Source organism: Choristoneura fumiferana, chromosome 8 (genome assembly GCF_025370935.1).
Source record: "Choristoneura fumiferana chromosome 8, NRCan_CFum_1, whole genome shotgun sequence".
NCBI classification, from domain to species: Eukaryota; Metazoa; Arthropoda; class Insecta; order Lepidoptera; family Tortricidae; genus Choristoneura; species Choristoneura fumiferana.
The window spans coordinates 10,947,565-11,019,175 of NC_133479.1; the positions used below are offsets into that span (position 1 = coordinate 10,947,565).

General features: G+C 38.6%; 6 protein-coding genes and 1 pseudogene across 8 annotated transcripts in view; 3 read left to right on the top strand and 4 right to left on the bottom strand.

Moving 5' to 3' along the window:
* The first annotated feature begins 8,382 nt into the window (after window positions 1-8,382).
* Window positions 8,383-21,047, top strand: mRpS34 (mitochondrial ribosomal protein S34). The gene is made up of 3 exons (XM_074091179.1): window positions 8,383-8,659; window positions 18,980-19,228; window positions 20,795-21,047. Exons 1-3 carry the CDS (start codon window positions 8,477-8,479, stop codon window positions 20,954-20,956), a joined length of 594 nt encoding a protein of 197 aa, XP_073947280.1. The 5' UTR covers window positions 8,383-8,476; the 3' UTR covers window positions 20,957-21,047.
* LOC141430466 (IQ domain-containing protein K-like) lies at window positions 21,040-25,345 on the bottom strand. The gene is made up of 5 exons (XM_074091178.1): window positions 25,015-25,345; window positions 23,497-23,636; window positions 22,484-22,578; window positions 21,649-21,778; window positions 21,040-21,189 (listed from the first exon to the last, which is right to left on the bottom strand). Exons 1-5 carry the CDS (start codon window positions 25,262-25,264, stop codon window positions 21,100-21,102), a joined length of 705 nt encoding a protein of 234 aa, XP_073947279.1. The 5' UTR covers window positions 25,265-25,345; the 3' UTR covers window positions 21,040-21,099.
* Window positions 25,346-26,720: 1,375 nt separating this feature from the next.
* Window positions 26,721-33,111, bottom strand: LOC141430464 (uncharacterized). Of its 2 annotated transcripts, XM_074091177.1 has the most exons (5): window positions 33,004-33,111; window positions 30,671-31,033; window positions 29,358-30,554; window positions 27,671-27,963; window positions 26,721-27,544 (listed from the first exon to the last, which is right to left on the bottom strand). In XM_074091177.1, exons 2-5 carry the CDS (start codon window positions 31,028-31,030, stop codon window positions 26,935-26,937), a joined length of 2,460 nt encoding a protein of 819 aa, XP_073947278.1. In that variant the 5' UTR covers window positions 31,031-31,033; window positions 33,004-33,111; the 3' UTR covers window positions 26,721-26,934. The 2 variants fall into 2 exon arrangements, with proteins under 2 accessions (XP_073947278.1, XP_073947277.1); XM_074091176.1 differs by lacking the exons at window positions 26,721-27,544; window positions 27,671-27,963 and adding an exon at window positions 27,999-29,011.
* A 14,358-nt stretch (window positions 33,112-47,469) lies between these two features.
* On the top strand, window positions 47,470-48,174 carry LOC141430469 (uncharacterized). Its single transcript, XM_074091181.1, has one exon. The coding sequence runs from the start codon at window positions 47,549-47,551 to the stop codon at window positions 48,077-48,079; it is 531 nt and encodes a 176-aa protein (XP_073947282.1). The 5' UTR covers window positions 47,470-47,548; the 3' UTR covers window positions 48,080-48,174.
* Window positions 48,175-54,901: 6,727 nt separating this feature from the next.
* LOC141430468 (uncharacterized) lies at window positions 54,902-56,239 on the top strand (annotated as a pseudogene).
* Window positions 56,240-59,030: 2,791 nt separating this feature from the next.
* LOC141430483 (uncharacterized) lies at window positions 59,031-59,990 on the bottom strand. Its single transcript, XM_074091203.1, has one exon. The coding sequence runs from the start codon at window positions 59,928-59,930 to the stop codon at window positions 59,127-59,129; it is 804 nt and encodes a 267-aa protein (XP_073947304.1). The 5' UTR covers window positions 59,931-59,990; the 3' UTR covers window positions 59,031-59,126.
* Window positions 59,991-69,603: 9,613 nt separating this feature from the next.
* LOC141430489 (uncharacterized) overlaps window positions 69,604-71,611 on the bottom strand; it is a 2,089-nt gene continuing 81 nt past the window's right edge. The window contains exons 1-4 of one of the 2 annotated variants that reach the window (XM_074091208.1): window positions 71,587-71,611; window positions 71,204-71,356; window positions 70,388-70,543; window positions 69,605-69,883 (exon numbers count right to left, since the gene is read on the bottom strand). The exon at window positions 71,587-71,611 is cut by the window's right edge and continues 81 nt beyond it. In XM_074091208.1, coding sequence (XP_073947309.1) covers window positions 69,725-69,883; window positions 70,388-70,543; window positions 71,204-71,356; window positions 71,587-71,611 — 493 coding nt within the window. In that variant the 3' untranslated portion in view covers window positions 69,605-69,724. Of the gene's footprint in view, window positions 69,884-70,387; window positions 70,544-71,203; window positions 71,357-71,586 lie in introns of both variants that reach the window. The other variant, XM_074091209.1, reaches the window with a different exon arrangement.

Below are 71,611 nucleotides of genomic sequence, written 5' to 3' on the forward strand. Positions count from 1 at the left end.
TATTAAACTTTCAAGGAAAACTATAACGGCTAAGTTTGCTTGAGAATTATTAGTAGTTTATGAGTAAATAGCAGCCTAAGGTATAAAATATACCTAAACTTGGAAGATTCCGTATAGAATACGAAATCCTTAGAAAAATATTACTTATTTTTTTCGTAATGGCTACGGAACCCTATTTTGGGCGTGTCCGACACGCTCTTGGCCGGTTTTCTTCTGACGTACGGTACCCTAAACGACCAATTGGCAAAAGATAGGTGCACATAGACGCATGCCTAAATATCGGCGCATGCGGAAGCGGCGCGCGCGCAACAGGTGAGCATCTTGCACAAGCGGCCGCATTCCGCGCGGGACGCCGCCGCGGACGGACGCTTAGGTAACTGCTGGTTTCAGTAAGAAAGAAAATCATATCTATCTATACATATAATTCCACCACTGGTTTCCGACCAGATGGCATAGTGGTTAGAGAACCTGACTACGAACCTTGAGGTCTCGAGTTCGATTCCCGTGTCGGGGCAGATAATTGTATGAATAATACGAATGTTTGTTCTCGGGTCTTGGATGTTTAATATGGTATGTAATATATATATATTTATCCGTTGCTTAGTACCCATAACACAAGCTTTGTTAAGCTTACTTTGGGACTAGGTCAATTGGTGTGAATTTTCCCGTGATATTTATTTATTTATTTTATTTTATTTAATAAAGCTGAAGGGAGTCGAAAGTCTGTACATTGAAGAAATTAAAAAAAAAGTTGGCTGGGGAAAGTTTTTAGAATTTGTGTTTGTATATCTGCTTGTCTGTTTATTTCACGACGCAACACATGAAAAACGCAGAACCAATTTAGCTAAAATTTGGCATACAGATAGTGAGTCCCGGGGAAGGACAATAGGATAGTTTTTATCAAGGAAAATTGCATAGTTCCCACGGAATAGCGATTAACGACTTCTACGCGGACGGAGTCGCGGGCAACAGCTAGTTATTCATCAACGGCACATACAAGCGAATTAGCTCGTTGAAGTGGCATTGGACAGGCCATATAGCACAGAGATGAGGTAGCCGTTGGGGCCGAAAAGCTTGCAATTATTTTGTTTCTGTGCCACTAACTGCCTCATACCTTCCCTCCCCTCCCTAAAGTGTGACGAAATTTATGGCTGACCACTTAAATTAGCCGAAGGGCGTCCACAGTTAGATATAGGACTTCCCCATATTGAACTTTTAGTGTGTGACGAAATTTATGGCTGACCACTTAAATTAGCCGAAGGGCGTCCACAGTTAGATATAGGACTTCCCCATATTGAACTCCAGTTGCTTCGGTTGGAACCGGCCTGCATCCTGCTGGGCTAACTACGAAACTCGAAGTTCGTATCGTACCGTCCCTCTCGCTCTCGTATTAAACAGTATACAGTAGGGACCGCACGACACAAACTTCGAGTTTTGTAGTAGCCCAGCTGCATCCAGCTTTAAAGGAAAACGAAAGGATTATTCACTAAGTCTATAACTAATATGTACATCCTCTAGAACATTAATTCCGAACCTGGGGGGAGGACTTGGTTTGAGGTGTGACGAACAAGATGCCATTTATCATCATGGGTACAAGTTTTGGGGCCAAATCCACAAATATTTTAGAAACCACTGCCCTAGAAAATATATCCAATAAATAAATGTAACTAACCGTGAAGTTCATGAACCAGTTAAAACTGTTAAAAACGAAGTGAACAAACAATTATCATTAAATTTTTCAATAAAACTCGTATCAATAATCTTACACAATGTTAACTAGAGCAACAATTATGACTGCAGAGCGCGATAGTATCGATCATAAACAAGCGGCGATTACGCCGAATTAAGATTAAGTGGGTAATTAATGCGCCCGCGCAGCCGCTATCCATTTGGTGTCACTGGAGGCTTTAGACTTAGAGGCTGTACTAACACGACGCTTTAGAGGCACCAAACTATCAATTTGTCGAATAATTGCTTCTATAAACGCAAACGCAATTAACAAAAGTTAAAATGGATGCAGGTTTAAAAAATAAAAAGTAGATTATTCATTTTTATACACTGCGGTTTCGGCCGAAATTTAATAATATTAATTTTATTTTTAATTATTATTAATTTCTTTATTTATTTATTCAAAAACAAAGTAGTCTTGAATCGTGTTCATTCTAGTGCACACTGTCAATTTAAGTGTTATGGCTCCGTTCCTACAAGACATGTGCTAGGATAAGTAAATGAAGGGTCTCTATTCAAACACATTCCTCGCTACACATCCTCGCACATCTTTGGTGGAAACACAGCCTAAGGCAGCAAACTTCCTGGTACAGGGTTCTACAGATTGTCACACACACACGAACTCGTCAAGGTATCTAGAAGGGCTATTTTAATTACAGCTCTTTAATTAGGTGTCAGTGGCGAATGCACGGGTCAGCGACGATGAGCGTTGTAAGGGCTCGCAAAGCCAATAAATATAGGGCTTCACTATTAGCACTGCCGCCTAATCGGGCTCCCATGGCAGGTGAACGTAGCCTTAGGGTTTGAAATGCAGCGGATTAAAGTGCAACTTGTGTTCAGATAGGCTTTGGTGTCACCAAAAAGTTTGGCTATAGATCAGGGTGTCACAAAAATTGTCCAATTTTAGCGTATTGTATTTTATTGTAGTTATCGCAAAGACACACGATCATAAGTAGAATCAACACTGAAAACACTGAAAAAATCAGATAGCGACGGTCCAGGAATCGAACTTGCATCTCAACAATCCGTATTCTCGGCATTCATATCACGGGATGGTTGACACCGATTGAGCTTGTTCCAAAATAGGCAAAGCTTGTGTTATAGGTACTAGACAACGGATAACATACTTATAGACACAGGTATTTAAATACATATTAAAAATCCAAAACTCGGAAACAAACATATTTGTATTTTTCATACAGATAAATATCTCCCCGATTGGAGATTGAATCCGGGAACTCAAGCGTCATACTCAGGTTCCCTAAGCACTCGGATATTCAGTCCTCAAACAAGAAATGATGTTATTCAGTTAAAAGCTGACGGTTTCCGTGAATGTAACATTAAACCACTATAATATATTTTAACGTTATTAAAATACGGCTCCTACTAAACGAAACGATTCACTTCAAAGCTCTCTTAAACTGAATTGCGCCAATTCGCCTCGAAACCTTACCCTGGCAAGCAATTTACCTGTCTCGCTGATCTGTATATAGCCAATCTGCATATTTTAAATCTATATATTACACCAAACTGCTTATTTAAACAAAACGACGTTTCCGTCCGAAAACGTATTCAATTTCTGTGTCCATTTTGTTTTCGAAAGCATCGATTGCGTTCGAATTACCATGTCAGCATGTGACAGTAATTTTACTAACTTGTTTAAAACGTTGTAATGTTCTCTTTTTGGCCAGTCTTTTTACCTCTTAAAACCTTCACAGTGCAATATACCAGGCTGTGGAATCGATTACCAACCTCCATCAGGCAATCTCCCACTGTGTGATCGTTCAGGAAGGCATCAAGAAGGCATACGAAAGATGTGGCTCAAACCTTCTCCGTAAATTTTGACAAATAACACGTGATTTTTTTTGGAGTCTATGGCTTGGTAAGGACCTTATCCATACTATTATTGATAGAGACAGCTAGAGTGCAACAAGCAATTTGGGTTTTTCAATATTGTGTGATTTATAACACTGGCAAGAATTAATCTGTGCGACGGACACGTGAATTTCTAGATATCAATGCAGTGCTTGGAAAGCAGTCATCCATCGACAAGATAGAATCGAGAACGCGCAGCTCTCTGTTAATAGTCCTATCAACACAATAAATCATAATATGAAGGCTGGATGCACCCACACCGGTCCTGCGCAGTTCCGCATTTCTCATTACCGTGCTCTCACAATTTATGACCCTTTGCATATGCATGCGCCTTCAGCGGCCCCGGTAGTTGCTGTAGGTGTTTATGAGCTCTGTAAGTGGTGATAACTCAATGCTGGACCTTGATTACGGCCTCATTTCAACCGGCTTTTATACGTCTCTCCCATTTTGTTTGTGACAAGTGCGTATTTCTTCATCCGAAGAGTTTAAAGGAATTATCTCTGCACGTACGGTTCACCCATTTAAAATGTGTGTGCCGTGGTAGCGTGGACCAATGGCATATCAAGCAGAGGATCGCGTTCAAATACGGGCTCTCTCTCTTGGTTTTTCGAAACTCATGTGCGAAATTGCATTTGAAATTTACCACGAGCTTTACGGTGAAGGGAAACTAGATTAACCTACGAAGCAATTCAAAAGTATGTGTAAATTTCCTAGTCAGTCGGCACTGAGCCCGTGTTCCCTCTCATTCGAGAGGCATGTGCCCAGCAGTGGAACGTATGTAGACTAGGATAATTTTACACTAATTATGCATGTATGTACGTATACTCTATATTGTATAAAATAAATAACAAACACAATTGACAAACGTTGAAATTTGAAATATATGTGCAAAGGAGAGGAGCATTCAGTTAAGGGAGCATTCATTATGATCTCGGTTGTAAGTTTGACACAAAAATTGGTTTCTAATGTATCGGCGAAATTATTTAGCAAATTACTAACTCCCAAACTATTTATCCCATATTTTTATTTAGGCGAAATGTTTTTCCAACTCAACGTTTCGCACTGATATCATTTCCCAATATGATTCGATAAATTATTATTATGCAAATTATTACCTGGATTTTTTTTAAGATATCATTTGTTTTCTTCAAATGTATGGTGGCATACCTTAATTTAGCAACTTATTGAATGGATCAACCTACTTTTCTAGTTCATTTATCCTGGCTGCTATAAAAAAAACCTAAATGGAGCTTCGCTCCCGCCTTAGCCTTTTGAACCTAAACTATCAAGTTGTTTGTTCCGAACGTTCTTGCTCGCACAAATCAAATTGAAGTTAACTTTCAATGTAAATTGCCCAAATTTATTTGACAATTGTTATTTGCCTAAGCCAATCATTTGTTACACAATATTTGCCACATAAATGTGTGATGAAGTAAAATTTGGGCAATGTAAAAATGTTGCAAAATAAAAAAAATGCGAAGTAAAGTTATGCCAAAATTAGTTTGCCAAATTGAAACTTTGGGCGAAAGGTTGGTTGCTAAGTGAAATTTGCGAAACACTATTTCGTGAAGGCAGTACACCAATAAATTAGATACTTAATCTTGCCGCATTTAACGCAAATTCTAACGAGAACACAAGCCACTACGAATAGCTGTCAATTGACGTTGAATAATAATCAAGTTTCTCCGACTCCTGCGATGCGAAATAAAAAGAAATCACAGGCGATCATACGCGCTCATTACGTCTATGACAGGCATATAATTATTTTAACTATCTGTAGATACACTCCGTTTTATTGTAGGTACAATAGCTATTTCCCGCGGTTTTGCTTGCGTAAATTAGGTCTGACAGTTTAATAGAATTTACTGCATTTTACTAAAGTTACTCCTACAAAGGGACGGATGACCTGAGAAATCCTCTGAGCCTTCTTGGTGGATCTAGGCCGCTTCGGTTGGAACTGGAGGACCATGGGGTAGATCTATGATCAACAGTGGACCTCTAAACGCTTTAACGACTGTCTCATCAAATTTAATCTATCGTTCAACAGTGTTAGCTCGAAAAAGTAAGATGGAGTGGTTCAGAACTGTAATTTTACAAACATTTTAATTTTATTAATTGTTTGTTATGTACTTATTACTTCGCTTGGCTTTAAATTAACTTGCGTCTTGCAACGTGCGTCTTGTTACCGACTGCCCGGGGAAGAGTTTTTGCCTATTAGCTAGTTGACCTTTTTTTAACGGCCCGATTTAAAAGTTAGAGGGGGACTGTTTCGTCATACGTATAGATTATTAAGGAGGATTAACAACTGATTAATATTGTCAAATACTGTCAGCGTACGTGCAGGAAATAAATTTTTGTCGTCTGTCCGTTTATCTCCTGCCATTTGTTACTGGAGGTCGAGTATCATATTTTCACTCTCAGATATCTCGTAATACAAGTTTTTCTACTAGTTTCATCGGGCGGCGTGTTGCGCAATGGTAACATGATTACTTGTTTATAATGTACAGTAAGGTTTATATTTATAATAAAAATCTATGTTGAGGAGGTATGTATAAGTTACGGCGGGACGGAGCCCATATGCGGATGGTCGCATGTTTTTTATCCCAAATGTATTCGCTTCGTCGAATGATTGCCTCGTATAATTTATATCAAATGATTATTCCAGCAAAACATTAGGTACATAATGGCAAAAATATTCGATAACGAAGGGCGACGGGAGGACAATCTAAATACTAGACATGGGTAATCTCAACTCCGCGAAGTGATCTGACTCACTAGATCCAGATCCGTGTCGGTACCGAATCCGCTTATTGAATCCGACTCCTTTATTGACTCCGGTTCTTTCGAGCGATTATTAATTTATCTATGGCCGATCCGCTTCCGGCTCGGTTCGGTCGGTCGGTGTCGGTACGGTATGCGGTGCCCCACCCGCTGACTGAACTGAAGTACAAGAACCGAACCCGACCAACCAAACATAGATAATAAGATCCAGTCTAAGATCCGATCCGCAGGGCTACTACGAACCGAACGAACCGACCGACCAACCAAACATACATAATAAGATCCAAGTCCAAGATCCGATCCGCAGGGCTACTATGAAACTCCAAAATCTAAGTTCGTGTCGTGCGTCCCTCTGACACTTATACTATTTAATACGAGAGCGAGAGGGCGTACGATACGAACTTCGAGTTTCGTAGTAGCCCTGCCGATCGATCCGAGCCGAGCGAGAGCGAAAGCAGGCGGACGGAGCGAGTCAGTGTGAGTGAGCGTGACGGCGATCACGAGCGGGCGAGCCGCTCGATCCAGTCGGAGTTAGTAACTCCGGAGTCAATAAGATTTGAAGGAGTCATTAAGGGATTCGGATCCGCTTGAGATCTGACTCTTTTGAATCTTCAGATCCGGATTTACCCACCTCTATTATGTGCATATTAATAAGAAAAAAAAAACACCTTTTAAAAATCACGAATGACGCATTCTCATTGGTCAATTTAATTTCACGTGCACCAGACGATTACTTTTGATTGGTACAATGAGGGCTATCGTTTTTTGCCTCACTAGATGGCGCACTGTTGCGTGAGGTTTTTAAGTATGGCTTTCAAAGTCTGTTATACGTCGTGAAAACAAAGTTTAGATTAAATCATATTAATACACCTTAAAACCGTATCATAAAGATATCGTGCATGCCACAGTGTTCCATAGTCCCCGTTTTGTTCGGAAAAAAGGGAGGACAAAGGTTTCCGAAAGAAAAAACTCTAAAACACAGACATTCATTGCCCGGAACGCATATTTGCTATAATTAATTTCATAAATTGCAAAATATTCACAAATTATTTCTAATTATAAATAAACCGCGTAGCTCACCCAAAACTATGAGATTTGACATTTCGGAGACCTCACGCTACACTAGCGCCTCTAGTGGGAATTCATACGCGATAGCCCTCATTGTGTCGTTTCAACACCCCAGGAATGTATATTAGATAATATTCTAATAAGCCGTACTGTATTTTGAAATAAATATATTGATACCACCTGTTTCGTAATGTGTTACATTGATGTCGTGTTTTGCGAGCCATAAACGACTCAGCTGTTAAATGTACATATATAGGCAGTTTTGGATTGGCCACATTTTCGAGCAGTGTCGTGAAAAATTTGTTCCACCCGAAATCATTTGTTTTGGCCTACATATCAAGTTATTATTTGATTTAGACAACATTCAATTCATTCAACATTCTTTTTTTTATTGCTCTTCTCTACCACTCAAAGGTTGACTGGCAGAGATCCCTTCAGGGATAAGTCCGCCTTTGTACTTAGCACTTTTTTTTGTAAAACTAGTATTTCCTTTTTGTACAATAAAGTGTACAAAAACAAACACAAAACAAACATTTATTTATTGCTTATTTAATTTTGCTCATACTTTATAATGGACAATATTCCATTTACAACAAAAATTTATTTGGTTTTAAATATTTTTTAGCACAGTCATATCTTGTCAAAATTCAGTTTGGATGGTTTTTGGTGTTGGTCCAATTTCAAAATGGTCAATTCAAGTGGACGATTTTCCATTTGCACCGAAGGACAATAAATCATATTCTAACCATAAACCTCTCCTTCCTCTGAGCCATACTTAAACATAATTATTACTAGCGTAATGCTACGTTTATGATTCTAATCTAACAACCTGTAAGGGGTGTTGCCAAATGAAGTACACTTGTCTTAAAGGACACAGTATTCAGGCCACAAAATTTTATAAAAAAAAAACTAGTGACACTGACTGTCGCTGTCAGTGTCATCCGCTTCATTCAATTCATAATTCATTACAATTTCGTACTCTGGGGCTGGATTTTGTATTTTTCTATACGAAGCCTAATACGAAATGACTTCAACTGTTATAAAATATGTTGGAAGAACTACTGATTTCAAGGGTAAAACACTATGGGAGATTATTGGAAGTCTTAAGAATTTAGGCGTCGGAAGATACATTGTGCGATCGGTGTTTGAGCGCTATCCGGAACCTAGTTTCATGAGAGTAGTCAAAGTAGAAACTTGTCCTGACGAGGTTAGTACATTTATTTTATTAATATCTATTAATTTATTCACAACTAGTAGGCGAGAACTCGGTGTGCAAAGAGGTCTAACAGCTCTTAGGGCCTGCAATAACCTCTCATAAGTAACAGTTATTTTTGTGTGTAGAATATCTGATACCATTTCTATTTAATGGGAATTGGAAACAAACAGAGATGACAACATATATATGTGATTGTTTCTAACCAAGTGCTAATAAATATTTTCAGCAGACTTCTGATTTACTACAGAAACAATAAGGTGCAGTCAAGGTCAAAGTTTTTTTTTTCTATTTTTTTTTTGAGGCTTAAGTGCACCTGTGTGACTATGCCAGCCTCACTGAATGACTCAATGTCCACATTCATCAAACACTCCTATTGCAATGTCCAGATTATCTGGCTGCAAAGGAGTGCTTGATGAACCTGTAAATTCGTACTGCATCTTCTCTGATACCTGACAACTCAAAATAATATTCACTGCACCATTGAACAGGTCCAAATTACTCAAATACTTCTCGCGCATATCCTTAGTCAATACACCAAAAAATGTATTAAGTCCTCCAATCTTATTACAATCTGTGCACATGAAGGATTGAACTACTTTCATCATATTTAAAAATTTATTTAATGGAACATGTCCTGACCACACTTGAAACGCCCACACAAGTCAAAGATATATTTACAATTGAGAATTCCAAAAATATCTTTACACTTAAATAAGTTTACACACAGTATGACAAATACTTGCTTACAAAGCATGTGACAGTTTCATCTTTTCACTCAATGCTCCATAATTATGTTTGCAACTTTTCTTCCAAAAATAAATTAACACACACTGGAACTTTGTTTACATTGTGTTGTATAATCTATGGTTCCCAGCTAGACTCTGATCTATGATATATCAAGATGGTGACATATCATATCAGTATAAAAATCTTTTTCTGTAAACTGAATAGTAAATAAAACTCATTAATAATTAATAAAGTCATATTATTACATGGTGTCAGAAGAAATTAAGAAAAATGACAAAAGAAATGGAGGCCCTCACTGAGATACCAAAAACTCAAACTGAATTGCTGGCCACCATGCGGACACAAATTTCAGAACTATCCAATAATAAAATGTAGAGAGATGTTCACGTCCCATGGCCCTTGCCTCTAAGCATTACTGGCGAGACTTTGGCAGCGTTTAAGACATTCGAAGATGGTTGGGCAAACTATGTGCGAGTCACAAAAGGGGAGTCTTCTGCTTAGCGGGATCGGTGCTGCCGCTAATAACAAATATTTATTTGATGTGGCTGATGTAACGGAGAGAAGTACCAAAGAGTTGCTGGAAGTTCTTCAGGATTACATGGTGAAAAAGCAAAATGTTTTCTACAGTTTGCCCGAGACAGTGATCAGTGCCACCTTCAGTGAATTATTTGAAAAACAGACTTGATAAGTACTTTGAGGACAATTACACAAGTGAACAATGATATGCACGCATCAGCTATAAGCTGCCTGTGCATTATAAATAATAATAATCACTTTACGTTTAACTCTCGAATCCAGAAGGAAAATGAGCAGTTTGACAGCTTTTTATTGGACTTTCTGAAGCTAATAAGCACTTGTGAATACAAAGATTTTGTTTGCGCCTTCTTCCAGATAGGATAGTAGTAGGTATCATGGACAGCAACCTGAAAAAAGAACTGTTGAAGGCTGAAAAGTTAGACCTAACACTAGCTATTGATATGTGCAGATCACCAGAAGCTACCTCTGATCAGCTACTTGTTTGCAGTCAAGAAAAAGAAATTAATAAGGTGTCAACATCAAAGGGAAAGAATTTTTATAAGTTTTGTGGCCACTCACACATTTTCAGTAAAAAATTGTGCCCGGCTTATGGAAAACAATGCCAAAATTGTAGTGCATATAATCACAATAAAAAAGTAAGTAAAAAATAGATAGGAAAAATTCGTGTCTAAATTCCTGTCCAGCGGTGGTGTAGGGGTTATAGCACGCAGCACGGATTGCTGAGGACCTGGGTTCGATTCCCAGCGCTGCACAGTGGGGTATTTGACCAAAAAAGTCGCTCAAAATTATTTTTGACTTTAATCAGTTTCTTTTCATTTTAATAGAACTAACAACGATAAAAAATTGTTTTGGAGACAACTTTACAAAACTTAAGCGGGAGAAACTGAAAAAAAAAAAAAAAAAACTTTATTATTTTATAAATCAGCTTGTTTATTGTTATTAGTGAGTTTTGTTTGACAAAACAACCAACATTAATTCCACCGCCTCTTCATCTGACTCCTCAACACACTCAACATGTCCTCTTCCTCCTGTTATCTACTTCATACGGCATTAACATATCTCTTGTTTCAAGTTTAAAAGGTTTTGATTTTTTTTGGATTTTTGGGCCTAATGCTGTCATAAATGGGTCAGATGTTAATAATAATCTGTTTATAACGTCCATATTGCAATCGATAAATTTTCTAGAGAATTGATCTCTAAACTGCCGTAAATGTCTGATTCTTGCCTCTGCAGCTTCTTCTGACAGGTTCCTATAGGCAGAATTGCATGTTGGATTACGATTGGCCCGTGTACTAATATTTTGTGCACTGTGGGTGACATAGGGTGCCACGGATACAGCTGAATGTAGAGCTTTGCTGTCTCCTGGCAATACGTAGCAAATTTATCTACATTGATTTTGTGCCCGCTTGATATTACCTCCAAAATAGTTGCAAAACGGTCAATTAAAGTTTTGTCTATTCCGGTAATATTTGCGGATGTTTCTGCATTATTAAAAAACCTTCTACTTGTGTTTCCATCATTACTGTTTCCGTAATTTACTGTAGGTACGTCTATTAGACCAAGCTCAGTTTGAATCCATCTTGGATTTGTGCTTTTCTCTCTTTAACAATATCTTTCTCAGCTTGAGATCTCACTTGCCATTTTTTTATAGTATTTTTATATGAAATCGGGCATGTAAAATTGATAATCCAAACTTTACATTTTCTGGATCTGTAGCAGTTTTCTCCATTTTTTCCAAATCGTTGAATTGCTTGGAAGTTGCTTTACATATATAGCATCGCATGGTAGATAACGTATTGGTTGCGGCATTGCACACTTTGCCGTCTACCATGGTAAACAACAATTTATGGTATACTTTCACCTCGCAAGTCTGGAGTGTTATCCTGCTGGCCGTCAAATGTTTTATTTGCTCATTATGATAACTGATTTCTTCATTTATTACGTCCTTACTTTCATGTATAAACTGATTCGCATGGCCGGCAGTAGCGGGGGAAGAGGGCGTTGGATTGTTACATATAATTTTATTATTGCTTTTACAAATCAACCGCAAAGGTACCAGTGAAGACTGGAAAATGTTTGCATCCGAGTCAGTGTTGTTAGCAAACTTTTGTTTATATTGCGCCTGCTGTGAACCATCACATCCCCATTTGTAAGTAAGTTCGAGGTTCGCCATTTCTTCTGTAGTAAGTTTTTTTAACACTTCTTCAAGGTATAAAATTAACCGTTGAGCAGTGTGATCCAATAAAGCCTGTAATGTGATTTCCGCACAGGTTTCAGTAACACGGTAAGCACCAACGTCTGGGTAGCATGCTTGTTTTTCTTTCTTACGACGTTTACTACATTCTGCTAAATCTTCAAAAACTTTATGTGGCCGACCAACCAAATGTTTATTCGTGACATTTTTAGGTATTTCGAGCGTGCCTTGTAACCACTTTTGGTATTTTTTTAAAAACACGGTCTCTGTTCGTTTAGCTGTCTGCCATTTTGACTTCATTTCAGCCTTAAGATGCGAAAATGTATGTATAAACTTATTTTTTTGATCGATCGGGAAGAAGCATCGCTTATTAGTTCTTGCCCACTAGATCAACTTTTTCCAAAGTCTTTCTCTCATAACCTTTCGTCTTTTGAAAAACATACTGTCGTGTCACAATCTTCACACCAGAGCAACCTAGGACGAAGAAATACAAAGATTATTTAAAGTGACCGAAAACAAAGTTTGTTTTGCTTTAACACAAATTCAATTATGTTACGAGATTCATATTTTGGCACTTTCTGGCAGCTAATTATTTTATACTCTCTGATATACATATCAAAGCATTAGATGATAAAGAAATTAGACTTCGGACAGGCCCGGAAACATAACAAAAAGTCTTTGAATTAAGAAAACACAAAATAAAATATGATTACTTTAGTTCATCTAACTAAAAACAGTATAAATAATAGAAAACTATATATTTTTTGGAAATGAAACGTAATTGCAATTCTACAAACCTGGTTCTACAGTATCCATTACTGCAATTTACCACAATTAACGTAACTTAATTGTAAAACACTTAGTTTCCACAACCGTTCACTCTATTTCACTTCGGGTTAGTACGTGCGATCAGACATGAGTTTGAAAGACTACTGACGTGCGTAGCGAACCTTATCGGTAACAACAGAAAAATGCAGACTATTGTTCCTTAGACCCTTATCTTTAGCCAGATAGCAGCCGCTACTGCAATCGATACTTCGTAAATTCGACTTTTGAGCGCATTTTAGAGCCAAATACTCCACTGTGCGCTGGTCTCTTTTTCTGGTTTTTCTGTGCATCCATGTCTCAGTTTGTATTTTCGATAAAAAATAGAGTAAGAAATATATTAAAGAAGTTGAAGATAGTTTCTCATCAGATGAAGAAGAGTTACACACTGGGAAAGTGGTACGAAGCAAGAAATCCGGTTTGGTGCATGGTGAAATGCATGTAGAGGTAAATAATATTCTGAAACTTTACCTTTTTCAACTAGACACTGGAGTACAGATATGTTTAATAAGCTATAAAGCATGTAAGAAAATTCTTGAAACTAATAAACCTAAGATGATCCCTACTAAATTGAGACTTAGCACAATAGGAGGGCATTCTTTAAAAGTAATGCAACATTTATTTCCTATGTGTGATTAATAATCAAAGATATATAAGATAAGATTTTCTGTTGCTGATTTCGACCATGTACCACTGTTATCAGAAAAAGCATGTTACAAGTTAGGCTTTATCAATATTGCAAAGGCCTGTCCCAAATTCTCAATGAGGAAATAGACAGAAGAGAAGCAGAAAATAAAAAAATATGAAGAGGTATTTCAAGGTTATGGTAAATTTTCAGGTGATGCCACTGTAGAAATCCAAGCTACCCGTCGTGTCCCCATGGCTTTGCGAGAGGTCTTAAAAGATGAATTGCTGAGATTGGAGAAAGACGATATTATCACCCAGGAAACAGAACACACAGAATGGGCAAATAATATTTTACAGCCTTATTCATAAAAAGTTAGAGCCTCCTTGAAGGCTCCTTGAAGGCCCGATGCTAAAAAACATGATTCATAAACGTCTGTTAGCGCTAATCAGTCGATCAAGGCTCTGCTAAAGTTAGAGAACCGTAGACCCTCCTTTATCTCCCTGCTAAGTCACAAAATGGCGCCACAAGTTTGAACAGCTGACTTTGACAAGAGCAAAAAACCATACCGAAGATATTTAAAGTGAAGGCACGCAAAGATTAAAAAAAAAACAGGAAAATTTATTTTCAGGAATTTGTATTTAAAAATCCTCTAAATTAGCAACAATAAATTAACAATAAATATGAAAAAAAAAATTAGGATGATTAACATAATTATGGCTTTTTGCACAACAAAAACATGCGGATCGGAAATGGCGGGAAAACAAACATCTAGCTTTTTTATTTTTTTCCTGCTAGTTGCTGTCACTGCTGTCAATTTTTTTTTAAATTATCGATTAGGCCATTTTTTGTCTTTGATTTGTCAAGGTGGCCAACATAACGCGTCTAATCCGTCTATCAGCAGCTCAACAACTAGCAGACTGCTAGCAAGCGTTTATGAATCATACTTCTTGACAACCGTCTAACAAGCTTAATCAGTCTGCTAAGTAACAGACCGATCAAACCTCAATTAAGGATTTTTTATGAATAAGGCTGTTAGTTGTTAAAAGAGATAATAAATTCAGAATATGCCTGGATCCTATTCCACTGAATAAAGCAATAAAACTTCCCAATTACCATTTCACAACATTGGATGAAATTTTACCAGAACTGAGAAAGGTTTTCAGTACAGAGCACACAAAGAAATGGACAACAAATGGTATCCTGGAAAGATAGTTGGGAGAGCAACAGAAATATCTTATATAGTTCAAGTGGATGGAAGGCTATACCATAGAAATCGAGTTTTGTGACCATGTGGATCCGTTTTTAGAGCCAGATAGAGCTACTTCAGTCTCAGGAACTGCGATTATGATTGGAGCTAGGGCAGAGTCCCCTACACCACCAACGAGCAGCCTGGAACCAGCAGAGAAGCCAGCTGACGCTCTAAGTGTGGGTGACCCAGCAGGGAACAGCACGCAGTCAGCAGAGCAGGTGCCAATCAACCCGCCTGCTCAACGGCCACGCCGACACGTGCAGCCCCCAAGAGGCAAGAAGATAATATTACCTACTAGATGGATGGTATTCGATTTTTTTGGTAGGAGGACCTTTTTTTTTTTTTGATTTGTATAGGTTTTTTTTTGAGAAGAGAGAAGATGTTGTATAATCAATGGTTCCGAGCTAGACTCTCTGAACTATGATATATCAAGATGGTGACATATCATATCAATATAAAAATCTTTCTCTGTAAACTGAATAGTAAATAAAACTCATTAAATATAAATAAAGTCATATTATTACGAGTACACATTGCATGTTACAGAATAATATTTCCTGTCAATGTGCCAAAAATATTTTTACATTAGAAGTGGTACTAGAAACTTTACGTTCAAGCATACTTTTTTTTACTTACACCCCTTGCTACATAAATATCTTTACAGATTGATTCAGTCCACCATTCTTATTTTAAATAATGACAATCACCGAAAACAGTATGGTCAAGGGGTTTAATTCATAGGCCACCATGGAACCATTTCACAGTAAACGTCATAGTGACATCGCATTAATTCTGTAAGTCTTATCTCAGCCAAAGAATTCAAAAAGTGGACATAAATAGAACGCAGTCAGCTGGCTCAGCGGTGAAGCTTGGAGTTCCACAAGGCTCCATTTTGGGTCCATTTCTCTTTCTAGTATATATAAATGACCTGCCCCACTTGCTAGAACAGAAATGTAACATAGTATTGTTTGCAGATGATACTTCTTTGATATTCAAAGTAAACAGGCAACAAGAAGATCCAACCCACATCAATGAGACTTTAGCAGAGGCGCTAAACTGGTTCACCGCTAACAATTTATTACTAAATGCAGCTAAAACTAAGTGTATAAAATTTTCGTTGCCTAATGTGAGACAGTTTGAAACAACTATTTCCTTAAACGGAGAGAATCTGAAACTTGTGCATGAGACTGTTTTTCTTGGTCTTACGTTGGATCGTAATTTACAATGGAGCCCGCATATTTCTGGTCTTGCTGGTAGATTGAGCTCTGCCGCCTATGCTGTACGAAGAATCAGACAATTTACCAACGTTGAAACTGCCCGGCTAGTTTATTTCAGTTATTTTCACAGCATAATGTCCTATGGTATGCTGATTTGGGGCAAGGCAGCCGACATAGAAACTATCTTCATTCTACAGAAGAGGGCAGTCCGGTCTATCTACAACCTTGGCTCCCGAGATTCACTAAGAGAACGCTTCAAGGAGATAAACATCCTCACAGTAGCTTCACAGTATATACATGATGTGATATTGTATACACACAAGAATATCGAGTCCTTTAAAAAAGTGTCAGACGTACATGATATCAATACTCGTAATAAGCACAAGCTTGCCGTTCCAAAATTCCGTTTACGGAAAGTAAGCAAATCTTTTGTGGGAAACTGTGTGAGATTTTACAATAAAGTTCCTGTAGAAGCATGGAAATTGCCACACAACTCTTTTAAAGAATACATAAAGAGTGCACTTCTGAAGAAAGCTTACTATAAAGTTGAGGAGTACTTATGTGATGATGCGACATGGCCTAAACTGAAAGCCGATGAAAATTAGGATGTTGATGTGTGATGTGATGTATTCGTGTTTGTGTATGTGTGTGTGTTTATGTCGGTGTATAAATAAGTGTTGTGAAGTGTGACTTGGCAGTGTCCCGGCGCATTTCGTGTCTAGTTTCTGGTTCTGTTGCCGTTGTCCACGTTGCAGAATTTAATTTAAAAATATTTATTGGTTTGACATTTGGAGACCTTATACATCTCCACTTCTTTATTTTAATAATTATTTTAAGTTTTTGACATTGGAGGCTTTTTACACCTCTGAAGATTGTATAATTTGGTTAATTAAATTAGTTTACTTTGACATTCAGAGACTATATACATCTCTGAATTATTTAGATTAGGAATTTTATTTATTGTTAACTCAGGGACTTTCTACATCCCCTTGCTATATAGTAATTTTATTATTAACTCAGGGACTTTATACATCCCCTTGCTATATTTAAGGCTGTATATTGTTAAGCTTATGGATTTTAAACGTGTATATTTTTAGTTTAATTTCTAGTCACAGGCCCGCGACGTCGAAGCTCCCAAGACGATCCCATAGAGCTTATGGGAACGGAAGCAATACCATGCACTCGGTACCGCTCTGCTTTCAGAGCATGACATGAGTTCGTGTGAGCTAACTTTGGGGGCGGCAGACGTGAGCTTGCCTTCGGAATCCAAAAGTTTAATGGTTACTTGACCTGAAATGTAAATTTCAGAATTAAATTATTATTATTATATATATATTTTTTTTTTAATTTATGACGGTGGAAGCAGTCTACACTTCCACTGAACGTAGATTATAGTTAGAGTTTAGTTTTGTAACTAAGGGACCCCATACATCCCTGTATTATTATTATTATTATTTTGTATTTTCTTTTATTTCATTGTATACTGTAGTTTTTAAGTATTTTATTTGTAATTATTTTATGTTGAAAAAATGACTTTCTGCCAAGTTTCTTGCGGCGCATTCTTCTTGGCAATGATGGTCTTTCCGAAAGCGCTGGTAGTTTTAAAAAATGACGTGTAAAAGTGCCCATTGCGGCCTATTTACTGAATAAATGATTTTGTTTTTTTTTGATTTTGATTTACATCCATATTGAAAGCCTTGTACTTAAAAAAATAATTTACGAAAGTCGGAGATGTTCTTTTAAACCAGAAATAAAAATGTGGGTTACGGTTATCCCATCGCCTGTCTTAAGTAATTAGCTGTCATACTCGATTTTGTCTTATTATATTCTTGATTCTTATATCGGTTATCATAGTAAAGATTTAACTCCAAATCTAATACGAAACATTATATCAATCGCTGAAAACATTATTTTATGATCTTCATTCACGGCACGCTTTAAAATCCAGTAATGTATCTTTGGCAGCCGCTTAATTCACTTGACCAGTGATGTTTGTGTTGTTTGTGTGGTTTGATGTTAGCTAGGTACATTAATATTCGCTCTAGGTTGAACACATAAACAGTTTTATTACTTACGTAAGTTTTTATGACATGACAAGACAATTTACCGGGCCATGGGAAGAATAGCTCCGGCACAGTTAAACTCTAATAAGGCCATGGGATAATGTCAACCCACATCCTAATTCTGTTAATACACAATACGAGTAATGCATGAACATTTAGCAATGTTTACGATTACATTACCTTTCAACACTCAAAATCTACAAAATATCAAAAAATGGTTCGACCTATGTACTTCTGTTTCATAGAAATTAAGGAAAGTGTTCGAATTCCTCCGTAGTTTACTGAAATTAGAGTTTAAGAGAATTTAAACGGCTGCCAAAGATATATTACGCGATTTAGAAGCGTGTTGTGAATGAAGATCATAAAATACTATTTTCAGGGATTGACAAAATATTTTGTAGGAGGTTTGGAGTTAAAACCTGACTACGGTAACCGATTTAAGATGTGGGAGGAATATATCCCTCTGCCTGGTAAAGGGTTAATAAATACTTTCAACGAAAATTGGTTTCAACATGATCGGATATAGGTATCGTTGAGTTATTGCCGAAAAACTGCGCTTCTCAACAAAAGGACGTAAGTGCCGTGAAGATACGCTCTTTTTCTGGTAATAGATTTTAAGACTGTAGTAAGTGTTTTAATTGTGTTATAACTATAACGCACATAATATTACTTGATTTTTTTCGTAATGGCTACGGAAGCCTATCTTGGGCGTGTCCGACACGCTCTTGGCCGGTTTTTAATATTAATACAACATGATGTAGGCTCTACTTGATTTTGATATTAAACTTAGTAGGGCACTTCTAATTAGTATGCCAATATTCTTTTTTAATATTTTTTGTAATACATTCCAGGAAAGGCGCAGGGTGAGAGTGTGGGTTGAAAAAACTTTCCGTGGGAAAAAAAGTGAAAAGCTGACAGAAATTTACAGAACTTCATACAAGCCAGATTACAAGCTTATACCAAAGAATGAGGAACATAAGTTACTGGCAGCTCTAGAGGAAATCAAAAAGGCACCTGAAGTCGTCCTCCCCAATAGCATAGAAATGCCACCATTGATGAAAAAGTTTATTGTGAAAGATCATGAGAAAAAGGGATTAGAGGTTGGTTAGATGGTAAAATTGTAATGATATAATGGGGAGGCCCATGTCCAACAGTGGTCACATCCTATTGCTGATATGATGATGATGACGAGATGATACAGTCTCACCAGTAATAGTACCAGTAATAGTAATAAGTAAGCTTTACTGATAGGCTGTCTGCAAAGAAGTGATCTAACATAAAATGTTACATAAAAAGGAATTAATTTCAGGTCACACTGATATGGTTCAATATGCTTAAATATACAAAATAAAATCTATTCAATCCTAATGAAATGAGATTACATTTATTGACAACCATATAGTAGATTGATAACCAAGGGTGGAAAGTGAATTCACCTGAGATATTTCTGGCGCTCGAACGAAGTGAGAGCGCCAATAGTTCGATGGGAAATGGGTAATTTCACCCGAGTTAGACACTACTTTTCATTTCGACTGTGAGGAAAGTAAAATAGTACAAAAAAATTAGAATATCAATAAATTGAATTTCAGTATTCAGTAAATTGAATTTACTTATATCCAACCTCCAATGGTACCTTTTCGACCTGGCCACTTGCCAAGGCCGAGTATAAAAAAAATCGAGTTGGTCACGACCAAGGAGTTTATATACCCACAAAACTGGAGGTTGAACGCCGAACGAAGAAGTTTGACCTTTATTACTTATTTATATATTCCATCTCCTTCTTTCACATTTAACGAATGACATCCATCTCTTTCTTAACCTAACTAAAGAAAGAGATGGAATATGTTCGTGACGTAATAAAGATCAAATTTCTTGTTTTAAACGGATGTTCGGTGTTCAACCTCCAGTGTTGTATATAAGTTCCTTGGTCACGACGTGCATCTAGATGACCATGACGAAACGTGAAAAAAAAGTGTCATTGACGTAACTCAATTATCTTCGACTCCGTGGCTAATCGAACAATTAAAAAAAAATACTTTCCACCCTAGAGATGAAAACGCAATTTTCCACCCGGAAATCTACCTATGAAAATTAAACTTTCCGAACAGGAGATGAAAAATACTTTTAAAATACTTATTTGAAATAATAAATGATCTAAAAAGAAGAAAGTAAACTTCAGGCATTGAGGAGGTCCCTCACGAGCAGAAGGCCATACGTGTAGTACTTATTAGGGTGTGTTTTATCAATTCTATCAATAAATCATTGTTATTAAAACTGAAGAATTATGCAATATTTCATGTCTTTTGAAGAATTCCATCCTGCGGAGGCGGTCTTGGCCAGATCACAACGATATTACTGCCAGATTATTGTGTTGTCACCAGATTTAGGTACATAAGTATACCAAATTTCAAGCACATCTGACCACTATAAGTTGTTTGAAATTTACTTGCAAGATTTCACCCGAACATATGTACAGTCGAACAATTTGATGCCTACCCACCGTAGAATGCTCTCACAGTGTCATAATGAATTCCCTTCTCAATGACTTTCTACGAAAAGGCCACAGTGGGTTACGCACGATTCAGTTGGTTCGAGTGTACCTAAGTACATACATTATAGACACTAGTTTAAAAAGCTTGTAAAATGAGTTCCTTCTGTTTTTTCAGCTTATGAAAGAGTTCACGATGCCTCTTAGCTACAACCCCAGTCCCAATAGAGTTGCGAGAATTGCCAAACCTGGAGAAAAACCCACCGTACAGTTCACAATGGGCCTCGGAACGCCTGCCAGCCCCTCACTATACAAAGGAGTTCCTTTGAACACCCAATAAATGACACAATTAACAAACATGCCTACTCTTAGTTAGATTATTAATAACATAGATTTTACAGTAGTTATAATAAAATGCTTACAAACCGTTTATAATATTTTTAATTATTTTGTCAATAAGTCAGTAGGTATTCAACTGAACTATTACTTGTGAAAATCTTTCATAGAAGCAAATTTACGGGCCAAATACGGATTTGTGTCCATTTCCGGTGCCGTTTTTTCGATTTCCAGTTTCTGAGGAGAGACAAAATTATTTGATAAGGAAAATCTTTAGCCAATTTATTAGCCTCTTGGGTCCCCCAGTCCTCACTTAGCACATTTTTTTTTAACTTTACTTGATTGATGTTCGGTTCAAATTGTGAAAACAGAAATTTTACGTCGGGTCTCAGGAGAATAGTACAAGCAGCCTTCCAAGTATCTGAACACATTGTCATACTATAATTCTACTTATTCAGCTGACTGACCTGAGCGTATTAGATACCTAGAATGTATTGCTTGAACATGTCATCATGTATCATAATCATGTCTAAGATTTAATCCATTAAATTCAAAAAACCCAAGATGATGGAAAAAAATCTAATTTCGTAGTATACCTCCTAAGCTCGCGTGGGAACTACGGCCCAACCTTTCTTCTGAGAGGAGGCCTGTGTCCTGGAGTGGGACGTACGAGTATGTGAGCTGGGATGGATTTACCTTCCAGAAGTCTCTCATTTCTTGCACCTCCTCATCACGTTGCACGAAGTACTGGCGCACTGTCTTCTGTATCAGAGTCGCGGCGTAGTCTTCCGGCCAAAGCCAGGACTTCGGGTAGTACGGCCGAGGACTAAAATTCATGAGGATACATTAGGCATAAAGGCCAGGACGGACTACGTTCCAACTGCAACGTAACTGTGAACTACGGACTACTTTCACACGCTTAATAAAATTTCAGTTCCATTGCAGTCGACACAACCACGCTAACTGCGTTTGAATTTGGGGTAGGTCGGCAGTTGCGGATACGTTGCAGTCATACTAGCTTTTTGGGTTTATCCTAGCTCTTATTTTGTTTGTCTACCCCATCCCCCATACATGTGCGCCTCAAAAATCCTGTTATCAATAAATGTTAGCGCCCTTTGGGCCTTTTTACCGGATATTGATACCCCTTGCCACCTGGCGCCTAGAGGCTGCGTCATGCCTTTGGCGCCCTTTTAGATAAGTAGACAAGCGACAAAATGACAGGTCGTGTTTGTTGGACGTAGAATACTAATACTAACTCCTGCGAGATAAGTCTATAAAAGTTAATAGGTAAATTGTTATTCAAATTAAGTGCTTAAGTTGAGCTGGCGCGCGCAGCGCCCTGTAGTACCTACCTGGCGCCCGGGGCAGCCACCCTGGTCACCCCCCCCACCCCTAAAAGTCTGCACTGGTGGCTGCTATCCACACGCTCTATCCTGGAACTCTCATGAGGCCCTGATTTAATTTTCAGGCATTTAAATACCCTGCATGAATAAGCAGACAACTATACAAAATTATAGATGTTCTTACTTACTTCTTTGCTAAATACTCTCTAACCCAGGGCATATTGAATAGATGCAACCGAGTACACGCGCGTTCAGGATAGCGCGGGTTATTGTTCCATAAGACCTGGAAATTAAAATTAATAGAACCCATTGAAATAGCTTTGGACAAATAACAAATCACCGGGATCTAACGACAACCATTTTGCAAGTTTGACAAACATAGCCCGTCCATAAAATCGTATATTTGAATGTATGAAGAGGCACAAAATTAGGACCACTCTACATGCAAAATTAACTTGTTACTGTATACATGTAGTAGTATAGCTTATTATTAGGTAGGTACACAAGGCACTTAATCAAAGATAGAACAAACGCCTGTGTGATGTGTGTGATTTAGCAACTTTCCTAATAATTGTATTTTTTTTCTGATATTCATATTCGCAAAACATTCACAGAAATTTTGCGAATGCGTATGCGTCGGGTCCCGTTGGCCTTACTTGCATTTAGCCTTGGCGAGCAAAGTACCAATAAGAAAACTGAAAATCTTAATTTATTACGTCTCTCTGTCGATGCCCGTAACCATTTAAAATGACCCTGCAGAATTTTGCCGTGTTGCCTGTGCACAACGTCTTTGGTGGCTGACCAGACCGATGCGAGAGCGACATGTTCGCCCACAGGCCAGACAAGAGAAGTCTGCGGATGTTGGTGCAGAACCGCCTTGATCCAGGCTTCATCGCAATACTTGCGACCCTCCAATACACGTCCGCGCCAAACTGTGCGTTTCTCCGCCAACTATTCTCAGTCAAGGTGGTCAATTTTGAAGGCGGCCATGTCTCGCTTAGCGCAGTCCTTAAATCTGAGCAAAGGTCTCCCGACGTTTCTCTTGGCATTTCTAAGATAGGTACCAACAAATTTGTACGGAACCCGCGGCGTGAGTCAGATTCGCACCTGGCAAGTTTTTTAATGTAAGTCAACTCAAATGCCAGCCATCCATACCTACCTATGTATTTATTCTATTTTATGTAGCCTCACATAACCTGACCTGCACAATCCAGTCTATCCCATTAAAGAAGCATTTTTGTCTGGCGAGAGCTTCCCAGATCTTTGCTTTGTTCAGAGCTTCTTCCAGTGCTGGAAGAAGGAATATGAAGACCTCGTCCCGTATATAGTCACATTCAGTTTCTGAAATGGGATAGATATTGCCATGATAGTTAATTATGTATTACGCTTATCTACCTACTGTGAAAAAGTTTTCTAGCTTTCGCGGTTTGCATGGAGCGGGTAGACGCCTATTGAAAAATAGTATGAGGAGCGATAACTACACGCGTAAATGTCCGGAGGAACATGAGAGCTACGCCTAACCAAAAACAACGCGCAAGTCGCAGAACCGCAACATAAATCGAATGATTCGGAGAAGAGACGTTACATTTCTGTGATGCACGAGTGGGAGAGATACGAACGTACCTAATATGTGTGTATACCTTTGCTTAATACTACACTCGTGTGATAAAATTGTCAAGTTAGAGCAGGCGCCAAGGGGAGTTGCGTATGCAAAATTAGGAGACCGTATTCTGTGAATTATTTTGAAGTCAGAAAAGCTTGCATTTTATGATTCTGAATGTTGCCAGGTTCGGTGGTCCATTTTATTTTTATACTGAACCCCTAAGACATCATGTAAATGGACTAAAAAAAATCTTTTTTCCTGACAATATCCCATTTTTATCAGCTTTCATTTAACTTGCAATGTATGTATGTATGTCTGTACCTATCTACAAATGTGCGGGTCAAATCTTGCAAGTTGAATTTGACCCACTTCCAGTAGCTGGATTGACTTGAAATTTGGCATAGTTATGTATATCTGTTGACAATACAATAATCGAATAGTGAAATCCTGGTGGTCTAACTAGGATCGTCTCTGAAGGACGGTACTCTTCAACGGTTAATGGCATCACACTTGAAATTTGGCACGGAAATGTAGTTTAGATGACGATAAAAGTACAATCAACAAAAAGTACAGTCAGCAAAAAATATTGTATTAAAAATATTTTTCTTAATAAAATACTTTTTGCTTATTGTTAAAAATAAAAGTTATCAACTGACTCGGTATCTGTGTAAAAGCTTGTAAAAAAAGGAATATTATCACGAAATTAGTTACTAAAATGTTCCAAAAGCAATTTTTTCAGTCCATTTACATGATGTTTTAAGGGATGGGGCATAAAAAAAATGGACCTCCGGATCTCCTGGCAACATTCAGAATCATAATTTGCAAGCTTTTTCTGAATTCAAAACTATTCACAGAATGGGGTCCCCTAATTTTGCATACGCAACATCCCTTGGCGCCTGCTCTATCTTGCTCTCCCGTTGACGCTGTATTATTTATTAGTTACGAGAGTGACAGGGACAGCTCGATTCGAACTTCGATTTTCGAAGTTCGGAGTAGCCCGTCTGAGTCGTGGGAGTGGAAGTGTGATCTGTGATACAAACTGATACAAATTTTGTGTGGACGTATAGAACTAGTTTCTGGTTACGATGGGGACAATACGATACGAATTAAAAATACTCATAAAAGGTGACTTCAGGACTGGCTCATTCTTGCTCTGGACGTATTCCTCTATCTCTTTGAAGTTCTGTTCGCTCTCCTGAAGAACCTCCTTCCAGTTGGCTTTCGGTTTCTTCGTTATGAGGGCCGGAAAGTCTATTTCGGAGCATGGTAGACTGTCCGGCAGAGTGAAGGTTGCGAGAGGGTCCGCTGGTTCAGAACCTCCTGTTCTTTCCTTTCCTTTTCCTTTGCGATCTGTTTCTTTTCCCATTTCGATTGTTTCCAAATGTCAAAGATAAATTGTTGACTTTGACGTGGTGTTTTGTCTAAACTGTTTTACTTTTTTGATAAGCTAAACTTTTTTCAGCCGCCGTATTGTCTAACGCACTGATGTGCGCGACCGCATTCACCATCTCTTTCTACCATCTTCTTATAACGTATGACAGAAAGAATTGGTTGTTGTTGTTTCTTTAAAAAAATATGGCTCTGTCCATCGGAGGACAATTTTGCCAGTGTCTAGTAGTTTTTGCCGTTGTACGGTAAAAAAATTCTAGAAAACTAAATATGAGAGGTAATGGTGGATGAACGACGACAGCGCGACTATTATTTCAAACATATTAGCCCTCCATAGCGTTTGACTGTTGTTCGATAATGAAAGTCTTTCGAAAACATTATAAGTTTGCCAAGACCACTTTTCAATTTAGGGATCCGTTTGCAAATATTAAGTTTTAAAGTGCAAATTTTTGTTAGCGTCAAGTGTATCAATAAGCTAAACCGCTGGTTGGAAAAAAACGTAAATATATAGTGGGTAAATATAACGAACTAAAAGGAAAACTATCACGGCTAAGTACGAGGAATACCTAGTCGATCCAAATTTAACTATTACTTGCTGATTGTTTGCCGCATATTAGTACGGAACCCGATATCATAGTAAAAATATTGCGCGTGATCTGTTTTTTATACGTACATGTTTACAATCGTAACATTTGATAAGATTTTGTTGATGGACCTACCTGATAATTTATGCAATGCAGGTTAACTTAGGTACAGGATTTCGAAAGTGTGAAGTAAGTTAATAGAGGTTTTAACAAATGGAACTGCCTCAAAATGAGTAAATATTTCATATGAATATCGATTAAGTATATTAATACCAGCTTGCCCAACTCTAGTGACCTGTTTGACCCCGAGTCGGCCAATCAGAGTCCCTTAGTGCAGCCATCGCCGCAGTACTTAGTGATTTGGAATTATTTTTCAAACAATAAATGACTTTTCCATTAACTAGGTACACTATTTTTACTTTGCTACTCTGGTACAAACTTTGCGCAAAAGCTTAATTTGTGCGACACTTATTATTAATTAGTTTTAAATAATTATTGATTGTAAATATGTATGTTAGTTTGTAAGGTATTAATTGTATAGGCCAAGTTGCCCGAAATAAATAAATAAATTATTATTATGTTAATATGCAGAACTCACCGTCCTCCTCTTTCACATCAAACAATCGGTAAATACATTGCAGGCCCTACTGTCTGAAGCACCACACAAAATATTAACTGCGTTTCGAACTCCACGAGTTCATCATCATCACATTCACAGCTTAGATAACAGTCACCCTCAACTGATTCAAAGCCATTTAATAAAAAAAAACTCCAGTACGACTATGTGTTATCACACCTATATATTCAATCCTACTATCCTAGACTATTTTGGGAGAACTGAAAAAAAAATGGTATTGAAAAGAGTATTTATTATGTATTTTTGTTTATTTCATAAAATGTAACACAAATCTGCACAAGCAATTACTCAAATCCTTTGGATATTACCTCCAAAGCTTAATAAAAATTATACATAATTATAAATTAAATATTTAACTAAGCCTTAGATCTAGAAATAAATACTACTAACATCAATCTGAGCTGCCTGACTACTATATTACTCTCGTTAGTAGGGAGAAAACTTTCCCGTGACTTGTGAGATCCAGTCGAGATAATGTGCGACTTTCACGTAGACACCGGGCACACCAGGCTGGCCGCAACCGATGCCCCACGACACTACACCAACCAATTGCCAAGTACCACCATGCTCGCACACCAACGGACCACCGCCGTCGCCCTTGCAAGCGTCCTTCCCTTCCTCACCACCCGCGCACAAGAAACCGTGGTTCAACTCATAGTTGTAACCCAACCTCGTCTGTCTCAACTGCTGCTGGCAGTGCCCGTGAGGCAGAATAGGAACGTCAACTTCTTTCAGGATGTTCTGGTATTTTCCATTATCGCCGAAGGCGTCCTTGCCCCAGCCAGTGGTCCAGCACCTCTGGCCGGCGTAGTCAGTGTATTTGTCGGGCAAGCAGGCGGGGCTGATGTGCGGGAACTTGGTCCAATCCACGGGGTGTTCCAGCTTTAAGATAGCGAGGTCGTTGTCTAGAGTACCAGCGTAGTACATCGGGTGAACATGCACAGAGATCACGTCTCTCTCAATGTAGGGGAAAAACTCGACATCGTGATTGACGTCCCATTCGCCAAGGCGCACTCTTAATTCGAAACCCTTGTATCTGAAATAGAAAGAGGTTGCGTTAGTTTTATTATTGTTAGAACGGTACGTGGGATGTATTTTGTCTAAAGTTTCAAATAAAGATAAGTAATAATGTTTAATGTTGCCGATATTATGGTCAACTTACGATTTAACGCAATGAGCTGCAGTCATGATGTGAGAACCGTCGATCAAAGTGCCACCGCAAACGTAAACAGACTCTTTAGGATCCTTCTTCAGAATAGCTGCTTGCCATGGATACTCTCCGAATTCGCTGTCGCCATCGACGTAGGACGGGGTCTTGATCCTGCCATTAATTCCCTGCGAGTGCCTGATGCCACATTGGCCCTGGTTGGCAGCTTGCGGGCGGAATGGCCGACGGCAGCATACTTGATTTGCTTTGCATTGTTGCACTTGAGGGCGGCCAAAGTATCCTTGACGCTATAAATAAATAAAAAAATTAGCTTGATCCTTGACGCATAATTAAAATACGAATAAATTAATGTTTACATTTTGGAGAAGAAATTAACTAATATTGAGGATCGGTTACCTCTTCTATGGTTTCGCTTTTAGATTTTTCTACAGTGACTTCCCTCTTCTTTCTATTCTCAGGAAATCGGACAGTTTGGCTTCCCCGGTTTGCCCCAGGATCTTTAGGAAGGGTGAAGGAGCGGGAGTACCCGTATCGGTTAGCATAACTTCCTCTCATCCTATCTATGCTAGCATTAGCAGTTCTTTCGAAACCAAGATTACTGAAGCCGTTTTCATAAGGGTTATGAAAGTCGTTTGCTTCATTAGTGTCTTCATCCTCATAGTCATCATCACTGGCAGTAGGTTGTGCATTGAATTGATTTTGTTTGAAATACCCAGCCTCTGCGTGCCCATAGTGGGGTGAATAAACTGGTGGACCATGATGAGGGCCAAACTGATCGTGAGGAGGATAGGGCAAATGCGATTCATACTGAGGTCCATGGGGTTCATAGTAAGGTCCATGAGGTTCAAAGTGAGGCCCATGGGGTTCGTAATGAGGTATGTGCGGTCCGTAATGGGGTATATGCGGGCTATAGTGTGGATGGAGTGCAGGTTTGTGATGATAATATTCGTGGTGGTGCGGATTATAATGATGGTAGTGCTCATGCTTGTTCAGCAGATATTGTTTTTTCTCATGGAACAAGTTACCTAGCTTATTTACTACGTGTTCATTTGGTGTCACATGTAAATTTACGAAAGGCTTGACTATCTTATCACCGTAGTCATTTTTCGTTACTTGAACAGCTAGTAACGGATTAACCGACACGAGGCCAAGATTAAGGCCGCCTCCGTTTAGTGCAGGACCATAGGGGTTGTACAAAGGATTTGCATTAAAGGGATTGATGGGATAACCACCATGGGAAGGCTGGGGCAACCCAAAAGAGACACCAAACGTGGGCTGCACTTGTTTGTTGTTATGGCCGCCATTGCCGCCGTAGCCGGCCAGTCCAATGAGGCGCTGCAGTAACATTTACTTATATCAAATGTTATGTTTACATTTAAAGTGAATTGTTTCATGAGTTGTTAGAGTTTTGTCAGTGCCCTTGTTTAGTATTTCCTTTGTAAGTTGTTACAAATGGACACAATGATTATTAAAACTTTATCAGTAAATATATATAATCACTATCCATTGTAACAACCTGTTGCTGCCCCAGTATTTTTTTGTTGAAGCAGGATACATTGACGTAAGATTGCTATTGTTGATATTGGTCAATTCGGGTTGGTAAATGGGAACGTTCAGTGTTAACACAATGAGATGAAAAGTTAGGTATTTGTTACTGATATGACACACTAAGTTTACGTACCGGTTCAGCTTCCTTCTCGATTTTGTCCTCTGTCTCGGCTTTAGTTTCACGCTTGCTCACTTTTTTAGCACTGGATTCTGTTGTAGTGATTTCATCCTTAGCATCCGACGTCTCAGTTTTTGTAATATTGTCTAACTGTTCTTCAGTAAGGGCGGAAATTTCAGAGCCTTTGTTACGGGGATCGATGGGCAAATACAAATCGTCTCTGCGTCCAATTACTTCTTGGCTCGGACATTGATCATAGTTCACGCAAACACATTCAAATCCTTGGGCTTTAGCTTCATGATATGAGTTGTCTTGGTAAGAGTTACTTTGTCCAAAGCTAGCCGGACCTTGCTGGTACAAACTGTTGCCGGATCCCACATGCAGTTCCTTCTTGTAAAACTGATTATTGTGAGAAGAGAATGATCCCAAAGAATTACCGTACTTTTGTTCATCAAATCCGTTGTTGGGGTACTGGTTTGGCAGAGATTGTGACGAAAAGCTGTTTCCTTTATTGGCATTGCTATGACCGTATTGGGATCCGTAGATTGTATCGGTTTCATAAACTGGTTTGTTCAATGAGTAACCGTCAGTCATGGGTTTGAAGCCGTTTGAGCCGAAACCATTGTACTCACCGCCACTGGCAGTTATAATGTCAGTCGATTGCTGAGAAAGAGACTGAGAACCCAAATGTCCCACAGATCCAACAGGTATAGCAACGGGCTTGATTATTACTTTGGGTTCTTTGTTAGAGTCATCATGTACGTAGTGGTGGTGAACATGTTGCTGCACAACTTCGGTTTTTGTGACAGTTTGCGAAGCAGGAACTTTGTTGTAATGTGGCTTGTTGTTTTCGAAATTGTACGGGCTCTCGTTAGCGTAGCTAGGAGGTCTGGTTACATAGTTGCCTTCACTTCCACCGTATAATCCGTTGCTTTGTGAGAACTGGAAGTTGCTTCCTGACACTTGTCCGTATTTTTCAGAGAAACCTGGTCGCACATTCGGTGGGCCGTACCCGATTCTCTTAGGTGGAGTCTTCTGAGGCCGTGAAATGTAAGGTGGCATAGGCTTGGCTGGTCCGTAAGCTCTAGGAGGTCCGCGAACGGGGATGGAAGCGACTGGTTTGCCGATAGGCTTGATATCAACAGGTTGAGCGTAGATCAACTCATCAGGCGATAGGTAGGTGCGTTTTTCCTGGCTGTCCTCTTCATCGCACTGGAATTGATAAAATAAGTTTGTTGATTAAATATTATTATGAGTAAAACATATCAATCACAACATAACTAAGTAAAGATGAATTTAAAAGTTGAATTTATATTTTAATAACTCACTTGAATAAGTCCCAGGGTGCAAAGACGTCCCTTGATCAGGTTTCTTGCTTCAGCGTCGTCTCCGGAGTCTAAGGCTTCTTTGATGGTGGGATCGCTGTAGACATCGTCGAAGCCACCTAGGCTCCTCCCCTGCTTGTTGCTGACCAGCTCATCCACAATATCATCCAGAACCGTGCCATCAGTATCAGAACTCTTCTTCTCCGCAGTCTCAGGAGCCTCCTCTCCTTGAAGAAGTTCACTTGGCTTCTGTTCTGATTGAACTTCAGTCTTTTCTTTTGCTTCGCCTCCCCATGACCACTCAGCTGTAGCGCTGGCTATTATTAGGGGTACCAGTAAACACGTTATCGTAAACCACCGCATGACCTGAAAACACAAAGGACCAATTAAACAACCTGGTTGAGTTAAAATTAGAGGTGATGTGATTCTTGTTTAGTACAGCATGTCGTTTGTTTCGAAACTGCAGTAGGCGGAGAAGCACTTTTACTTTCGCGGACAGAGTTTGTTGTTATATAACACTCCATAATGTCAGTGCACTGCGCCTGCGCCACAGCGCGCGGCGCAACCGGCGTGGGCACGCGAAAGCACTCTCACATTTTGTCGTATAAAGTTACGTATGATTAAGTTAAGATGACTTCACAAAATGCAATTTTAGTAGCTATAAAATTATTAATCGTGAAGAGATTTTTCTTGTCTTGCTATAATCCAAAATCGAACGAAATCTTAATCAAACTTTAAATGATTAGTGCAATAACTTTTTATTTAACTACCAAAGCGAGTACCTAGTAAAAGAGAAATCTCAAATAAACATTTTCTTGTAGTCACGTGCAAATAAAATGCCAAGCACGAGGAAATTCAAGCTGCCGAAGGGTTTGAACAGTAGAGCTGAAATTTATTCAAAGAAATGAGCTTAATTTATGTATTAGTGGCGTCTATTGTTTTGATTTCATGGATAGAAGTGTGATTTGGGTCATTGTCATCAAAAACCGGCACAAGAGGTATTAGCATGCGCGCCGGGCCTGGCCGATGCGTCATATTACTGTAACACTAAAATGCGTTATGCAACTCTCGAAGCGGCTCCTTGCGTAACGCGGTAACGCAACAAAGGATTTACGTCTAAAAACAGATTAATTTCTGATCATTTAAACTAAAAAGTGATTTAATTATCTCATAATATTTTATAAGTACGAACGTAGACAGTTATCTAAGTAGGTACTCCGACGAGCTTAATGCCGGCTTAAGCCGAATGAAACACTATGGTCTGTTGACGAATTTGACGATGGGTGTCAGTTAAATGAATTTGGATACAAATTGGTTTACCTATATTTTTATATGAAAGACACTAGTCCTTTTTAACTTGATTCGACTGTCAATAAAATTCAAAAGTCAAAAGAGAGCAGTATCAAAAGAGGCAAAGATATGAGTAGATATCCACTTAATTAAGTGTCCAAGTAATGAGTTGATTGTATGTTATGACACATGTTATGATGTGATTACTTTGAGATTGTTGACAGTGAAAGCTTATTTAGTAATTATGTAAACAAAAGAATGTTTCCCGCTTAAAGGTATAAAATGAAATAGGTGATGAATAGTTATTGTTTATATGAAAGATCTAAATCGAGATAACATTGTGTTAAAGTTTCTAATGAATCGCACTCTACTACGGAGAAATCTTGGGAACGCTTAGTGTGATAATGTAAAGGGTTTATTAGTATGGCTACTTGAAAGTTGCCCTGGTAAAGCTACCAGCATTAATATCTGCCACAGCAGAGCGTGCAAAAATGTCTGACACGTTCTTCCAGCCCTAGAAATAGAGTCGTATCAGATATTTATTCATGCTTGTTGTGTCAGATATTGGTGCTGGTGAATGTACTAATCAGTGTAATATTTATTTTATTATTTACGGATATGTTATATTTTGCATGATTCAAAAAACTTTTAACTCAAGTTACAAATTGTGTAAATATTGTGTTCAATATGGGTTCTTAATAATTAAATATCGTCGACTTGATTTGTGGTCATGTGGTAAGCACTTGGTAGAATAGCGGTTGGAATACTAAAGCTAGATTATGCTGTAGAGAGAAAGTGGTTGCAATACGGGATTACACTTAATGCAAGATTTACAAGCACAACTTAACTATGCACGAGCTATTAGGATCACAAATAAAGATGAGATGTCCGTTTTCAATATTTTCCCAAAAGTTTTAATAAGATATTACGAGCTAACTGTTTTTATTGTTTGTTTTGAACCTCATTAAATTGGAATGTAAAAAATGATTGCACCTAATCACTAGACCTAAATAAATATTCACTTTTCAAAAACACCAAAAACTTACTTTTTCACTTTGTTTATCACTTTTGACTGAACCGTGTAGTTTACACTTCTGTTTTCACCACTTCACCGGCGCACTGTTTGCGTCCGAATGACTGCACCATCCACCACCGCCACGATTTATACTTCGACCAACCTAAAGATGCACGAGCTTGGATTTTGTAAGACACCCAAGAGACCCTCCTACCAATAAACCCGTGTTTTACCCGCTGTCGCCGCAAATGGTCAGATCTTTGGTGGGATTAAGCGATGTGTAATCTTTATACGGTTATCTTGGTAGAGGGAATGACGCACGGCGTCATTGATCAACCCTTCGGTTGGTTCATTCATCAGTGCGTTCGCGTAGACGTTAGGCAATTGGGGTTCCAACCAGGTCGCGTTTGCGGATCTTGTGTTTTTTACTAGGTGGGAATATACAATCGGTACTTATTGTATCATCGATAAAATTTTGTGTCACATGTTGTGTAGGACGTCACAATACGAAGATATTGTTGCGAGATCCTATTGGAACCCTATTCCCTCTCGGTTCCCTGTTGGGAACTCATAAAAATGTTAAGGTCTACAATATTCTTAACTGGATTTTTAGAGCAGTTTTAGGATTGCCTGTTATTATAAATGTACCTTTAATCTGAAAATAAACATTTAATCTTAATCTAAAATAATCCTAAATTATTAAAAAAAGTTAAATTGTGCACACCACTCTATTCTGCACGTTCTGCATGTTTGCATAGCACAGTTTAAAAATAAAAGATTATGGGGCCGTTTCACCATCCATTGATTAGTGTTAACTGGCGGTTAGGTGTGATGCAGTCTCTATTTGTTTTGTTCGAATAGACGAAGACGGCATCACATTTAACCGTCGGTTAGCGCTAATCAATGGATGGTGAAACAGCTCCTTAGATAGATAAATAATGGAATTAGATTACGTATCGCACGCACTTATGATCAACAAGGATATTTATATCCATTATTTTACAGTTCTACTATTAAAAAATTTTGTAAACCGTATATAATTTTCCTTTATAAGATGTAGCGAGATTTTTCAAAACTTATACGTTTTTAGTGTGTTCATAAATTCAGACATTTTTTCATTTTCAGTGAATGTTAGATTGGGTGAAATTCGACTCTACGTACTTCTTCTCAAACGACTCATTAGTTTGGTTCAGAGTTACATTAGGTTAAGAGGTTTTTACTAGAATAGATTAGATAAGGCTGGTACTTACCTCTGTCAAAGACTTGGAATAGCGGTTCAGAGGGGAAATGCGGCCAGTGTTCTAGGTTCGATGCCTGTGGCAGAAAATGTAGGGGACGTGTTTACTTTGTAGTTTTATTTTAGACTAGAGTTTACCCACGGCTTCTCACGCGTAAACTATTCGATCTGGTAGTTACAATTGAAATTCCGGGATTTTACAAAATTCCCCTGGGAAATCCCAAAATGTATATCGTTTCGTTCATTGAGGTTGTGTTAAGAACAACTGTCCAAAATTTCAAGACTCTAAACTCAGCGGTTGAAATTTCTAGATTTTATCCCTATCCCGTGGGAATATCGGGATAAAAACTAACCTATGTGTTATTCCAAAAGTCCAGCTACCTATATACCAAATTTATTGACTCTAAGCCTAGCGGTTGTTATTTCGAGTTGTATCCCTATCCCTTAAGAATATCGGGATAAAAAGTAGCCATGGGTTGTAGCAGACGTCCAGCTACCTACATACAAAATTTCATGACTCTAAGCCCAGCGGTTGCTATTTCAAGATTTTATCCCTATCACGTGGGAATATCGGGATAAAACGTAGGCTATATGTTAATCCAGGGTATAGGTATATTACTTGTATGCCAAATTTCATGGAAATCCGTTCAGTATTTTTTGCGTGAAAAAGTAACGAACGTACATCTTAAGAAACATCCATCCATACAAAGTTTCGCGTTTATAATGTTAGTAGGATTATACTAGCCTGATGCCCGCAACTCCGTCTGCGCAGCATTAGTTTAACGCTATCCCGCGGGAACTATGTAATTTTCCAGGGTAAGCACTATCCTTTGTTCTTCCTTGGAACTCTGCATACCGAATTTTAACTAAATTGGTTCAGCGGTTAAGACTTGAAGAGGTAACAAACAAATAGTCTTAAAAACTTTCGCATTTAAGTATAATATTAGTGGGATTAATAAAACATAAAACTGTGTCAGTCTATAATTGTATTTTATAATATTTGTATCGTTGTATCAATTTTCTTTTTGAAAGTAATCAGTTACAAAAGAATTATATTTTATCATGATAAAATATATGTTTAGCTCGTTCCGTTATTATTGTGTTGCAAACTATGGACCACACATAATTATCTAAGGTATCTATTACGATACCGGTTACCTAACGAATCTACTAACTGGTCCTACCATATGCGCGCGCGCCGCTTTCCCTGGATCATCCATAAAGCCTTGTAAGGACTGACCTACTCATATCGTCACAATTACCTAAAAACGTGGGATCTAGTTAAAACTGCGAGTGATTTTCGTCATTTCGGTCAAATTAAAACACACTTTTTAATTTTAATTTTAGACTTGTTGAAACTTTAGGGCTCCAGTGGCCCTCCACTACGAAATTCGAAAATCGAAGTTCGTATCATACCGTCCCTCTCACTCTTGTATTAAATATTATAAGTGTCGGCGGGACGCTACGATAGGAACTTCGATTTTAAAATTTCATAGTAGGTACTCGTAGCTGCCCTTATACTACGAAATGCAAAATTCGAACTTTGTACCTTACCGTCCCGCTAACGTTAATATTGCTTTATTTAATGCGGTATTACGAACTTCGATTTTCGAACTTCTTCATGAAACCTTTCATACGGCCCAGCAAGGCTACTACGAAACTCGTAACTCGAGGTTCGTGTCGTGCGGTCCCTCTCGCTCTCGGATCAAACAGTGTAAGTGTCAGAGGGACCGCACGACACGAACTTCGAGTTTCGAGTTTCGGAGTAGCCCAGCTGTCGTCCCGGTTGATCGACGCTTCTGGGGACTCAAGAGCTGGCGCGTACTTATCCCAGCGAATCGCAGTAACGGTCCAGGGGTAATACTGCCAGCGTCATGGGAACCCTGCCACAAGAGATCTTTTGGACGAAGTATTCTATTTATGATCTTATTGTTACCTACATATTTAGATAGTTGAATTGACTATTTCCAAATTTAAACTTTGTATCGCTCTTACTATAATAATAAATAATTATTATAATATTTATTCATCTTTCATAAAAATAAAAATACAATGAACTCATGGATCCGACCTCCAAGTTATGCTTAGTGATCTAAGCAAAGCAAGTCTCGAGGTTGGATTAAGGATGAACATGTTGAAGACCAAGTTAATGACAAATAGCACCCAACGTAGGATTGAGATAAACGGTGAACAAATCGCATATGTCCATGAGTATATTTACTTGGGCCAATTAGTCTCCTTCCAGGCGAGGCAAGAAAAAGAAGTCGAAAGACGGACAGAAAACGCCTGGAGGAGCTATTGGTCAATAAAACACCTCATGAAGGGTAACTTCCCAATTTCCTTAAAAAGGAAACTCATGGATATGTTCGTACTACCAACTCTCACCTACGGTGCTCAAACTTGGTCTTTGACAGAAGCTCTAAAGTTCAAAATCGGGGTTTGCCAGCGAGCCATGGAGCGCAGCATGCTAGGTTTAAAACTCGTCGATCGGATCCGGAACACCACCCTGCGCTCCATGACCCAAATCACTGATGTAGGTCGATCGGCGTCTAAGCTGAAGTGGGACTGGGCTGGCCATGTTTGCCGCATGCCAGACGAGCTTTGGGCCAAGATAACCACCGAGTGGATGCCCACCAACTCGAAAAGGCGACCTGGCAGACCTAGGCGGCGATGGCGAGATGAACTGGACTTCTTCTTGAAGGACTGGCCCTTGTATGCAGGGGACAGAGAGCAGTGGAAGTATTGGGGGGAGGCCTTTGCTCAGCAGTGGGACAGAATAGGCTAATAATAATAATAATAATAATAACTCATGGATACTATGGATTTCGATTTGTTTTTCTATGCCGTTTTGAAACACGAACAGGATTGATTTAATTCGACGCCGGTGGATGGAAAAAAAAGGTTAAAATAGATTCATCCCCGTGAACTGTAGTTATGTTATACACATATACTTAATGTTCAGAAATAGAAAAAAAGTATATATTTATAATGCCGCTTGCTATAAAAATTGTAACATGATTTCTGTGGGGAAGACTTTGAGGAACAGATTTGCGGCTAGTAAAAGACTTCAACGCGCAAACGTCGCGCTGTATTCTTTGTGTCTATAAAGCAAAAAAAAAAGAACCCATAAGATAGACCATTATCATAGACCTGGTTTGTTCTTTAATTACGTGTAACTTAATTGTTAAACTACCCCACCGTAGGGATTTAAATTTTATTGACATTAATAATCATAAAACTTATTTTTGTGTCTTAAAATGTATCCAGGATTTTTTGTAAATATTTAAATCATAGAGTTTAATAAGCCTTAAAAAATCGTTCTATTTATTTTTTTACTATGTGAATCTTTCCATAAATCACATTTCCAGGTATCCCTAAAAGTAGGTCACACAGTATTTTTTTAATCGTCTCCACGTTTTACCTCAAGCGTAAGCGTGTTTGTGTTTTTATTTATTTGGCATTGACACAGTTTATTTCTTAGTATCTCGGAGCAGGATCCAGTCTTGCACAAGAGGGGTTTTCCAAGAGGCGGCGCGGGCGCTTGCACAAGAGTTCGCTGAACCATTTCTATGACTATTAGTTTGATTGGACGTTGCGTATTGCGTGTGTTGTTTGTTGTTGTGGAAGAGTTGATTGGTCTGACGAGTTTTTTTATATTTATACGCAAAGGATGCAACTAGACTTAAAATAAGTTTTTGTTAAAATCTTTTTTTTTATTTTACTCGTAGGTAGTACTTTTTGTTGAACGTCGCTTAACTAATGTAGTTCAGTTTGACGATTACGATTTATATTTTAACTATTTGCTCCTGTCAAAGGCCTCATCCCACTGGCCCACTGTTTAAAGCTGCGGCTTCTCGGTGGATGCGAGCCATTTTCAACAGAAGCAACTGAAGGTCTATGGGAGAAGCCTATGTACACTGAAGGAAACTGAATGAATGAACTGAATCAGGGTGGAACTTTTTATGATTTCTTGGCAGATGTATGGGATGTCAACATTACTTAGGTGATTCAGTTTCCTTGACTTTACTACAGTAGCTTTCTGTTGGTACACGTATCATGTAAACCCTATATTATTATGTATGTACTTAATGCCATATCATATTACTTAGAGGCGGTTGCGCCGCTTAGTAAGATCAGTCGCAAATATAGCTTCATACCAGTAATGCGTCTTTCCATTCAATAATCGAATATCCTTACTTATAACAACCTTCTACAAATAAAGTAAGGCAGGGCGCAGATAAACCAATACCTACACTTTCCTACGGCTGACTGATCCCAGTCTGTCTGATGTGCACCCGGTATAATATTATCGCGGAAAAAATAAAAACGTTTCAAGCTATACAAGGAAGTACTCTTAATATTTGGGCCTGTTATTATTCCATAATACCAGCTGCACCACTGTCACCGTACACATAAATGCGTTGCTATAAAGAAAGAATAGCCATTTCCCTCTAACGACTTCTATTGCATGTCAGTCACCGGTAGATCACGGCAAGTTCCGATACAGTAAAATTACCCTACATTACACTTTAAGCTTTCTTAACACATTCGTGTTACGTAAGGAGTCACGTCGCGGCACAGAACCGGTACCAAGAGATGGCGCAAAAACTGTAAACAACAGCGTCGCGTCACTAAAGCGCTCAGTTCTTTTATGCGATACACGCTGTGTTTAACGCAATGCGTTTGACGCACATCAATTTGCATCAGATAATTTAATTATCAAACATTGTATCGCACATCGCATCGCAGCGGCAAACGCATTGTTGGGTAATTAGATGTGCATCAAACGCATCGTTTATCGCATACGACAACCGAGCGCTTATGATGACTGATGACAGTTGGTACCGGTTTTGGACGCCCTAGTGTAGAGAGAATGAGAACAATTTCTGCGTATGCCAAAGTATTCCTCATCATCCCAGCCTATGTACGTCCCACTGCTTGGTACAGTTCTCTCAGAATTAAAGGGCTTGGGATAGTTCCCACGCAGCTCCAGTGCGGATTGAGAACTTCACACACACCATTGAATTGCTTTGCAGGTTTATACAAGTTTCCTCAAGATGGTTTCCTTTTTTACTTTGCCGTGGTCCATATCAAAGAACTATAAACAGTTAAGTTGCTTCATGTTTATGCAACAAATATGTGTTCATGCATGAATGATGAATACACACAAATCACATAAGCCCAACTATCACCACCACCACACTACGCTGAGAATGATCTCTGGTTGAGTTCGAAACGCGTCAGTGTAGTGTACAGTAGTGGTAGTGATTTCGACTCGGCTTGCGCATTACTTGAACGTTATCGAATACAGCCGCAACAGTGCGATTACATCACTTGGTGCGGTCAAGTAGGGCGCAGTGCAGGCACCCGGTACCGGCTTGAACTTGGGTTCGATGCACTTAGCCCAATGCTGTTAGTAGTATGCCACTTAGTGGGCACACGTGCTTGAGCTGTGTGAGCGGTCAATAGCATTAAGAGCTTGTCTAAGCTAAAATTACGCGTCCGTCACTCAACTAAATCAGTTCATTACGAATAGTTAGACAATAGATGGAAGAAATAGATAGTTCGGCAGCAAATCTTACAATAATCACCAGTCTAACGGGGATTTAGACTATATAGTTTCCCATTAGACAGGCGGTTATTGTAAAGATTTGCTGTCTAATTAGTCACAATGAGTTAATTTTGTTAAGTGAGGCGCAAGCTCTATTTTGATTCCTTTGGGAACTTATAAGGTCAAAATATTTTTATTCTATTTAGGTTATAATTTATAATATAACAAGGACTTATGATTATGATTGTCAATACAGTTACAATTATTAAACTAGCTTGCTAATGATGTTTGGAACTAGAAACAGAAGATCGGTTTTCTTTTTCTTTCTCATATGAATCTTCCGGAAAGCAAAGAAAACCGACGAATTTAGAGCGACATTAACATTCTAGTTGTACTGTTGTCAGACCGGTATGCTTTACTCTTACACTTACTCTCTTACTTTTTTTTATTTTTCTATAACAAATATACATCGAATTATCCAGAATTAATTTCAGAACCTACAATTAATATTCATATCAATTGTCTCTACTAAAACTGTACGCAAAGTTTGACTTTCATAACTTTTTATACTATAATCTTACTATAATACATGTATTGGCTAATGGAATTGCATGTACAATACTTCATACCTAATTTATGTACCTGTGCATAATTGCTAATAATAACTAATTTTAACAGGATACTGAAATTCTAACACGTTTCGTTTACTTAATAGTTAATGTAGCATGTCAAAAACTACTGGGAATCCATATTGCAACTTTAAACTCTGGGTTTTCCGAATTGAACGTTGCAATGCACCCAGAAGGCCGCTGTTGCGATGGCTAACGCAATACGTAGAGATTCGCCGTTTTTTTTATAAATGTATTTGAGATGAATTATGAATTTATTTTTTAAGATCTTAATTTGTTAATTTAGAAGTGTTTGAGTTTTTGTTTGTTATCTAATATTTATTTAAATATATTTCTAATCTAAGGTTAAGGTTTCGATTAAACCTTATTACCTACTTATATTAATATAATGCCAATCATAGTAAAAACTAGATTCCAACTTCCAAAATAGTAAAGATTAACCAGAATCCAGTTGCATAATAAACTAGCTAATAGTATTAGCGATTTGGTATTGAAATTAATTTTATTAATTGCTTGTAATTAAAAACAAACACAATAATAATAAATATGCAATCAGCCTCAGTCAAGTTTAATCAACTTAAGAAGAAAAATACATAATCGTAAGAATGTAATAAAATACTTACGAAAGTTTCATGTTAATTAACTTTTTATTTATCCTTCTGCTTACTGTTATAAAACGTCACAAAAAATAATATCAAACAAACACAGACTCTCTTTCTATTGTTTAGAAATGAATTTAATAAAAAAAATTAAAGGCGACTCTATTCCGTTTCGTGTGCTAATTGATTTGATGACCTAGATTCGGACGATTGTGCGCTTACGCCGCGTCAGTTCGGGCTTCCCGACCGCTCCTGTCAAGGACTTTGCGTGAGGATAGCCGTGGGGGAATTATGACAATAACTACTTATGTATTTTATTTGATAAGTTCTTGAGTTAGGCGCCGCTTTACGTAGGCCCATATTAATGAAGTTATGTTTTCTTTTTGGAGTCTGACTTGAATTAAAGCTCGGTTTGACTTATGACCGTTGAAGCTGGGGTTCGAACCCGGTTTCACACCTTTGAGTTTTTTTTATTTACCTATGCGAAATACATTTGAAATTTACCGTGAGCTTTTCGGTGACTACTATATATCTATTTAGCATATATTTATGTAAATTACTACAATGAACTCGATTAAATCACATTGCATGACCGTGGCAGCACGAGTAGACCACTGGTTCCCGTTTTCCATTTTCATTTTTCATTCTTCTGTTTTTGATAGATGTTGAATAATTTAGTCATCATCATCCCAGCCTATATACGTCCCACTGCTGGGCACTGGCCTCCTCTCAGAACAAGAGGGCTTGGGCCATAGTTCCCACGCGGGCCCAGTGCGGATTGGGAACTTCACACGCACCATTGAATTGCTTCGCAGGTTAGTGCAGGTTTCCTCACGATGTTTTCCTTCACCGCAAAGCTCGTGGTAAATTTCAAATGTAATTCCGCACATGAATTTCGAAAAACTCAGAGGTGCGAGCCGGGGTTTGAACCCACGAGCTTCTGTTTGAGAGGCGATAGGTCAAACCACTAGGCCACCACGGCTTTTAATAATTTAGTATTTTACATGAAAGGAGAATGTAAAAGAGTTTATTTAAAACAGAAAATATTTAATGTCTTTAACGATTCACGGGAAAAAACAAATTATGATTGGTTTTTTTGGAGTCTTTTTGTATTTTTTTTTATTTCAACTCCAAATTTGTTACTTTTACGGGTATCCCGTGAAACCACATCCATCATATGTAAAAACAAATTAACAAATTCTAAGACACGCGTTAATTTTCTTGCTTCAAATCGCAACCAATGGAATGTTTTTAAAAGAGATTAGTACGTGTCAAATAAACACCTTTGTGTTAAACTCTTTAAATATTCAACAGCCCAAATGTAAGCAGCATTACATAACTGGTGACTAAGAACGGATTTAGGAAGTCAGCAATTAATATTATCATAAATATTCAGTTCATACTAAATACGATGTCTACGCAAATAGAAAAAAGTGTGACATACATTCAGTATCCAGCGTCGTGACTTGTGATAAGAGAAGATTGAAAAGTTAATTTTGAGCAAACACACTTAAAACTAGGCTCAAATTAAAAATAAATATGTATTACCTCAGAAACAAAAAAACGTGCAAATAACACATTAAGTAATTCAATGACTTCATTAACGTACAGGTTTATTTTAGACATTATTAGGTCGAATAAAAAAATGTTAAAAACCATTTAAATGCCGTGAATTAAAAATGTCTGAATAGCTATAATCATGATATAATTTTTCGCAAGTAACAATAGAAGTGAGGAGTTAAAGAAAAAAAATATATAATGCGTACCAACCTACAGCCGAAAAGTAGCTCTGCTGCACGTAAAAACTTAAGAAATTATGTTTTTTGCACAAATTTCAGAAACAACTAGTTAACCGTTATGTTATTTAATTATCTTCAATTCTTCACTGTTTGCATGATAATTAGCTTGAATGGAAAAATCCGGCTTTCCTATTGAAAACAATGCGAAACAGTTCAAGTACCGCAGAGCGCGCATCGGACTGTGACGTTGCGTGTCGTCACTTCCGCTCTCCGGGAGAAAGCAAGAGTTCATCTGACAGGCTAAACCATGTTCCTGTACACAATTCCTATTATGAACCAGAAAACGCAAGCTTAATTCAAGTCCGATCTATACTTAATTATCAAAATCGAACTACTCTGTAAAAATTTATGCGTGTCATAGATTTAAAAAAAACGGAGAAGGTTTTAGGCGTATACCTTAATAGGTATACGCCTAATGCCTAGACTTGAAAACCTCCTCCGTTTTTCGTCGGCTAAAAAGTATGAAATTCACAAGCGTGATTCATGGTTCATGGTTAAGTAGGTAAATATCATAATCGGAACTTATCAAGCTAAAGAAACGACTACCTAATATTCAAGTATTTACCTCGACGTTTCGATCAAATTACAGTGGCCGTGGTCACGAGTAGACTGAAGTGTAGGGTGTCATGTCTGCTTAGTAGCGCGGGTCTTTCGAACTACCTGCACTTGATAAAAAATGTTCGTTTCAAGATTCGTTTGTATTTGCAGCCGTTTAGATTTCTAGATGTGAAATACTCGATTGCTAGTAGCATAGCGCTACCTTCGTTATTCTATATTTTTTAAGCAAAGTTAAGGAAACGGGATTTTTTTGTCGGAATTCCGAAACTTCAATTCTTATTCATTCCTGATGGTATGAGAATCCTAGGGCAAAGACTATAGTAGACATAAAAGCCACTTGTACAGTCGAGGAAACTGAATCACGTACAAGGGTGGAACATTTTCATACTTTGCGCTATGATTTCTTTGGCAGATGCATGGGATGTCAATATGACATTAGTAGCACAAAATTTCCACCCTGGTACGTGATTCAGTTTTTTTGACTGTAGAGTGTGCTACTTACTGATTCTTCACGTGTATGATGTTGAAAAAAGGCCTAGTTAATTAATTGTGATCATCCAGTTCTTTCGATTCATTTAATTCAGTATCATCGTCATACCTACAAAATGTGAAATGATTTTCCATTAAAATTAATCGCCGTTAGTGTCTCAAGTGAGCCCTTTGAGTACAGTCACCAGCATTCATATCTGCCACAGCGAAGCGTGCAAAAATATCTAACATGTCCTTCCGGCCCTAGGAATAGAGTCGTATCAGATATTTATGCACGCTTGATGTGTCAGATATTGGTGCTGGTGACTGTACTAAATGATTCAAATATGTAATATACAGAGACCTCTACCAAATTAACGTGGAACTTTTGTGGTGAGTAGCAAGTGACCGTGTTTATATTAATCACTCAAATGATCCGCTTGCTGTTGTGCTGTAATATAAAACTAACACGCTTTGCAGCCAAGATCGTTGGGTTACCGGTTGGGTACCTAATTCATGCAACTTAATGTAGATGGCTGTACTTGCGTACTGTAAAGCTTTGGTGAGGCACCAAAGCTTACTAGTTACCCTGCTCTAGTCTTACTTTCCATTTTACGAATGAACTTCGAGGGAAGTTGGATAGATGGCGTTGTTGTGTATAACACAAGTAGTAAAATAAAATATGATATTATAAATAAAATATGATAAAATTATGATATTACTCGTACTGAAAATATATAGCTAACTTCTACTAATAATATTTAAAACTTGGATTATTTAACAATTAGAAGTATTAGCTTAATACGAGTACATTAGTTTACTTGCAAAATTGAATTATTAAAAAACAAGTGCGAGTTTGAACGTTATTTTTTTATGTTATTCGATTTACATAGTTAAATTGACTGGTTACTGCTAAAAATGTATTCGCAGCGATCCAACTATTCATCATTTTCCGGCCAATATTTATAAGCCCCACTGTTGGGCACAGACCTCTCAGAATGAGAGGGCTTGTGAGCCCTTGTTCCTACTGAGCAGTTGTAAACTTCACGCACAACATTGATTTGTTTGTGCCCAGGTTTGAACCTGTGATACTCTGCATGATAGGACATAGTGAAACCACAAGGCCACTATAGCTTTTATACTCAGCTCCTGCGGCGACCCTTAAAAGTCAAATAATGTATGATTTTTTTTGATGTGCTCCGTGGTGCTTTTGTAGCATGCTCGGCGTGTATAGTCAAGAAATCCGGGTTTGAGTCCCGTCCAACGCACCATATTATACGATATCAATCTTGTACCAAATATGTGTATTGTGTGTGTTAGATTTTACTGAGTCTTCGGCCAGATTTTACTGAGGCAATTACTGAGTCTTCGGTCAAATTTTGAAAACATTTATTTACAAGGATGCCATTTTCAGTTCAATATTATTTTTCATTGGACTCATGTTTTAGATATTTAAAAAGAAATATTAAAAAATAAAAATACGATTCTGGCTGCGCTGTTTGCTCGCCGTTAACCTAACACGCTCCTCCTCGCTTCGCTCGTCGTCGCACCTAACTGGACTTTGCCACACATTAGATTTCTGTTGCTATACTTATTACAAAACTCTTATTTTTAATTAATATTCCCAATTGATAAAATGGTGTGTAACCTTTACTAACTTTAAGTAAAGAGTTGGCTTATGTGTAAAAAGGGAACTGTTACACTGACGAAACGTTATTCGTTTAATAGTTGTTTGATCTAGTGAAAGATTTGACGAATGATAAGTTTTCCAAACGTTTTGAGTCATTATGATATTCTGCTATATAATAATTCGACCAAATGACACGTTGCCATACAAAAAGTTGGTAATAGTTAGTTGTCAAAGTGAATCTTCGGCGAAACGTTGGTTGGCAAGTGATATTCGGCCAAACGAATTTCTGCGAAAAGGAAGAACACCGCAAAAAAGACGTCGATCGGCTCGGCCGTCGCGAAACGACGTTTACTGCGTGGACATAAAGCGTTTAAGCGGCTTAAGCCGATTCCGCGTCGATAGATGTGGGGAGACTCTTATTCATACAAACATCTGCCCAGGCCGGGGATCAAACCCGGGACCTCAGGCTTCATAGTCAGGTTCTCTAGCTATACGGTCGTCATCGGATAATAGAACCAAATATAATTTTATGAGATTTCATCGGATTCAAATTCAAAATACTTAAGTATTTCAAACTATTCAAATTCGCAGCGTACGGAAATAAAATAATTAATAAATGAGGGTAAGGAGGCGCCCTGAAAGAATGCTTTGTCTACGATATTTTTGCGCTAGGGTCTTTTTTTTTTTTTATTTGTACTATTATATGATATCATTTATTACCTGAGGGTATATTGCATAACGTTTCTGACGCTCCGTGTGATCGCAATGTAATGACAGATTTCACATACAAAAACTGTCATTTGATTGCGATCGCGAGCGTCAGAAACGTTAGGCAATACGGCCTCTAGTTTTAATATTAGCACTGGTATCAAGAAAATGTATCTATACTATAAGTACCTATCTATTATGTCACAGCAACAATTTCCAGTAGTATCTACCTATCACATTGTGTACGCATATTTGGAGATATTTAAAATTTGTTTTTGAGCAATAAGTTGAAGCATAATATACGAGCGGCAAAAAATCTGGCTGTCAAATGTATGCCGCCGAGTATAGTTTGATTATTTGATTAAACTAGTTGCTCAATGGTGTCCCAATCTGAGCGGAACACATTTAGATGTTACATTTAAAAAAAATCAGAAACCCACGAACTAATTTCACTAAGTTCAAGTTTGGTCTCAACGAAAACCAAAGTTACTTACTTACACTTACTTACATATAAGAACAGGCAGTTAAATACAAGTACATACATAAGAATAAGTTACACCCGGAAAATAATCACATTGCTCGAGTTACAATACGCACAGGTAAAACAAAAGTTTTATAAAAATGTAACTTTATACTTTTTTCCAACACTGCATTCGCCGACCTTGAGCTGTCGTTCTGGGATCCGCAAACAATATTTCTATTCACTGCGAGTAGACATACATAAGCTGAACGATCATTTTATTAAATTTTTTAAGAGTATTTTCATTGTCCTTGTTTTAACAGTTTTTTTTATTAAATATACTTATTTGTCGCTGTTCGGCGCTTTATACACAGGAAATAAACTTCGCATATTATTTCAAGCTATTAATTAAAACTATGTCGTTTGGTCATTAAAATTGAATAACTAGGGTAATTATAAAATATCATGCCAAACTAGATATGTAAATATCTAAAAAATATAATTAAATTCTATTTTTTTATTGTAATGGGTATCCTGTTTTGATTGGTAGCTAAGTAGTTATTGTCTTGTTGCGGATGTAGAGCGAGTATGTACGCCCTTGTCGAGAGTTAAAACGTGTAAATGACAATGCTCAGGTGCGCTTTGTGCGTATTGCGCGTGGGCAAGTACTCGTCAACAGATGATCCACAAATGCCAACCGTCCATTAGCTATTGCTGAGCTCCTATAATTGCAACTCGACCTTTTCGGATCAGATTTCGGCGACAACTTACAAGGACGGTTACTTCGTACACTGACGCCCAAATAACGATCTCAAAAGAGTCATGCATAGATTATTATCATCTGTATAAATAGCGAGACGAATCCTAGTCGAGCATCAGTCAGCCGCAAGGTGTGAAGTGAGATTTTCGCTCAAATACAACACAGACCTCGTTCGATATGAGATCGCTGGTGGTGTTGTTCGCTGTAGTCGCGGTTGCCGTTGCGGCTCCGAGTGTGGAGAAGAGGTCGGTGGGACACGTGGCTTACTCTGTGCCGTCGGCAGTGTCTCATCAGTCGAGAGTGGACGTGATCAGCTCGCCTGCTGTCGTGTCCGAGACTGTGGTGGAGCCAGTGGTTGCTGCGTACGCTGCGCCGGCTCCCGTTGCGTACAGTGCCCCGGCGTTGTACGCGGCGCCTGCTGCTACGGTGTACGCTGGTGGCTCGGCGGTGTCACATCAATCCCGCGTGGACGTGCACAGCTCTCCCGCAGTTGTTGCTGAGGTGGCAGCCCCTGCGGTGTACTCGGCTCCGGCCGTGTACTCTGTTCCCGCTGTGTACTCTGCTCCCGCCGTGTACGCGGCACCTGCTGCCGTGTCCCACCAGTCTCGCGTGGACGTGCACTCATCGCCGGCCGTGGTGCAGCAAGTGGTGCCCTCCGTCGTCGCGGCCCGCTCCGCCTGGGCCCCTGCAGCCTACTCCGCCTGGTAAACCGACTACAACGACTAAAGCGATAACATTGTAGTTTTCGTTACAGTGCTGCTACTGTTACGAAAAGACAATAAAGAAATTATGTAAATACTCGATATATTTGTATCATTTCTCTTTTGAGTACCTAACCATTTTTATTTTCATCATATAAAATTCACCAGGGGGCATTTGGAAATTGTACCTACCTATTATCATTCTTGCGCAGCATAGTGAGAAACGTATCTAATAGAGTTTTTCTTTCTTTAGTAGGTACCCATTGTATGGTGTCTCCATTGTATAATGGGTACTAAAAAAAGAAAATATTTATTTTGATAAGGGGCACCGTTCAGTCAGTATAATTTTTCATATCACAACATTAATCATATAGCATAACAACATATTGAATAGTTTTCGAAAAGCATAATTTTTAAATGACGCGCATTTGGCATTACCATTTTTTTAGTAGGTATTTATATATGTCCAGTTAAAAAATATGTTAAATTTTATAAAGTAGGTTAGGGTAGTATTTCGTCAAGATACGGAGCGCCTTAACTACGTGGAATAGGAGCTCCGCTCTACGGACTCCGCGGACTTTTTCTCACTATTTATTGATTTAAAAAAATACAAACATACTGTAGGTGCAGCATAAAATAGAAAAATAAAACCTTGTGATTTAGTACCTAAATTATGCGTTCTAATCAATACTCAATTTGACTATTATACTATTCGTTTGTTGTGCAATTAGTATGTTATGTAAATCGTTTAATATTAAACCAGAAAATAAGCGCATATATGCAAATTGAAAATTAGTACTATTTGTTGTTATGCAAATGCCCATTGAACGCCCATAGTCCCTATTTATGGAGGTAACTTTTTATAAACTTCCATAAATACTTGTTATTGAACATTGTGACAGTTCATTTCAACCGGTTCCTGGTAGAGCTGCTACCAACCATTGATATGTTCAAGGGCGCTACTGTACAAGGTATAATTTTGAAAGTTAACTTAATAAAAACACCATAAAAACTGATTTACAGTACAACTAGAATATTAAAGTCACTCGGGCCGCGTCGGTTTTCTTTGTTTTCATAAAAAAACAAACGAGAAAGAATAAGAAAACCGATCTTATGTTTAGAGTTCCGAACGTTAGTTTAAAGCCCAGTTTAGACATGCATTAAAATCGTACAAGTTGTATTACATAGCGGCGCTCAGTTAACTAGATCATACTCATGCTCGATTTTTATTGGAGGTCTAAACTGGGCTTTAGTGTAGTTAAACTGAAACTTAGTGTAGTTAACTTGAAGTAAATGATTAGGCACACACATAGTTACAAAAAGAACTGATTGCACAAAAGGAGAATAAATTAATGAATGAGTATGTCAATCTCTTGCTGTCATTACACTACATGTTCTTATGTGCACTCTGGTGGCACTATCTATAGATATTTGCGAGATAGGTGGTCAGTGCCCTTTGTAGTATCGCCAAGCACCTCAAGAGACATAGACGAATGGCTACAGGAACGCTGCTATACCAAAACCCTGTTGTATTAACAAAAACAACATCGATCAATCTTTGCCGTTTTCACCGAACGCGATAGGTTCGGCGCAGGATGCTAGTTTTATAAAGTGAGGAGCTTATGTATGATGTTGACCACAACGCGTGACTATGACAGATTCCATCTAATACAATTGTACCTCAAGGGTTTTTCACACCTGCTACCTCTTGAAACTCTAGGAATGTATCATTTATCTTTTTACAGCAAGTACGAGTTTCCTGTTTAGCTCGCAGAGGCGGATTTCCCAATAGGCCAAGTAGGCTCCGGTGTAGGGAGACAAAACTTAGTGATTTCAATATTCAGTATTTTATCGTAATTAGTCCGGGATTTGGAAGGGTTAAACCCCATCTGAAAGGAGGTTATCGCGTGAAGAAGGTAAAGCTGCGGCAAAATTGCTGGAGTCAACGGCCTAGGGTCCCTCGGGCCCGCTCAATCATTGTAATACTATGCAAAGCGGACATATTACGGTCACAACTAATTCTAAAGGGTGTTATGTTGAAACCGTAAAGTTTTTGAATCGTTGGTACGTAATGGCGGAGTTGTCTACAAATTAGTAAATAATTTTGTGTAAAATACTACTAGGTCTCACTAGATAAATAATATTTACAAGCATTTTAGGGTTCCGTACGTCCGAGTCAAAAACTGGAAGCCTTATAGAATGTGACCGTGACAGCAAATTTGTTACCATATCACACATACATGTGCACCTGTCCAATAAGTGCATTTTTCCAAAAAAGTGCGCTTCTCCAAAAAGGACTCTTTCACAAAATATACTTTTTCTCAAAACACTTGCTTACCTTTCACGCTTAACTTACGGCTTTTTTTTCCTATCAAACGTTTCTTAATTTTCCTTTCCAACCAACTTAATTTAGTTGTCAAATGCGTAGCACAGAATCGCCATTCGGACGGCAAATACAGAGATGTAACTATGGAACCTCGGTGCGCGAGTCCGACTCGCACTTGGCCGTTTTTTTATATTATTCTCAATGAAATTAGTGTGAATACTGGAACATTCTTTGCTTAACAAGGAGTCGTTGCCAAACAGCTGACGAATAAGGCACGAGTGTCCTCTTTGCTATTACACTGGTTAGGAAACTAGGTACTTGTATTCAAAATAAAAGAATATTTTAGAAACTTTTTTCAGACCGATTCAACTAAAGACTATACTATATGGTAACAAATTTGCTGTCACGGTCACATCCTATAAGGCTTCCGTTTTTTTGGCTTGGACGTACGGAACCCTAAAATGCTTGTAAATATTATTTGTCTAGTGAAACCTTTCGTAGTATTTTACAGAAAGGTTACTAAAGACGTGATCTTGATGATATTGCAGTTGCGGGGTCCGTAAATGTGGGAATACCTATATTTCATCAATTAACTAATATTTCTTTTAGCAAAAAAAGTCGTGGTGGCCTAGTGGTTTGACCTGTGGCCTCTCAAGCAGAGGATCGTGGGTTCAAACCCGAGCTCGGACTTATGAGTTTTTCGAAATTCATGTGCAAAATTTCATCTGAAATTGACCACGAGCTTTACGGTGAAGGAAAACATCGTGAGGAAGCCAGCACAGCCTGCGAAGCGATTCAATGGCGTGTGTGAAGTTCCCAATCCGCACTGGGCCTGCGTGGGATCAACGGCTCAAGCTCATTCTGAGAGAAGGCCTGTGCCCAGCAGTAGGACGTATATAGGCTAGGATGATGATGATTTCCTTTAGAAATTCCCTAAGGGATCAATATGTCTATTTTGGTAATTTCTACGTCTTTTACTGGCCTGTTTCCGCAGTTCGCAGCGGTTGACAGCAGTGGTCCTAATATTGCTATAATTATAGCTATGACTATTTTTCTCACGGTCCTAGACCTTTGGTCTAGAACAGGCGCTGCTCCTATTCTTAACTTTTGCGGCCCGTAACTTCTTAAATAATGTTAGACTGTCGTATTTCCTTTTCTATCCAGGAGTGAATGACTAGCTTATACTACGTTATATTTTTCCCTTTTTTATGATGAACGTAATCGTGACTGTTTTTGCACATAAAAGACGAGTAAGAATATATTTAAGAGCATTTATGCTTAAATCAGAGCAATATGGAACTGTGTATTCAAAATAATTGACTTGATAGGTACATTTTTTTCCGTACTATCTCTAAAATGAAAAAAAAGTCTAATAGTTCAGTAGGTAACTAATAAAACTTATACGGTATTTGACTATTTTGTATATGCTTTATAAATGAAAATTACACAATGCCTGTTATCGAATAGAAAAACAATTTTCAAGTTACCTTTACAAATAACAAAGTTATAAAGGTTTGAAATTCAAGATTAGACAGAGAAAGACATACTGGCACGTGACGTCACACGCCAGTACCGCCATACTGGCTGCATAGAGAAAAGCGTTTGAGACAGAGACAGGTATATAGATTTTCAAAAAATCTTCTACCGATTTAAATTTTCTCTTCGCTAAACACTATCTGTATATCTCTATTTTTATAATAATATTAAGATATGGTAAAATCAGGAGTTGTCAAATACCGTATTGGATCAAAAATTCCCAGTAATGGGTTTCAACTGTTGAACTTTAGTTTACTTATCAGAGTTGCGGACTACAGTATAGTACTTATATACATACCCTATGTCACTCTCACTCTGACAATTGTGACAAATCCGTCTAGCCGTTTAGGCTAAAGAGGGTGCCTAAGGGTTATTCACATATATTATTATGTACACTCAAACAAACTGAATCACGACCCACTGTGGAACCTTTTCATAGAAAAAGTCATAGTCACATCGCATTGCTTGACAAGGGAATTTATTATGACACTTACTGTGAGAACGTTCTACGATGGGTCAGGAATCAAATGGTTCGACTGTACATACGTACCTAGGCAGCTACGCTTGAAAAATATGATCCTCCTTCCGGCTAAAAGCTTGTAAAAAATATTAAGTAAGAAGATAAAACGCGTTCCACAATTAAGGCCTATTGCTACATGAAAAAAAGCCGTTACATACGTCAATAAATGATGAATTGCAATTCTTATTAAGCTTAGTCAAACTCTATACGTAAAATGGTGTAATACATGAAACAATTAATCAAATCATTTGAATGAATGAATTTTGTTGTAATTAATTGTCTTATTTGTCAATGCAATAAATCTAATTCGAATTAATTATTAAGTCACTTCATACTTCTTTTTTTAATGAAAATGTGACTGCTCTGAACACAAAATATACTGAAACCTAAAAAACCAAGTTGAAATGAATTAATAAAAATGTACATAAATATTATAAATGTAAAAGTTTGCGAGTACCTACCTATGTGCGTGTGTGCGTGTGATTATTAATCCTTCACGCGCTAACGTTTGGACGTATTTGGATGCAATTTTTTAGGTACGTAGATAGCTGGACATCTGGAATAATGTATACTTACTTGACTTAAAGTCCTATGTCCCCTAGATGGGGTAGAGGGCGTCCACAGTGCGTCGCCATCCCGAACAATCTTGAGCTTCGCGCTTCCCTTCGCTCCAAGTTATTCCTAGCCTTCGCTTCTGCAGTGATCGTCCGCCGTCAGGTTTCCTTTGGGCGGCCACGTTGCCTTGGGGATTCCAGTCTAGGGTTTGCCTCGGTATGTTCTCGGGGTCCCTTCGGAATATTTGGCCAGTCCAATTCCATTTGCGACGTTTGATCTGCTGTTTGATTGGAGTCTCACCGCAGCGTTCCCACAGATCTAAGTTGGAGATTTTCTCGGGCCAGTATACACCGAGACAGCGGTTGATGAAAACTTGGAGCCGATGCGAGACGTCTTTAGTGAACTACCACGTCTCACATCCGTACAGCAAACACGGTTTTTACGTTGAACCGGAATATCTTGAGCTTAACGCTCCGAGTCAGTTTCCGCGATTGCCATACAGGACGGAGCTGTGCGAAGGTTGCTCTCCCCTTCGCGATGAACTCGTATTATCGAAGGCCTCCCCTTCGGGTCGGCCTTTAAACTAACTCATTCATCTATTGCTTACTTTTGAGCTTCTACAACAATGTACTATTATATTATTTTCAGATATCCATATGCAATGGTAACTCATACATAGCACTTGGCGAGCTCTACATTTTCAGATTAAAATCTCAAGTTTAAAAAAAGGTGACGAGACATGTTCTTTCCATGGTCCCTTCATATGATTTTTACTGTCTATTTAAGCGTGAGATGGACCAAGTTAGTTTAAAGATAACCAATGTCAAACGAGTCGTCGAAATAAGGGGATTTTCACGCTAAAAAGTGAATATTTGTTACTCTCTGAAATATATATGTGTTATATATGTGTTTCTTACTCTTGAAATATATATGTGTTGTATCATCATCATCATTACAGCCTATATACGTCCCACTGCTGGACACAGGCCTCCTCTCAGAACAAGAGGGCTTGGGCCATAGTTCCCACGCGGGCCCAGTGCGGATTAGGAACTTCACACGCACCATTGAATTGCTTCGCAGGTTTGTGCAGGTTTCCTCACGATGTTTTCCTTCACCGCAAAAATGGTGGTAAATTTCAAATGTAATTCCGCACATGCATTTCGAAAAACTCAAAGGTGCAAGCTGGGGTTTGAACCCACGATCCTCTGCTTGAGAGGCAATAGGTCAAAACACTAGGCCACCACGGCTTCATGTGTTGTATATTGTGTTGTAAATGTTGTTATTGTACATGTACACAGTGAAAAAAAAAATTCTTAAAACAATTTTAAAAGTTAATAGGTACAGGAAAATATTTATCTATTGATTAGCGTTCCCAAGCAAAGGTTCATTTCATTACTCTCTTCCTACATACAGTATGACGCATGATGTATGATATGACGTTCAAAGATAAACCAGTTAAGCCCTCATATATGCACTTAGTTTACTTAAATCGGTGCTTAAAACTTCAGCGCATCTTAATTGCATTTGTTGTTAATTTACGACTTGAATTAATAAATAATTAATCATCATCATCTACGGTTGGGTTTTTTCGTAATAACTTTTTTAGCACCTTAGAAATCTTATTTGGTGCTGGATCCGCTCCCGCTATACCAAATTGACTAATTTTACTGTACCAATTAAAGTGTAGCCCTATTTGATCGGAACGGTAAGTACTCAAGACGGGTGACCAGGCAATGATTAAGCGTTTTCGAATTGCAACTCGGAATGCAAAGCTGCCCTCGGAGCGAGGTCGGTTACTTTCATGTGACACTTGACATTGTATCCGACTTACTTTAAATTAAGCCTCGTTAAATAATAAACTAATTATTTGCGTGTCAGTATAAATAGCAAGGAATGTCCGTTAACTGTATCAGTCAACCACTAGGTTTGAAGTGATCCGGTTCTCGTCGAATCCACAACAACACAGACCACGTCAACATGAGATCGATGGTGGTGTTGTTCGCTCTCGCCTCCGTGGCTTGCGGGTCGCTGCTGCCGCTGGCGCAGCCGCCGCACCACCCCGCGCTGGTGCTGGACCCGCACGGCCGCCCGCTGGACACCGCCGAGGTCATCGGCGCCCGCGCGCTGCACCTGCAGGCCAAGGCTCTGGAGCACCACGCGCCGCTCGTGCACGCCGTGGCGCCACTCGCGCACTCCGTCGTGGCCCCTGCCGTGGTCGCTCACGCCCCGCCGCCGTCTCGCACCAGTCCCGTGTGGACGTCATCTCCAGCCCCGCCGTCGTGTCCCACGCCGTGCACGGCGCACCCGTGCTCGCCCACGCCGCTCCTCTGCTGGGCGCTCACTCGCTCGGATACTCTGCTCACGGTCTTGCCGCCCACGGACTCGCCGGACACGGACATTGGCTGAAGAAGCGCTCCCTGGGACACTACGCTCTGGCCACTCCCGTCTACGCCCACGCTCCCTCTGCCGTCTCGCACCAGTCTCGTGTTGATGTCGTCTCCAGCCCCGCTGTGGTGTCCCACGCCGTGCACGCCGCGCCCGTGCTCGCTCACGCCGTACACACCCCCGTCGTCGCTCACGCCATCGCGCCCGCTGCCGTGTCCCATCAATCCCGCGTTGACGTACACTCCAGCCCTGCCGTAGTTTCTCACTCTGTGCTCGCCGCTCCCGTACACTCCGTTGTGGCTGCTCCCCTCCACAGCGCTCACTCCCTTGTCGGTGCCCACTCCCTCATCGGTGCTCACTCCCTCCTTGGTGCCCACTCCGGTCTTTCCCACGGCCACTGGCTTAAAAAGAGGTCCCTGTTCTCCTGGGCTCCCGTCGCACACTCAGTCCCCGCGGCTGTGTCTCACCAATCCCGTGTGGACGTGATCTCCAGCCCTGCTGTGGTGTCCCATGCCGTGCACGCCGCCCCCGTGGTTGCTCACGCTGCGCCCTTGATCGCGCATGCCGCCCCCGTCGTCGCGCACGTCGCTCCCTCCGCCGTGTCGCACCAATCCCGCGTCGACGTCATCTCCTCTCCCACGCACGTCTCCCACGTCGCTCCCCTGGCCCACTCCGCTGTGTGGACCGCTCCTCTTTCGACTTTGTCCCATCATGGTCTCCTACATTCAGCCCCCTTGGCCCATGCCGCACACTGGTGAAGCGAAAAAGTGATTCGACGAATAATGTAGTTTTCGTTTTAGTAGACTTCATAAAAACGAATAGACAAATATATAAATTATACAAAACCCGTTTTTACTTCTTTACCTTACCTACGATACGATACGATTATAACTTAATTCTACAATATGTCGCACCTTTAAAATTAAGCTGAAACAATTCGCAATATTCACAGTTCCAAAATAAACTTAAAGACAAAAACTTAAACTTGAATGAAAACTTGAAGCGCCAACCAACAACAATAATAACAACAAGAGAATTTCGAATTACTTCAGTTTTTTTTTAAAGGTGCGATAACATTCGATTTAAAAACAATCATGAAGGTAACGAAGCTTTTCAATGCAGCATGATTGCGTGGTGCGAGCAGATATGTAATTATAACAAGGCTACCGGACAAGTACATAGCAAGGTTCTCCATAATGAATGGTTGAAAGGTCTCGAATCAGAATACTTAAACTCCAATCGAACACTTAAACCCTAACTACTCGTAGGAAACCAGCTTCCGGTACTTTGGTGTTTTTTTTTCGAATTTTATTGTAAATATATTTTCGCAATGTTCATCCAGAAAAACAATTTACTTTTGGGTACGCCTTCATTTTTTACTTTTGTACAACTTGACAAATTATGAAGAGGTCGCCGTGAAGACAATTTGTTGCTTTTTACCCGACTGCCCGAAGGAGGGTTATGTTTTTCAAGCGTATGTATGTATGTATGCATGTATGTATGTATGTGGGTATGTATGTCCATTTCTTTGGTCCTCGCTGCAGCCTAAACGGCTGGACGGATGGTAACATATGAGGTATCATTGGATTCGTCATAACTGTCGGAGTGACATAGGGTAAGTATATAATATTTCAATATGGCGTCTGCGAAAAAAAATATGGCGAAGGAATAAAAAAAATATTTTGTATTGTAACAATATGGGAATCAAATGAAAGCTAATAATGAATTAGCCCATTCTAAATATATATGGGTTTTAATACTTTTTATCTACTTTTTTTTCACAGAAATATCAAAAAAGTATAAAATAAAAAAAAAACATTAAATTTAAAAAATCAAGTCGGGTTTTTTGATTTTTTAAATTGAATGTTTTTTATTGGTTCTGTAACTCAAAAGGGAAAAGCGAAACTCTTACAGGATTACTTTCTTATACGTCTCTCTTCCTGAACATCTGTCAAGATCCTTTTACTTATCAAGTCAAGTCAAAATATCTTTATTCAATTTAGGCAATAACAGTAAGTCGATTTTAGCTTAGTATAATTATTTTACAAAGTTATTTTTTTATTAATATAGAAAAAAAGCTAGCGGAAAAACGCACTGAATGGCGCAGGCATGTATTGAAGGGTCGCAAGTATTGCGATGAGGCCTAGCTCAAGACACTTGCTGACAGAGACAGAAACGACAACAAGGCGGTACTGCACCAACATCCACAGACTTCTCTTATCAGGCCTGTGGACGAACATGTCGCCCTCGCATCGGTCTACTCAGCCACCATAAGACGTTGCACACAGGCAATACCTATGCCAAAGTTCGTCTGGAATAGACGCTTAAGTCTGTATGAGTAGAAAGAAAGAATACTCGTACCTACATCTTAGTAAAATGACCTATCGCAATTGTCAAACTTAACAATGCACATAGCTTCGAGAACGTTTTGTACATTGGGCTTTTTTTATAGATTGGGCTGTTTTAGTACTTCATATTTTTGTCTTCCACCTATTATTGACGTTGGTATCAATGTTTGTACCTATGAGTATCTTTTTACGGCACAGTAAATCTATATAAAAGGTGCATTCTAACAGCAAACAATCCAGACAAGTCCGAGTCACGCTATGAGGATTCCATATGAATTCAGAAGCCAGCAAAATATTCGGATTTCGTAAACTTAAAAACTTCATTTTTAAACGATTGCCAGGGAGGTCGTATTAATTTTAACGGGATACCCCCACGCGTTTCTGAGAAAAAGGGTCTTGACAGACAAACGAACAACGAAGTGATCTTATAAAGGTTCCTTTATTTCCTTTTGAGTTATGTAATTTATACAAGGTTTTTTTTTTCAGAAAAATGCTACTTATTATATGTCGGTGGCCGATTGTAAAATCGGCTACATCACGAAATTCTTAGGCATATCGTGAAATGGCGCCATTTCATGATATGCCTAAAAGTTGGCCAGGTACGATGTGCCTGAGAAACAATACGGCAGCAGATCGATTAGAGCAACGCATTCGTCGATATTCCTAGGTCTATACCGGGCATATAGTGATATGCCGAAAAAAAAGAAAAATTTAGGTACGACGAGCGAAGCGATGAATTGTGACCACATCGCATGAGCCGAGCGAGCGTAGCGAGCGTGCCGCGGCAGCGGCTGGTGAAGTGCCAGAACCGATATGGCGGCGTTGAATGATATGCCTAGGAATTTCATGATCTGCCTAAACTGGCCAATTCATGAAATGGCGGATTTTACGATCGGCCGCCGACATATATACCTACCTATTTATAACCATAACTGAGCTATTTACGTAAGAAGTCGAAACAATTACTTTCGAAAGGTTTTTTTTCAAAGATTTATTTCCAATAACCAGAAAAAAGGAAACAGTATAAATTAATACTCGCATAACATTTTAAACTTTCGTGATTTTCACTCATGGTCAAAATACCACAAACAGGACTTATCGAAACGAAACGTCGAGGTTAATACATATTACTATGTGTTTTAGTGTGATAAGTCTGTTTGTGGTATTTTGACTAAAAGTATAGATGTTTTACAATTTTTGTCATTCAGATAGTCATATAGATTGTATTAGGCGTTACCTCATTCCTTCGTTTCGTCTTAAAATATATTCAGTAAAGAAAAGAACAAAACATTTTTAACAACATGGTTGTTGGTTTTATTGATGTTATTTTTACTTTATTTTATGTACAATTTAAAAAATATTTGGTGTTCGCCAGATTCGCTGTTCACCACGCATGAACGAGGGGGCTGGAGTGGCCGAGATGCGCGGAATGGTAGAGGGGCGCGGAGTGGAGGAGTCCAGAGTGGGCCAGGGGAGAGGCGACCACGCTGTGCGCGAGGGGAGCGTAGCTGTAGGCAGCGTGGGATACCACGGGGCTGGTGCGGACATCAATGCGCGACTGGTGGGAAACGGCGGCGGGCGCGATGGCGTGGGCAACGACGGGAGCGTGTACAGCGTGGCTGAGCACGGGCGCGGCGTGCACGGCGTGGGATACCACAGCGGGGCTGGAGACATCAACACGAGACTGGTGCGAGACGGCGGAGGGAGCGTGAGCGTAGATGGGAGCGGCCAGAGCGTAGTGTCCCAGGGAGCGCTTCTTCAGCCAGTGTCCGTGTCCGGCGAGTCCGTGGGCGGCAAGACCGTGAGCAGAGTATCCGAGCGAGTGAGCGCCCAGCAGAGGAGCGGCGTGGGCGAGCACGGGTGCGCCGTGCACGGCGTGGGACACGACGGCGGGGCTGGAGATGACGTCCACACGGGACTGGTGCGAGACGGCGGCGGGGGCGTGGGCGACCACGGCAGGGGCCACGACGGAGTGCACGAGCGGCGCCACGGCGTGCACGAGCGGCGCTTGGTGCTCCAGAGCTTTGGCCTGCAGGTGCAGCGCGCGGGCGCCGATGACCTCGGCGGTGTCCAGCGGGCGGCCGTGCGGGTCCAGCACCAGCGCGGGGTGGTGCGGCGGCTGCGCCAGCGGCAGCAACGACCCGCAAGCCACGGAGGCGAGAGCGAACAACACCACCATCGGTTTCATTTTTTCCGTGGTCTGTGTATTTTCTGGCGAACAAAGATCACTTCAAACCGTGTACGGTCGACTGATACATTTGACTCGTACTCCACCGTATTTATACTGACCGGATATAATTAAAGGTAAGGCGATTTTGGTAAGAATTAAAATCACCTAGAACAATGTCAGTTGTCAAATTAGAGAGTGACCTCGGTGAGGTGAGTGCGGGTGGGGCGGCCCGACTTGAGGAATTTCGCGGTCAAAGTATGTAGTGCGCGACGACGATGGACCGTGATGCCTTTTGAATATTATTATTATTAAATATGCATAATTATTTAAATGTACGCTAACGAGGATGCAGTATCATCAATCATCTTATATAAAAGTTGCCTACATACTGTCAAAAAATCTGTTAAAATGTATTAGATCGTATATGATCAGATCAGAAGGGATAGGCTTAAAGAAATCGACTAATTTGGGCGGGGCGTCTTTTGATGGTTTAATGTTCCTAAAGCGGCCTTGCACGGATCAGAGTGAATTATAAAACTACGAGTGACGTGTTAGATTTAAGTACCTAGTGTAAAAAAATATATAACTGTCATTTATTAATTCCATAACCCAGTTTTTTTTAACCCTAGTCTGTGCTAGCGGTTCTAATTTATTCACAACATTATGAGTGGGCTATGTATCTCATTATTATCAAGCAATCATAAGCTAACAGTTACTCTTGCAATAGTAGAAGTTACCTATCAATACGAAATTGAATTTATAACCTAACCAACAAAAATTTGGAAAACCCCCGACATTCTCACTTCACAGTTCAATATCTCAAAAATGGCTGAAACGATTTTGATAAACATGTTTAAGAACCATCGCTAGAAACCCTACTTTTAAATAAAAAAAGTTCAAATCGGTTCACCCGTTTAAGAGTTACAGTGTCACAGACAGACAGACACACAGATACACATAGCGGTCAAACTTATAACACCCCTATTTTTGCGTCGGGGATTAAAAAAGGAGGATCTCGATACCTCACACAATTTCCCTCCGTCAATAAAAATCACTAGGTAAGTATAATTTTTAAATGCACGTTTTTAGCTTGTAAAGGTTTTATTGAACATGCCGTTATAGTAGTAGGTAGTCTATACTCGCATATGTATGAATGGATGTGGGGCAAATCATCACAATCGAATTTTACTTACCAGTGATTGAACTGATCTGAAAATTGGTAGGTAGAGAAATTTACTTTAGATGACAATAAAAGTAAAATCGACAAAAACTAATGTTGATAATGTTTGATATAAGTTTCTATAATCTGTAGCTTGTGGTTGTCAGATGTGAGACGCAACACGATTCCTTGGTGGAAATAAAATTATATTTAGTAACAGAATTAACAGAGTTTTTACAAATTACCTACACTAAATATCACACAGGTTAAAAATGTAGATACATATTAAACTTTAGTGAGCTGGAGACCTGACACACAGGTCTGTCAATAATATGAAAAATAAGTACTACCTATACCATGTATAATAACTGTAACTGATGGTGGAGATAATAAATACCATCCTAAATTATTATAATTATTTTTTTACATAATCTTTCTTATTTATTCTTTTTGTCTTTTTCGTCGTCGTAGGTCGTAGGCCACAAATCCTGCCGGTCAGAACTGGCAGTGCGCACGCGCCGCGAGCCGGCGGCCATTCAAGCGCGACCAGTACAAAGAATCAATCATACCGAAACTAATGTCGGTTCCGGGTGTCTTGTTCATGCTAACCATTCGCTATATTAATGTGAAACTAACTACTGCCTACTGAAAATAAGATAGAAATAGCATGACAGGCCGCGCTACCAACTATAATTTAATCGTGCAAATCGCGCAGGGTAGCCTTCCCGCACATGGGTCACAGCGATTGATAATATACGGCAAATATTCAGTATCGTATCCATACGGTTTTGGTCGACCATTACTCAGTGACTTGTAAAAGCTTAGCTGTGGGAATTTTCCTTTTTGATTCGTTACCTAATTATGTCCTTAAACAATCACTCGAGGGACACTTGATACTAATAAAATATTTTAATCCATGAATATGTCGTCGTCGAAGACCTATCCAACAATACTTTACATACAATAGAGGAAAGAGAAAATTACAGCTCTAAATAATACCAACAATCTCTAAGTTTATTCACTGATGTGGCCGGACAGATACATGGACATATATAGGGCTATGGAAACCTTTAAAAGAGACATACTTGTATACTAAACTTGTAAGGTCGATTTTAAGACAAAGTAAGGTTTGTTAAGCTTATGTTAACTTGTTGTTATCTTCCACTTTGACATTGCTTTTGCCAGACATAGAAAATGTAATGTATGATACATTTTGCTAGATATAACGGTTTTGTAACTTTACGACAATTTTGACACGCGCAAAACTGAGAATTCCTATTTTTTTTCTGGAAAACTCCATAGTTTTGTTCTCCATTAAATACCTAGCTAGTGGCACGAGAGTTGAAGTGAATTTATTACACACAATTTATTAATTTATTACACACACAGCTACATGAAGAACTGATTGCATAAAAGGAGAATGAAAGAAATTAATGAATGAATATATTTAATGAGTGAATGTCAAAATCCCGCTATCATTACATGACATGTTCTTGTGTGCGTGACCTCTACTCTGCTGGCACTACCTATACCTATGATAACATTCTTTTTCGGAGTAAACAGCCTGTGGGTAAACAAAAGTTGTTTCCTGTCATATTTCCAAAAGTTCGGTTATGTGCCATCGAAGGCTTTCCTGTGAAGAAGCGCGGATCAAATATCGATGTTTTCCGGCTTTTGGCGGAGAAATGATTTATTTCACGTGTTGAGTTCTCACGTGCCCATTATAGTTCAGTGCCTCTGAGCTATTTTTCCAATATGTGTGAGTATCTTCGTGTTTTGGCGGTTAGCGTATATTTAGCAATTGCCTTTTGAATTTGATGCTGACCATTGCAATCATAATCAAATATCTTTATTCGGCACTAGTTTCATACCGCGGCTTCGCTCCAAAAAATAATAAAAAAATTACCACGTCTATCCCGTTTCCTTCGTTCTATTAAAAAAAAACCCTTCTTAGTTCACGTCTGTGACTGTCAAGGAATATGTCTGCTACAGTTCCGATCCTCTAGCTTCCGTGATGATAGTACGGTGTCCGTCTGATTGTCAACTAGACAGTCACGTTACTCTTTTCTAATGTAGATTAGCGGTAAAGTTTCTCTGACTTAACTAAATATTGTTCTGTATATTTAGTTTAGCTTTTATTGTCTTTGCTTATTAAAGATGACTAGACTAGATTAGCTATCAGTGATATGTACCTACCTAGTCTAAAGTTCAACTTACTGGTATTACGTAGACAGGTAGGTACAGTCACCAGCATTAATATCTGCCACAGCGGAGCGTGCAAAAATATCTGACACGTCCTTCCGACCCTAGAAATAGAGTCGTATCAGATATTTATGCACGCTTGTTGTGTCAGAAATTGGTGCTGGTGCTGTACATAGGAAAAAGGTAGGCAATAGGAAATATTTATGGAACGTTAATTTCCTCTTAAATAAGTGATCGTGATCGTGATACAAAACTCGAAAATAAAACGAATTACATAAAAAGCATTCAACATTTTTTTTAATATTAATGAGAATGACATTTTCGGTAGACGTACTGTTTTGTGCTACAAGCAAAAAACTAAAAGTTTCGCGGTTATTTGGCTCCCAACAAAAGTTAGGCACACGTCCTAGAATGGGGCAAATTCGGATATCACGCAATTAGATGAAGGTTTTAAAACGGCTTCCAGCTTGCTGGAAATTAATTCCTCCCAACGCTTTTTAATAGATATCATGTTTCTTGACTTAGCGGTTAAGATTTTAGGCTTTTATTCTATGGAAATATCGAGAAAATAATGTGTTATTTCATAAATCTTCACACTAAATTGTGTAAAATCCGAGCAGCCATTTTAGCGTGAAAGTGACAGAAACGCGCACTTTCACATACAGACACACACTATATATTTGCACACTAATATGTTGAACGTTACATTCAATATTTTTTATCTCTCGTTTGGAGTTGGTAGAAATATCTCAATGAGTAAGGATATTGGTTTGTGTAGGTACAGTAATTTAATTTAATCTAATAATATAATTCCACTAATTATTGCGTCACATAGTCGTCGTATAACAGTTGTACGGCGTAGGCAGGCACTAGCTTTGTAACCGGAACTTTATGATAAATTGTCATAATCACTATTATGGAAATCTTAAGTTTTTCGATGACGCGAAAGTTCGTTTTCCTGGTTTCGTCTCCGTGGAAGAATATGAAGTAATACCTAACTGTGGTTAGGTAGCTGCTTTTACATTTACTTTGTTTTATAACTTTTTTTAAAAAGTTTAGAAGTGTAGGTTAAGTACTTACGCAGGTATACTGGGAGAAAAAAGTGTTGTAAAATGAGGTCCTCATGTGATACGATGTATTTTTTTAAACGGCTATTGATGAAAAGATAGTGAACTATTTTTTTTTGACCACGTTGGCGTTTATTAAGTCACAAGTTTTGTGGGTATCTTAGAAAGAGATTATTTATATGTCATAAAGACCAATAGGTAATGGGTCGCTATTGTCACCATGCTTTAAAAAAAAGTCTAGATTCCAATCAAGGGCATAGAGTGGAAAAAGAGTAAATTTAGTTTAGGGCGATGACCTATCAGTCATAGATACGCACCACTGAACACTATAGACCAAGAAATAATACTTATAGTGTAAGATCTCACTGTAAAACAGATAAGGTGTTAGGAACACCTGTCTATTATTTTTAGTTATAAAAGATTACACAAGAAAAGCCCTTCCTGTATGTAGTAGTGGAAGGAATTGATAAGGCATTTAAGTAATTTTTCTCATTTGGAACGTCAACATGTCTATACGGACTAGTTACTATTAGATTGTGGGAGACTGAGGTGTGGCATTATTTTTTTCAGTTATATAGATCAGTAAATGTTCTATAGCAATTCATTTATTTTCCAAATAAATCAGTGTAATTTAAAAAAAAGATATAAAAAGCAAGCCAAATGCTAATATGTTTTTAGGCAACCCCGTGGTGTTGGATGACTTCATATGCAATCTTTTTAACAGACAGACTTCATTATATTACTTTTGTACAAGTCACATTTCGATGAAATTATAGATACTTAAGAACATTTATACTTGCTGGGCTGGCAACGTTGCATTTTTGTTAATTTTTCTAGATTATTCCATAAAAATTGAATGAAAATTAAAAATGTGGTCTGATAGAACTGTTCTTAATAATATATAAGTTAATGTATCGACTGCAATAATTATACTTTTAATTTCTTTAAAAACCGTTAATAAACATTTGTTCGTTTTTAAAGAATATAAGTCTATCACGAATAATTATTGGAGTAGACACATTAACTTATATATTTAGGATAGTTCTGTCACACCACATTTTTAATTTTCATTCAATTTTTATGCAACAATCAAAGCAGGTATAAACGCTTTTAAGTGCATAATTTTACGATTGGATCTTAGACTATAAAACTTTAGGTAGTGTCTTGCGTATGACAATACAGAACTTTGTCTTATTGCCAGTTCCCGGAAAATAATAAGTATGTAGTAGATATTTTTATTCCTACAAATGACAATTAAGTATTGTGTTATAAATGGGTTTCACACGCACTGATTAGTAGTGATTGGGCTACGGCGAGCGTCGGTCGTTGACCCTGTGCCATCTCGATCGTAGTTCAGTCAAGGACCTGCACTTGACTTGATTGAGGGATATAATAATAAAAGATTAACGCGTGGCGGTGTCCACGACAAGGGTTGACGGGGGCTGTCTAAGCCCTGGCGGGCTACTACGAAATTCAAAAATCGAAGTTTGTATCGTACCGTCCTTCTCACTCGTTTTAAAAATAATATTAGCATCAGCGGGACGGCAAGATACGAAGTTCGAATTTTGCACTTCGTAGTATAGGGTCTGGTGGGTTCTATGGATCGACTAAATCTACTATTTCTAACTCTATTTCGCTCAATTCGTCATGTTAGGGTAGGTTTCAAGCAAAGCGTAGTGGGTCCTGATCTGAGCTCGTATCTCTGAGTTTTTCGGTGAAAGAATACATTTTGAGAAACTTGCATAGGTATTTTATGGAAACAATTTAATTGGTGAGTGAAGTTCCCGGGCCACAATAAGCCCGCGTGAGTAGAGCTTAAGCAGTGCCGGATTGTGTATTGTTAATGTGATGATATTTAGTGTCCGTTCATATCCATGGTAAACGTTGTTGCATGCCTGTCATTGAGGTACGGGCTAGGCGAGTTACTATTAATTTTAAGTGGTAAATGTAATTGCTCTGTACTTTGTTGGTGTGTCTATTCAATAAATAAATAATCATGTCGGGGCCCCTAGACAATACATATTCTCGGGGGCCCCTTTTCGGCCATTTGAAGATCATCAGCTTTTTCCAAGTTCAATCAAATTAACTGACAGCATACGTCGAAAAGATGCATAATTTAGAATCTTTTTTTTACTTTATGAAATATTTTAATTTTTTTTAGTGCGCGCGCGGGTCCCCTAGCCGAAGCGGGCCCCCTAGGCATTTGCCTATTCTGCCTAATGGTTAATCCGGCCCAGAGTCTAATGGTGATTTTCCACTGGCGAGGCGAGACGAGAATTGAAATTTGTATGCATCGTCTCGCCTCGCCGCCCTAATAATTTGAAAGGAGGCTTGTGCCCAGCAGTTACTGTTGTAGAACTCGCTAACTTCGTGCACTATGTGCCACGTATAGTTTTTTTTTTTTGGCACTAATACATATATTATCAACCTGTAAGTAGCGTGGTATCAAAAAAGACACTAGGTACAGTCACCAGCACCAATATCTGACACAACAAGCGTGCATAAATATCTGATACGACTCTATTTCTAGAACCGGAAGGACATGTCAGATATTTTTGCACTCTCCGCTGTGGCAGATATTAATGCTGGTGACTGTACCTTATCTTAAAGCTGCGTGTTCAGAAGGGCTCGCTTTGATTCTGTTCTTAATGTTGAATACGTTCAGTTAAATAAGTTAGTGCAAATTAAATGACTGGTGTTATACTCTGCATATTGAGTTAACTGATACAAACTTGAAAATATAAATTAAAAGTAAGTATCTTAGAATAAAAACACTTTAAGTATTTTTGACGAATCGCGACTTGATTTACCATTTAATGACGCAAACTCCATAATCTGCACAAATATTTCAACTTAGAACCAACGTAATAAATATATAGAGGGACACTGTATAAACTAATATTATCATAGGTATCTATGTCAAAATGTTAATAAACGGATATCCAAAACTGGTGAACTATTCAGTACTTATCAACGCAAATGGTACTTGTATGTTATTTATTTGCAATATTGGAACCTACATTCGATTCATGCTTTTGCAACCACCGTGAGTGGAATATACATCAAATCTGTATGGAATATCTGACTTTAATTAGTTTCTTGTAACAATTGAAAGAGCCAGATCGCATTGAATAGATAAAATATTTTTTTATTAGTCAATAGCACGGAGTACCTACATTGAATATATGTGAACAGGTTGCATCATAGGATTGCCTTAGAGAACAAGATGAAAAAAAAAATTAAAACAATTATAATCACAATAAGAATTTCGAACAAACAAAGTAGGTTTCGCTAAAATTTACTTTGAAAGGCATGTGAAATTAACAGTAAAAAAACCTAACCTAAGAGTACCTACCGAATCTAAAAAATCCTGTATAGGTAGGCGCTGTAAAAACATTTATGGGCAGGCCATTTTTTGAAACTTAAATTTGGCAAATGTTAGTTTTTTTTTTTTGTAATTACATCTAGCAATTTATTAAATATATTCATATGTAATGTAAAAAAGCCGTGGTGGCCTAGTGGTTTGACCTATCGCCTCTCAAGCAGAGGGTCGTGGGTTCAAACCCCGGCTCGAACCTCTGAGTTTTTCAAAATTCATGTGCGGAATTACATTTGAAATTTACCATGAGCTTTTCGGTGAAAGAAAACATCGTGAGGAAACCTGCACATACCTGCGAAGCCTTTTGTTCTGAGAGGAGGCCTGTGCCCAGCAGTGGGACGTATATAGGCTGGGATGATGACGATGGATAATATGTAATGTAATTTACATTACATAACTATTTTTATCACTAAATGAACATAATAATTTATTACGATATTGCGAACGTACATTAATTCGTATACAACATGCGTCTAATATACAAAGATATGACAGCGGAAGTACGAGTATACCACTTTAAAAAAAATAGGCTTTCATGACTCTGTCTGCTTAATACCACTTATAATAATATAGCTCTAATACATTTTTTTCTGTTATAAATTCACTATCGAACTTTGAGGCTCTGCCTCACAGTGTAATGCCGTATTTTAAGATACATCTTAAAATGGAATGAGTTTATTCATTCATTCATGTGTTCATACTAGTAGTTTTAGTTACACCACACTTATTTCGCCAGACTATGACGTTTATTGGTGCCAGACTATGACGATTATTAGTTTATTTAATGTAACCATAGCATAGTAATTATGATTAGTTATTTGAAGTCTTTTTGTATTTTTTTCAACTCCAAATTTGTTACGTTTACGGTCATAACGTAAAGCCATATCGAAAATACAAACTGACACATGGATGCACAGAAAAACCAGAACAAAACACCAGCGCTGGGAATCGAACCCAGGTACTCAGCATTCCGTGCTGCGTGTCATACCCCTACACTACCACTGGACAGGAGTACAGACACGAATTTCTCCTATGCACACATATCTCAGGTTGCTTATTTCTACTTCGCTACTTAAGCATGGATGGAGATTAAATGAATAAGGTGTCACGTCTGACTGAAATGCTAGCTTGCCTGCAATTATCAAAATACTGTACCGCACACGATACACTAATAAGTAGATGATTTTTAAACTGTAAATATAAGTTTGGAATTGAAAATAATGAAAATGTAACAAGCTACTAACTTTGAATTTGTAAAGGTTTTCCTTTACTTGTACTGTAATCAGTGGCGTAGCTAGGTAACCTAGGGCCCTGGGGCAAATAAGTAAAGTTATTTAAAATCTTAGGTGGCATGTATTCCCACGTTCTTTTGACCATAAACATTTCTAGACTGCGGTAAGGCATACCTAGGCTAGTAAGCTAGGTTACGTAATTGTTTTGCCTACATTTAGTTTTTAATTGGTTTATTTTGTCATATTCATCGACAGGAATTGAACATACTTATCTTATTAATAACCTAACTATAAAAAAATCATTTTTAATACAAGCTTTTTTTGCTAACTGTACTTTTTGTTGAGTCTACTTGCATTGTCACCCAAAATACATTTGCATACCAAATTTCAAGTAGATGCTATTAACCGTTGAAGAGTTCCGTCCTGCGGAGACGATCCTGGCTGGACTTCCAGGATGTCACTACTAGATTATTGTATTGTCACGCGATTTACATAAGATTCTAAATTTCTAGTGAATCTGACTACCGGAAGTTGGTCAAATTTAACTTGCAAGATTTGATTACAGACAGACGATAGACAGACAGACAGACAACGGAGCAGGTGAAAGTAAATAAAAGCTTGTAAAAACATAGTCATATGGATAACTAAGTGATCCGGTAAGAATTAAAAATACGGTTTTCGAGAGTAAAGCAATTTGTATTCTTCTACAGAGGTCGGAAGGAAGTTTTTCAAGCTGGGCTTCAAGCAAAACGTAGCACTGCTGGGTTCAGAGTCTATTCCTGGGCTTTAGGTATTATATCAAAGAAAAAGTAATAGCATGCAATTAGAACATCATCCTTGTAGACCAGTCCCTCAGTTCTGTATTCGCCGTATATTTGTGGCACCGTGAATTTGCTGTTGTCGAAGTAAAAATCATGGATTTCGTATGTGCCCTGAAAATAAATCATAAGAACATTAAAAATAAAGTAACGCGGAGAAGAGAATTGGGTAGGTATGATGTCGTAGAAGAATGGTGTTTCATGGTCATAGATGTGTGCAGAAAATTAAGAAACAAACTGCAACTGTAATTTTGCACATTAAAGTATATGAAAGACTCAAAGGTGCGAGTCCAGGCTCGAACCATGATCCTGTGTTTTTTTATTCCTACCCCTAAAACTAAACACATACAATAAAAATCTATATATATATAATCTAATATACATATAGAAGAAAGAAGAAAGAAAGGTTCACCTAAAAACTAATTACTAAAACTATGTTACTTGGTGACCCGGCAGGATAACAAAAAGGGTTTTCGATGATATTTGGTACGTGGGGGTTTCGGGGATGAAAAATCGATCTAGCGTGATCTTATCTTTGGGAAAACGCTTATCATCGGGTTTTAGCCCGAGCAAAGCTCGGTCGCCCAGGTATATAACATTAGATTCTACAATACTTACTTCTGGTATAGGACAGTCGTCTCTGCCAGCTATATTCAGAATAATATCGAACAAGTCACCCAGCATGGTTTTCAGGACAGTACAGTACTTGTCTTTCATGTGAAACGAACCGGGCTTATACCCCCCTTCCTTCTTCGCACACGCATTCAACTCTAACTGAAAATATTTGTTTCCGTTCAGAATTAACCAAGTAATTAATATATTTTTTTAAATAGTTAGCTATACCTCAAAAAGAATTGAACAGAAACTTTATAATCAAAGGATCGCTTTGTTGTCCGTCCGTGTGCGTGCGCCGGTTACTACTATTTTCCTAGGAATAGGGTGATATGGATGCATGAAGTTAAAATAAATATATGTACAAAGTCCATGCGATTAAAACGAAAATTATGATAAAAAATGGGCAGTGTTCCGTACAGATTTGTAGATATGTTATATTGTTATCCCAAGCAAAGCGCAGTATGGGGTAATTTTGCAGTGATTACTGACAGACAGATAGACATGAAGATATAAAGACGCATAGATTTTCTGATTTTATAAATATTAAACGTTTTTATTATGACTACATAAAAATATACAAAAATAGCATAGACTTCTCATTGTTCTATGCGTGCTTATACCTATAATCTGTAGGTATTAACTGTTTCCTGTTTTTTTTTTCAAATTTTGGTCCTCGTTATTTCGCAGATAAGGGGAAGGCGTGGTAAATTTCGTTCTATTTCTTACTAAGTTATACTTTGGTAAACATTTTTAATTCTCTAATTTACCTCCATAAGTAGCCTCCATGTTTGATATTATCGCGTTAATTTTGATACTTACAACAATACTATCGTCGAGTGGGTAGGGTGTAGATATATCAATATCGAGAACGTTTGTTGTCCTGTTATATCTCTTCGTTACTACTTTGAAGCTTAATTCAGACGGTTCAGGTTCACAGACTCCAAATGATTTAAATATCAAATCGGCTGGCCCCTGCAGTGACAGTAATACTAAACTGTATTCAGGCGTAAAGCCGTGAACATAATAATGTCAATAAGTATTTTAATTAGGAGTTTTATATAATTCCATCAATTTTTTTTGTTAACACCTCACAATTTAACAGGGATAAATTATATAATAAACTAAAATACTTAGGACTACTTATGTACCTACCACTTTTATTAAGGTGATAAAAATATCCAATTTTGAATTTGAAAACTTACCAGCATACCTATACAGGAAAATAAT

What these genes read in the sequence shown, in the direction of transcription:
- LOC141430466 (XM_074091178.1), bottom strand. Translation starts at nt 25,264, where the DNA reads ATGGGAAAAGAAACAGATCGCAAAGGAAAAGGAAAGGAAAGAACAGGA. An exon ending in CCTGAAGTCACCTTTTATGA is followed by an intron (nt 23,637 to 25,014) that starts GTATTTTTAATT and finishes ATCCCATTTCAG; the next exon opens with AAACTGAATGTGACTATATA. An exon ending in AGAGAGTATTTAGCAAAGAA is followed by an intron (nt 21,779 to 22,483) that starts GTAAGTAAGAAC and finishes CATGAATTTTAG; the next exon opens with TCCTCGGCCGTACTACCCGA.
- LOC141430464 (XM_074091176.1), bottom strand. Translation starts at nt 31,030, where the DNA reads ATGCGGTGGTTTACGATAACGTGTTTACTGGTACCCCTAATAATAGCC. An exon ending in GCACCCTGGGACTTATTCAA is followed by an intron (nt 30,555 to 30,670) that starts GTGAGTTATTAA and finishes TATCAATTCCAG; the next exon opens with TGCGATGAAGAGGACAGCCA. An exon ending in TCGAGAAGGAAGCTGAACCG is followed by an intron (nt 29,012 to 29,357) that starts GTACGTAAACTT and finishes ATGTTACTGCAG; the next exon opens with CGCCTCATTGGACTGGCCGG.
- LOC141430483 (XM_074091203.1), bottom strand. Translation starts at nt 59,930, where the DNA reads ATGAAACCGATGGTGGTGTTGTTCGCTCTCGCCTCCGTGGCTTGCGGG.
- mRpS34 (XM_074091179.1), top strand. Translation starts at nt 8,477, where the DNA reads ATGACTTCAACTGTTATAAAATATGTTGGAAGAACTACTGATTTCAAG. An exon ending in TAGAAACTTGTCCTGACGAG is followed by an intron (nt 8,660 to 18,979) that starts GTTAGTACATTT and finishes AATACATTCCAG; the next exon opens with GAAAGGCGCAGGGTGAGAGT. An exon ending in ATGAGAAAAAGGGATTAGAG is followed by an intron (nt 19,229 to 20,794) that starts GTTGGTTAGATG and finishes CTGTTTTTTCAG; the next exon opens with CTTATGAAAGAGTTCACGAT.
- LOC141430469 (XM_074091181.1), top strand. Translation starts at nt 47,549, where the DNA reads ATGAGATCGCTGGTGGTGTTGTTCGCTGTAGTCGCGGTTGCCGTTGCG.